At 46.8% G+C, this 71,284-nt stretch overlaps 1 protein-coding gene and 2 long non-coding RNA genes across 10 annotated transcripts; 1 reads left to right on the top strand and 2 right to left on the bottom strand.

Moving 5' to 3' along the window:
• Positions 1-25,555: 25,555 nt before the first annotated feature.
• On the bottom strand, positions 25,556-38,258 carry LOC102412332. 2 transcript variants are annotated; one of them, XR_006544388.2, is made up of 3 exons: positions 32,458-38,258; positions 27,773-27,861; positions 25,556-25,717 (listed from the first exon to the last, which is right to left on the bottom strand). It is a non-coding gene; the product is annotated as an uncharacterized LOC102412332 (long non-coding RNA). The 2 variants fall into 2 exon arrangements; XR_326949.4 differs by having other exon boundaries at positions 27,773-38,258.
• A 7,609-nt stretch (positions 38,259-45,867) lies between these two features.
• Positions 45,868-60,931, bottom strand: LOC102412666. Of its 5 annotated transcripts, none has more exons than XR_006544387.1 (4): positions 60,648-60,929; positions 58,709-58,980; positions 56,247-58,430; positions 47,628-47,795 (listed from the first exon to the last, which is right to left on the bottom strand). It is a non-coding gene; the product is annotated as a BLCAP apoptosis inducing factor (long non-coding RNA). The 5 variants fall into 5 exon arrangements; XR_326952.3 differs by having other exon boundaries at positions 58,823-58,980; positions 60,755-60,926; XR_003103037.2 differs by having other exon boundaries at positions 56,247-58,980; positions 60,648-60,931.
• Positions 49,650-52,025, top strand: NNAT (neuronatin). 3 transcript variants are annotated; one of them, XM_025263485.2, is made up of 3 exons: positions 49,650-49,804; positions 50,714-50,789; positions 51,020-52,025. In XM_025263485.2, exons 1-3 carry the CDS (start codon positions 49,733-49,735, stop codon positions 51,247-51,249), a joined length of 378 nt encoding a protein of 125 aa, XP_025119270.1. In that variant the 5' UTR covers positions 49,650-49,732; the 3' UTR covers positions 51,250-52,025. The 3 variants fall into 3 exon arrangements, with proteins under 3 accessions (XP_025119270.1, XP_006051796.1, XP_006051797.1); XM_006051734.3 differs by having other exon boundaries at positions 50,714-50,794; XM_006051735.3 differs by lacking the exon at positions 50,714-50,789.
• Positions 60,932-71,284: the final 10,353 nt, after the last annotated feature.

Raw genomic sequence — 71,284 nt, 5'->3', positions numbered from 1 at the left:
GACCCCCAGCTCCTGTGTCCCTCTGCTCCATCACTCGCTTGGCAAGGCGTCCTTCCCCTTCAGTTTCCATACTCTGAGATTTCTTTTTCCTGTGAATTCCAGAATTCCACATGGTGACTTTTTCTTTTCTGCCTCTGGAAGGAGATGCTGGCTGCCTTTACGGAGGGGACCAGGGGAAGAGACAGGGGCAGAGGCCCCCGAGGGACATTTGTCACCTGACATCCATTCCTTTGTAGGTTTTGAATTTTGAATCCCCATCTACCCTATCTACCCTCTGGTCCTGCTTTTTCTTTTGTCCTAAGATCCCACAAACCAGCGGTTTGTGGGATCTTAGTTCCCCGACCAGGGATTGAACCTGGGCAGTGAAAGCACGAAGACCTAGCCACTGGACCACCAGGAAAGGCCCCTTCCCTGCCTTTTCAATGTGCATGTGTTCAGTCGCTAAGTCATGTCCAGCGCTTTGCGACCCTATGGACTAAAGCACCCCAGGCTTCCCTGTCCTTCCCTATCTCCTGGAATTTGCTCAAATTCATCTAAATGCTGGCATGGTCTGGGGCGCAGTATCACCCATCTCTAAAGCTCTGATCCCCTTCTGGACCCAGTGACCCCCAGTGTGTACCCCCTACCAGCACCGGCTGCAGGCAAATCAAGGCCCTCCCCTGTGTGGGGCTGCTCCTATACCTCCAACCCGAGCCCCCTCCAGCCCCCCACCCCATCCCCAGCCTAGATCCACCTGCCTCCTTGATCCCCATTTGTTTATCTTGGGGCAGGGGTCGGGGACCTCACCCCTACTTGCCTGGTTTTTCTGGCTTCAAATCCGTACTCTGCCCTTCCTTGCTGTGGGCAACTTTCTCCACCTCTGTGTCTGTTTTCTGTGTCTGTTTCTTCATGCGTAAATGGTGATAAATGAGTGTGTAGCTATCCTATCCTTATAGGATAGTTACAAGGATAAACGAAGTAATACAAGTAAAGCTCTTAGAACAGTGTCCGGCGTATTGTCAAAGCCAAAACGCGTCCACTAGATAAAGATGTCCCAAACAGCTCTTCCTCTTTCAGTGTTACCCACTACTGTCCAGTCCCTTCAGAGGCCAGAATCCTTGGCAGGGGGGTCTTGCTTGACACTGTCCCCTCCTCCTCCAATGTGCACCCCATCACCAACTCTGATCCATTTTACCTCCTTGATCTCTTTCTATCTCTCCCCCCTCACTGGCCCACAATCCCCTGAAATTGTTCTTATTAAGCTCATCAATGTCCCTCTAATTGCCAAATCAAAAGAAAATTTTCAGCTTTCAACGCTTTGGAATTTTCTGCTACCTTTGGTCCTGCTGATCCCTCTCTCCTAGAAATGCTTCGCTAGCTCAGTTTCCATGACAACCTGCTCTCAGCTCTGCTCACGTGGCCATGTGGCTCTGACATTTCCTTCTCTCCATGGCTTTTGTAGGCGCCCCAGGCTCTACAGCCCCTGAAGTTGCAGGTTGGAGATCTTCAGACTCTGATGGGCTCTCTTTACCTCTCAGGCTTCCCAAGTCACAGCCATTGACTGTGATCCAGGTGACATGTTCACCTGAGAACCAGACTTCTAGCCCTGACTCCCTGCTGGTCACCTCCCCCAGGTGTCCATGGGCTCCTCAAAGTCAACTCTGAACTATGGCAATGACCCCTCCTCAGTCCACGTGCTTCTCCAAGCCCCAGTGTTAGTGTTAGTCCCTTAGTCATGTCTGACTCATGGACTGTAGCCCGACAGGCTCCTCTGTCCATGGAATTCTTCAGGCAAGAATACATTCCCTTCTTCAGGGGATCCTCCCAACCCAGGTATCGAATTCGGGTCTCCTACACTGCAGGAGGATCCTTTATCATCTGGGCCACCATGGAAGCCAGTGAGATCTCTGCAAAACAAATATCTTGTTCCCTGTTGAATTTTCAGTCTCGTTTTCCAACAGTGCCTCTCTCATCCCAAATTCCAGCCAGCCCCCAAATGTCCCAACCACACAGCTCACAGTGCCTGTCCTCAATGGCATTGTTCATGCTTCTCCCTCTGTCTAGGAACTTTTGCAGTCCCGACTCCTTGAGAAATCAGCTGAAGGATCACCTTCTCTAGGCATCTTCTTCCTGACCACCTTCTACCAATTCTGGGTTCCTAAGATGAGGTTACAGTCCCCGTCTTCTGTCCTTAAAAACACTCCAGGCATTATCCCCATTCAGAATATTTTGGTTGTAAGCAACAGAAACCAAGCTTGAAACAACTCAGGCAAAAAGGGAATTTATTGGCCCAGGAAGGGCAGGGGTTCGTCTGGGTTGCAGGGAAATTGAATATAGAGATGAGAAATTGAGGAAAAGTCCCTGATACCATGTTGCACCAGTACAAGTCCTATTTTCCTATTTATTTAATAGTTTTATTGAGGTACAACTGACATACAAATACTGCACCTACTTAAAGTCTGGAAAGTTTTTCCATATGTGTACACCCATGAATAGTCCCTGATGCTGGGAAAGATTGAGGGCAGAAGGAGAAGATGAGGTCAGAAGATGAGATAGCTGGACGGCATCACTGATGCAATGAACATGAACTTGGGCAAACTCCGGGAGATGGTGAGGAACAGGGAGGCCTGGCATGCTGCAGTCCAAGGGGTCTCAGAGTCAGACATGACTAAGTGACTGAACAACAACACACCCATGAAACCAACAGCAGTCAAGATAATGAACATACCTTTTGCTGAAAAAGATTTCTTGAAGCCTTTTGTGATCTCCTCTTCTTCAGCAAATTTGGAAAACTCAATAGTGGCCACAGGACTGGAAAAGGTCAGTTTTCATTCCAATCCCGAAGAAAGGCAATGCCAACGAATGCTCAAACTCCTGCACAATTGCACTCATCTCACATGCTAGCAAAGTAATGCTCAAAATTCTCCAAGCTAGGCTTCAACAGATGTTCAAGATGTTCAAGAACTTCCAGATGTTCAAGCTGGTTTTAGAAAAGGCAGAGGAATCAGAGATCAAATTGCCAACATCTAAGGAAATGGCAACCTGCTCCAGTATTCTTGCCTGAAAAATCCCATGGAGAGAGGAACCTAGTAGGCTACAATCCATGGGGTCACAAAGAGTCGGACACGACTGAGGGACTTCACCTTCACATTGGATCATCGAAAAAGCAAGAGAGTTCCAGAAAAACATCTACTTCTGCTTTATTGACTATGCCAAAGCCTTTGACTGTGTGGATCACAATAAACTGTGGAAAATTCTGAAAGAGATGGGAATATCAGACCACCTGACCTGCCTCTTGAGAAATCTGTATGCAGGTCAAGAAGCAACAGTTGGAACTGGACATGGAACAACAGACTGGGTCCAAATAGGGAAAGGAGTACGTCAAGGCTGTATATTGTCACCCTGCTTACTTAACTTATATGCAGAGTACGTCATGAGAAATGCTGGATTGGATGAAGCACAAGCTGGAATCAAGATTGCCGGGAGAAATATCAATAACCTCAGATATGCAGATAACAACACCCATGGCAGAAAGTGAAGAAGAACTAAAGAACCTCTTGATGAAAGTGAAAGAGGAGAGTGAAAAAGTTGGCTTAAAACTCAACATTCAGAAAACTAAGATCATGGCATCTGGTCCCATCACTTCATGGCAAATAGATGGGAAACAGTGACAGATTTTATTTTTTTGGGCTCCAAAATCACTGCAGATGGTGACTGCAGCCATGAAATTAAAAGATATTTGCTCCTTGGAAGAAAAGTTATGACCAACCTAGACAGCATATTTAAAAGTAGAGACATTACTTTTCCAACAAAGGTCCATCTAGTCAAACTATGGTTTTTCCAGTGGTCATGTATAGATGTGAGAGTTGGACTATAAAGAAAGCTGAGTGCCAAAGAATTGATGCTTTTGAACTGTGGTGTTGAAGAAGACTCTTGAGAGTCCCTTGAACTGCAAGGAAATCCAACCAGTCCATCCATCCTAAAGGAAATCAGTCCTGAATAGTCTTTGGAAGGACTGATGTTGAAGCTGAAACTCCAATACTTTGGCCACCTGATGTGAAGAGCTGACTTATTGGAAAAGGCCCTGATGCTGGGAAAGATTGAAGGTGAGAAGAGAAGGGGATGACAGAGGATGAGATGGTTGGATGGCATCACCGACTTGATGGACATGAGCTTGAGTAAACTGCGTGCTGCAGTCCATGGGGTCACAAAGAGTCAGACATGACTGAGTGACTGAACTGACTTCTCTTTCTTTACAATCTAACTTTCTTCCTCTATTCCTTAGACAACCACTAATCTGCCTTCTGTCAATATATATTAATTTGCAATTTCCAGAATTTTATATAAATAGAGATAGATATATTCTTGTTTATTCTGGCTTATTTCACTCAGCATAATTACTTTGAGATTCATCTAATTTGTTGTGTACTGATAGTTTATTCCTTTTTAATGCTGAGTAGTATTCCATTGTATGGGTGTACCACAGATTGTTTATCCATTCAACTGTTGATGGATTTTCAGGCTGGTTTCCAGTTTGTGGCTATTACAAATACAACTGCTATGAACATGCATGTACCAACCCAAATGGCAACAATTGGGTTGCCATTTCCTTCTCCAGTGCATGAAAGTGAAAAGTGAAAATGAGGTCACTCAGTTGTGTCTGACTCTTCGTGATCCCATGGACTGCAGCCTACCAGGCTCCTCCATCCATGGGATTTTCCAGGCAAGAGTACTGGAGTGGGGTGCCATTGCCTTCTCCAACATGCTGTCATTACTTTGGGGTAAATATCAAGAAATATGACTAGATCATACAATACGTGTGTGTTTAACTTGTAAAGAAACAGTCCAATTAGGTTCCAAAGTGTTTGTACCATTTTACATTCTCACTCACGATGTATGAGAGTTCTAGTTGCTGAACAGTTTCATCATCACTTGGTATAATCATTCTTTTTAATTTTAGACATTCCAACAGGCATGCAGTGACATCCCATTGTGGTTTTAATTTGCATTTCCCTAATGACCAATATATGGAGAAGGCAATGGCAACCCACTCCAGTACTCTTGGCCTGGAAAATCCCATGGACAGAGGAGCCTGGTGGGCTGCAGTCCATGGGGTCGCTAGGAATCAGACATGACTGAGTGACTTCACTTTCACTTTTCCCTTTCATGCATTGGAGAAGGAAATGGCAACCCACTCCAGTATTCTTGCCTGGAGAATCCCAGGGATGGGGGAGCCTGGTGGGCTGCTGTCTGTGGGGTTGCACAGAGTCGGACATGACTGAAGCAACTTAGCAGCAGCAGCAGCAGCAATGACCAATATTGAAAGGTTTGCCTTGGAAACGAAGCGAGATCATTCTGTCGTTTTTGAGATTGCATCCAAGTACTGCATTTCGGACTCTTTTGTGACCGTGATGGCTACTCCATTTCTCCTAAGGGATTCCTGCCCGCAGTAGTAGATATAATGGTCATCTGAGTTAAATTCACCCATTCCAGTCCATCTGAGTTCGCTGATTCCTAGAATGTCGACATTCACTCTTGCATCTCCTGTTTGACCACTTCCAATTTGCCTTGATTTATGGACCTAATATTCCAGGTTCCTATGCAATATTTCTCTTTACAGCATTGAACTTTGCTTCTATCACCAGTCCCATCCACAACTGGGTGTTGTTTTTGCTTTGGCTCCATCCCTTCATGCTTTTTGGAGTTATTTCTCCACTGATCTCCAATAGCATATTGGGCACCTACCGACCTGGGGAGTTCATCTCTCAGTGTCCTATTTTTTTGCCTTTTCACACTGTTCATGGGGTTCTCAAGGCAAGAATACTGCAGTGGTTTGCCTCTCCCTTCTCCGGTGGACCACATTCTGTCAGACCTCTCCACCATGACCCGTCCGTCTTGGGTGGCCCCACACGGCATGGCTTAGTTTCATAGAGTTAGTCAAGGCCATGGTCTGTGTCATCAGACTGGCCTGTTGTCTGTGATTGTGGTTTCAGTCTGTCTGCCCTTCGATGCCCTCTCTCAGTGCCTACCATCTCACTTGGGTTTCTCTTACCTTGAATGTGGGGAATCTCACCGCTGCTCCAGCAAAGTGCAGCCGCTGCTCCTTACCTTGGACGTGGGGTAGCTCCTCTCGGCCGCTGCCCCTGGCCTCGGGCCTGGGGCCACAGCCGCCGAGCCTGTGCGCCGCCCGCAGCCATACGCCTTCACAGCCGCCGGCTGTGTAACTGGTGAAGTAACTATTCAAATCTTTTGCTCATCTTTAATTAGTTTCTAAAAATTGATATATAAAGTAAATTCTAGATACAAGTCCTCTGTCAGGTTTAAGACTGATAAGATGGTTGGATGGCATCACCGACTCAATGGACATGAGTTTGGGTGGACTCTACAGGGAGGCCTGGCGTGCTGCGGTTCATGGGGTCGCAAAGAGTCGGACACGACTGAGCGACTGAACTGAACTGAATGACCAATAATGTTGAGCATCTTGTCATGTGTTTATTTGTCATCCGTAAATCTTCTTTGGTGAAGTAACTATTCAAATCTTTTGCTCATCTTTAATTAGGTTTTAAAAATTGGTATATAAAGTAAATTCTAGATACAAGTCCTTTGTCAGGTGTAAGACTCACAAATATTTTCTTCCAGTCTGAGGTTGGTTATTTCTTTCTCTCACTAGTGTCTTTCAAAGAATGTAAGTTTTTAATTTTGATGAAATCCAATTTATCAGTTTATTCTTTTATGACTGTTACTTTTTTCATCATATCTAAGAAACCTTGCCTAACCCAAGATCACAAAGGTTCCTTTATGGTTCTTCACTGTTAAGATAATATCCTACCTTCTGGTATGGCTCAGTAGTAACTCCCCACCACTGCTCTTGGTCATTTGCTCTGAAAGTAGTGATCAAATGGCAAATTTCTTTTTTATTTTATTTCTTTTTAAATTGGTGTATAGTGGATTTACAATGTTGTGTTAATATCTGCTGTACAGCAAAGTGAGATATATATATGTATGCATGTATATATTTTTAAAATTTTCTTTCCCACTATGGTTTATCTCAGGATATTGAATATAATTCCTTGTGCTATATCATAGAACCTTGTTGTTTATTCATTCTGTGTTTAAACTTGTAGTTTGCATCTGCTAATCTCAAACTTCCAATCCATCCCTCCCCCACACCTCAAATGGCAGTTTCTTGGGATCAGCGACCAATGTAATTCTTTCTTTCAACATAAGGGCAGGCTGAACCAGACAACCAGGGTGAAGTAAGACTCCACTTTCCCACTTCTCTAGATTTCTTTGAATTTGAGAAGACAAGTAGGACCCTCTCTGGCATGTTCTAGGGCTTGGCCATTTACTTCCCTGTCTTCTACAAAATTGTCCTGAGTTCTATGCCCTTGTATTTAGGGTCCCAACACATTTCCTTTCAGTCTTTTTTAAGTATTTGTTTGTTTCCTGAGCCAAGATGATGTCTGGAACACGTTTTGCACTCTGGTTTCTCACTTGCTGCTCCACTTTTATATCATAAAAATTTTCCAAATCTCTTGGCAAAAATCATGATTAATTGATTTATATCCATTTATATCCATTTGACTGGATAAAAAATAATTTGCTTAACACTTTCCCAATAGTTGGTTATTTTGGTTGTTTCAATTTTTGTTGTTATAAACAAGGCCACACTACATCTCTTTGTACATAAATCTTTGTCAATTTGAGATTATTTTCTTTTGATGGAGTGTCATAAGAGTAATTACCGGGTCAAAGGCTGTAGTAATTTACATTCCCATCAGCATTATTGTTGGTTTCATCACACCCTAGCCAGCATGGGGTAGTCTCATTAAAATTTTTTTCTTCACTCTGTGATGGGCAAAAAGTGTTATCTCACTGTTGTTTTAATTTATTTTTTAAAAAATAATTAGATATTGGAAAATAGGTTCAACCTATGAGCCATAAAAAATTAATCTTCTGTTAATTGAGTGTTCCTCTCCCTTCACGTTTATACAGCACTGATGTGAATTTTTAAAACTCAATTTGTATGGATTCTTAAACACTAAGGATATTAACCCTCAGCTTGACATCTTTAGAAGTTGTTTTCAGTGTCCTTATACGTAAGTCCAGAATTTCAAACTTGTTTTCTCTGTCTTTTCTTTGTGAATGCTTCTCTTGCTTTTAAGCTTAGAAGGTAACACTTATCCAGAGTTTTGGGATGCATATTCAACTCTACTTTATTCAAGTGTGATTTTTTTAATTTAAATCCTTAATCTGCCTAAACTTGATGCTGATGTATGACATGAAGTGACGAATAAGGTGGACGTGTGTTTCCAAACAGCTTAGCAATTGTTCCAATACCTTTTATTGACTAAACCTTCCTTTGCTCACTGCTTCAGGGTGCCCTCTTTTAACTATGTCGGTACGGTAATATTTTTCTCCTGTGCTACATGTGGGTAGAATTCTCTCTACCTCAACCTCCACCCCACTGCCCAAGCTTTCTGGGTACGCTTTTCTCAGGGGCCCAGGGCGCCATGACACAGAGCCTCTGACCTGGCTTTTAGTTTCTACGCTGTGGGCTTTTGTAAGCCCACAGCACAGACAATGGTTGTGGAGACTTTTGTGTACAAGAGAGCCTATGGAGTGAGAGCCATAGCTTTTCAGGGTGAGAGCTGGGGCCCGAGAAAAGAAAAACTCTGGATTTCACAAAGCTTAGAGGACTTGGAGTCAAAGCTAATGGAAGAGGCATCCAGGGATAAACTATAATGGGAAAGAATATAAAAAAGAATACACACACACACACATATATATATATGAAAGTGTGAAAGTGTTAGTCTCTCAGTCATGTCTGATGTTTTGTGACCCCATGGACCCATGTGACCAAGCTAATGGATATATATATATATATATATATATATATATCCCTTTGCTGTACAGCAGAAATTAACACACCATTGTAAATCAACTACATTTCAGTTATATATATATATATATATATATATATATATATATATATAAAGCTAATGAAAAAGACAAAGAGCTTCTGCATAGACAGTAGATTGACAAAACAATTCACAACACTGCTTGGGCCCCATGAGTAGGGCAAAGAGTTGAACCTTTGGGCAGAAAGAGAGAAATTCAAGTGGACTGACTAGAACTTTGGCTCCAGGAGAAGCTCAGCTCCTGAGTTGAGTCCCAGCGGGGAATAGGTTCGGGTCCCAGATTAGTCTGGGTAATCCCTGAGCGGAAGTCATCAGCCCAGCATGGTGCTCACACCACAGAGGGCACAGCCAGAGCACTGGTACAGGCTCGTGATGGCATCTGAGCATGTCTGGGGTGTCTGCAAAGGGACTGGTGGGGCTGAGTGAGCTGGTGGGGGGGGCCTGGGGAGACTAAGGGAAGCTGGGGAGGATTCAAAACGATGGCTTGTGATTGCTGTCACATGAGGATGGAGCTGAGCAGACTAGCTGTGTGAGCACTTGACATTGATTCCCTGAGCCTAGGGCTTGGACCCACACCCAGCTAGTGCAGCCTCATTGATGTGGTTTTGATGTCCTTGTTTGTTTTGATTTTGTTTTTTTTTGTTGTTGTTGATGTTTTGATATCCAAGAGGGTGGTCCAACCTCAAGCCTCAGTAAGGCTTCTGCCAAAGGTCTTCTCTTGATGACCCACAAATTCTGCTTTCATGTTTCACAACTTTTCCTCTTTTTTTTTTTTGCTTTATGTTTGCCAGTTTATTATAAGGGATATCATAAAGGAAATGGATGAACAGCCAAATGAAGAGATAGATGTATAGGGCAAGGTGTGTGGGAAGGAGCTCAGAGCTCCCATACCCTTTCCCTTGAATCAGTCTTCCCAAATCTCCAAGTGCTCATCCACCAGAAACTCCTTGAACCCCATCCTTTTGGAAGCTTCATTACATAGGCAGAATTGATTGAATCATTGGCCATTGGTGATTGAACTCAATCTCAAGCCCCTCTTCTCTCTCTGCAGGTGAGGGGTGGGGAGCGGGGAGGAATGCGAGTTCCAACCCTCTAAACACTTGCACAACTTTTCCTTCAGGTTCAGGACTTGATTTCTGCTAGCAGGCAACTTTTGAACCTGAGCTCCTTTTGGAGCTCATCCTGGGATGAAGAGAGGCTGGGATGCTGGAGTCAGAAGCAAGGACAGCCAGCCACCAGCACACTCTGAGGTCTTCCACAGCCTATGTCCCTTGCTGGGCTCAGCTTCCTTCGCCGTTTGTCTGCGAAATGGGCTACCAATCCTTATCTGCCTCACAGGGTCTGTGATGACCACACAAGATGGTGGCTATGACCCAACTGTGTAAAGTATAAAGACCTGTACCACGCTGATGTGGGTTGTCTTGGTTCTATCTCACAAGCAGACCTCTTTTCCCCATATTCCATGGGTCCTGCTTGGCAAGAATGCCAACCATCTAATCCTCCTCCTCCCTCACAAAACCCACCTCTCCTAGGCTCTCATTCACTCTGCTATGCAGGACTCAGCACACACCCAAAAATATTTTTCTGATTGTTCCATTGATCACCAATTCCTTTTTGGCTAAAAGTTTTTTTTTAATTAATTAATTATAACTAATTTTTTTTTGTGGTTGCCCTGGGTCTTCTTTGCTGTGTGCGAGCTTTCTCTGATTGCAGCGAATGGGGGTTACTCTTTGTTGCAGAGCTCAGGCTCTAGGCATTCAGGCTTCACTAGCTGTGTTACATGGACTTAGTTGTCACGCAGCATTTGGGATCTTCCTGGACCAGGGATCAAACCCACGTCCTCTGCGTTGGCACACAGGTTCTTAACCACTGGACCACCAGCGAAGTCCTGGCTAAAAGATTTTGATCCTCCATTTCAGACATTTTGTTTCAAGTTAGAAAATAATTTCTTCAGTGGCCCTTCCTTGGCTGCCCCAGGCTGGAAACGATTCCAAAATGAGTAAGACAAGAGTCCTGGCCAGGGACAGGATGAAAAGTTTCTGCTAATGTGAGACATGGGTAAGTCACAAAGGTCACATCCAAGTTCCCTGAAAGGAAGTGGGACACAGGTTACTTGGTAAAAGGCTGAGTCCTAAATTCTCTCCCGGGAGTTGGATGCACATTATTGCCCAGGATGGATCCTTCTGGTCCATGTGGCCTCATTTCCTTGGGGGCTTCATTTAGCTAATTGCCCTGTTCTGCAATGGCTCATGTCCCACAGGTGTCTTCCTCTGGGAAAATTAATATGCAGATATTGCTCTTCTTGGGTTTCCCTGCTGGCTCAGATGGTAAAGAATCTGCCTGCAATGCAGGAGACCTGGGTTCCATCCTTGGGTCGCGAAGATCCCCTGGAGAAGGGAATGACAACCCACTCAGTATTCTTGCCTGGAGAATTCCATGGACAGAGGAGCCTAGTGGGCTACAGTCCATGGGATCACTAAGAGTCAGACACGAATGAGCGACTAACACACATTGGTCTTCTATTATAACCAAATCAAATGAAAAATCCTGCACACTTTATCTACCCTCCTTCCTTCACAGGTAGACCTCACCCCCCAAAAAACTGGCAAAGGGTCCCGAAGACCAAGTCTGGGGAAGCCCAGCAGCTTTTATTTCCTGACACTTCTGACCATGGCCCACTGGCAGCCACTCTGTGCTTTTGCTTTTTTCTTTTAAAATATTTATTTATTTTTGGCTGCACTGGGTCTTCGTTGCAGCACGCGGGAGCTTTCGTTGCAGCCTGTGGGCATCTCTCTAGTTGCGGTGCACCTGCTTTGTTACCCCGAGGCATGTGGAATCTTCCCAGACCAGTGATCGAACCCATGTCCCCTGTATTGGAAGGCAGATTCTTAACCCCTGACCACAAGGGAAGTCCCTGCTCTTGTCCTTTTGGAAACTCTCCTCCCTGGGCTCTTAGAAACCCCTCCGCCACAGCTGACTTTTCCCTTCTGCTTCTCCTTCTCAGCCTCCTTTTTCCATATCCAGACCTCTAAATGCTGTGCTCGCCTGGCCTCAGCCTCTGTCCTCTGCTCATTCGCTCCATACTCTAGTTCTTAATGTCATCCACCGCCCGAGTTGCTTCAAAGCCCCTGCACCCCCACCTGTGTCCTCATCACTAGGCCCAGAGCTCCAGAACCCAGAAGTCTGAAGGCGTCTCATACAGCACACACTCAACACACAAGTCTGTCTGTCTATAGTCTGGTTCTTCACTAGAGTCCTGGGTCTCATGGACTGACATCACCAAACGGACACCTGGGATCTTCCTCCTCCGCTTACGTGCACCCATTCCCCTTTCACAGGCCAGCTTCCTGCCTTCGAGACTTGACCTCCCAATGGCTTCTGAATCCTTCCAGCTGTCTTCAAGTTCACTGGCAACACGCTAGTCCAAGACCCCAGCCTTGGTCTGGATCATGGATGGTAAGTTGCCCTCTCCCAGGTTTCCTGGAGGCCCCTCCTGCTCCCCTGCAATCCTTTCCTCACCAGAAACCAGAATGATACCTTCAACATGCAGTTGGCATCATGTCGTGGCTTTTAAAAACTCCTCCAAAGACCCCTTTCTATCACTCTTGGGATCAAGCCCCAAGCGTCCCCCGCTTGCTGAATTCTCCAGCTGACTTCTCACCCTCTTTCTTGTCACACACCCACCTTTCGGCCCTTCCCTTCCCACAAGTCCTGCCCCTCCCACTGCAGGGCCTCTCCCTGGAACTCTCGTTTTGATCCCCCTTAGTGGTCCATACCCATTCATCCTTCAGATCTCTTCTGGGAAATATCAGCAGACCCTCCCATCCCTGGCTGCTCTCAGCATCACACACACCTGTCCTTCATGGTTATCATTTTTGATAACCACTTATTCTTGTGATGGCTTCACTCATGTCTGTTTCCCTGCTTAGACGTGTAGCTCATACAGGCAGGCACGTGTCTGTCCTGTTCATTTCGTCTCCCCAGCAGCCAGCCAGCACGTAAGAAGGAGATGCTTGGGAAACATTTGTTGACTTGAGTTGAAAACTTTCCCCTGACTTCGCTCTCTAGCTTCTAAACAATCCTCGAAACTTTTCTAATTATCTAAACTTAATTATCTAAACTTCGGCAAAAAGGGCGTCTTCGCTGAGTATCTATTCTCCTCAGGCGCTGCAGTCAGGGTTCTGCTCTGTCTCACCCCTGAAACCGCTCTTGCTGAGGGCTCCGATAACCTCCTAATTACCAACTTCAGTGGGTGTTTTTCCATCCCTGTCTTATTGGAATTCTCTGCAGGGTCTGATATTGTTGATCACCCTCGCTTTCTTGAAATGCTCGGCTCTCTTGGTTTCCATGACAACACCCTCTCCTTGTTTTTAACCCATCTCTATGACGCTTTTTCCTTCCCAGTCTCATTAATCAGAGCCTCTGACTCAACCACCCTTGAAATGTTAGGGTCCTGAAGACTCGATATTGTGAAGATGTCAATTTTCTCCAAATTAATGTACAAATTCAATGCCTTCCTAATCAAAATCCCACCAGGGTTTTCTAATGGAAACTTAATAAGCTGATTCGAAAGGTCATAAGGGAGAGGAGATGGGCAAGAATAGCCAAGGTAATTTTGAGAAAGTAAAACAAGTGGTGGGAACACAATAGGAGGGAAAGGATTGAATTTGCCCTACTAGGTAGCATAGACTAAAGCAGCAGTGATTAAACAATGTGGCCAGGAACAGACACACTGATCTATAGAACTGAAGAGTTCCTGCCATATTCTAGGACGGGCATTTCAGGAGCACAAAGCTCCGCATTTCTCGGCTCTTTGAAAGGGGCCCACCTAGGCAGCCTCCCCCACATTGGACCATTTTCTTTCCGTTTCTGATCATCCCTACTTCCTACCTTCAAAACTTGCCTGATGCAGGTACCATTCTCTTAAGACCTGAACTTTTATGTGATGTCTGTTTTCTTTTTTTTTTTGGGGGGGAGGGTTCTATTATAAAAGTAATAAAAAGATCTTAGAGGGTGAATACATTGCATACTGTGTTCATCACACTATTCCTGTTCTCGTTTGTATTTTTGAAATCTGTTATCATAAAAACAGCGCTACCTGGTCATTGCAGAAAATGTGCACAGTGACTAAAGCATGGAGAACAGAAACATCTTGAACCTCAGCACCCACAGTTGTGTTCTGGGAAAATGCATCTGAAAAGCACATCTTTTCTTAGTCTTTTTTATGCATTTGTTTTCAATAAATAGCTTTATTATATATGTAATTTGCACCATCCTCTTACACTGATTATATGCTAAGCATTTCTCTGTGTTAGTCAACATTCTTTGTAATTATTATGTTTAATGGCTGCCTAATAATCTACCTAATGAATGAAACATAATTTGGTTAACCATTCCCCTGGGGTGGGAGATTTTGATAGCTTTATTGTTTTTCTTCCCTTTCCCCTTTATAAATAAAGCCACAGTGCACATCTTTCTGCACCCATCTTTCCTTCTTTTAGATCGTTGTCTTGGGATGAACTTCCTGTAAATGGAATTCCTGAACCAAACAGTATGAAGCTTTGGAGGCTCTTCACACATCTTAAGCAAATTGCCTTCTAGAAAGGTTTTGCCACTTCATAGTCCTGCCAGCTGTGAACAAGAGGTCCCACGCCACCAGGACGGAGCCAGCACCGCCAGCCTCTCATTTTGTAGTGCTCCTTCGATGGGCTCAAAGTGGTAACTCTCCATCCTAATTTACATTTATTTTATTATAACTAAGTTCAACATTTTCAACGGAGATGGCCTTTTGAACTTCATCTTTCATAAATGGACTCTTACTGTCTTTTATTGCCCCAACATTTCATTATGAAAATTCTTACTGCTCTGTGAATGTTTTATTTATGAGAACTTTCAGCACTCAGAACCTAACTTGTCCTGTAGTCAATTATATTTGTATTTTCCATTATAATTCTCTCCATGGCTGTGAAGGCTACAATGGCCTTCCTCAATCACAGTTGATATAATGAATCATTTCTACTTCTTTTTCTAGTTAGTAGTATTTTTCTTTTCTTTTTTGCATTGAACTCTTTAAATAAATCACCTGGGATCGATTTTGATCATTAAGATAAAGGGAGGGGGAGGTAAAAATTGCTTTTGGTTTCCCAAATAAATACCACTTGCCATCCCCCCTTAGTGAACAATCCTTCCATTCTCTATTCATTCGTAATGTTTCTGTTCTTCTCAGAAACTACAGTGATAATCTGTGGATCTTCATTTGGGTTTTCTGTTCTATTCTATTGAGATGTCTTCCTATGTTTGAAAAAAAATTATTTCATTTTATGTTATACTGCAATATCTTTTAGGGTTAGAACTCTTGAAACCTCTATTTCTTTTTTATTTAGAACTTACTGATGGGAGTGTATTATACATGTGAACAGTGTCAGAGACAGAACAAAAAGATAAAAACCTCTAGTTGGTGTGGCAGACATTGAAATTATAGACTGTTTTTTTTTTTTTTTTTTTTTCTGATTAAGTTACAAGCAAGTAGTTAAACTCCATAAGTAGATTCTGCACTGCATAGCCCAGAACACTGAGTTCACCCACTTACCTGGAGTAGCCATACTAGATTAAAGAAATACAATTCTGTCCTCATAAAGACAATTTCCAGAAAGAGCCACCTGTCCCAATGAGGTACTTGGGTTACCCAATGTGTACCCAATGAGGTACACTAGGGTTAGCAGAGCTAATCACCATATCATTTTTTAGAAGACTGACTTTTCTGTTTCTTTCTCTTTGGTACTGTACAAGAGGTCCACCAACTTGTTATGAACAAACATTAGATCTCTATTTCTTATCAGATCGGTTGCCCAAGCATCCAACTTCCATGTCCAACTTTCTGTCTCATCTTGGGTTTCCCACAACACCATTTGTCCACACATGTATACATTTTTTGAGCTATTTCTTCTCTATGGAAATAAAATTGTAACGCTGGGCTCCATAGGGGCAGCCCAGGGGTGGGTATGACCCTGAAATCTGGAGGCAGGGTCAGGAGATCTGGAGTTAGCGCTGCCCCAGCCAGCCAGGCACTGTGTCTCTGGACTTCTCAGTTCCCTTTTCTGTAAAATGGGGTTATTGTAACCAAATGAGTAGAGAGCATCAACACAGCTTCATTCTCCACTCAACAACTGTGTGTGAGGAGCAGGAATGCCAGAGTGGGCAAGGAAGGAATGATCTGAAGAAATGGCCTTCAGGAAGCTTTTAGGAGAAAAAGTAAGAATTAGGGCTCTTTCAGTGGAGCTTCGTGATTCAGACGGTAAAGAATCTGCCTGCAATGCAGGAGACCTGGGTTCGATCCCTGGTTGGGAAGATCCCTTGGAGAAGGGAATGGCAACCCACTCCAGTATTCTTGCCTGGAGAATTCCACAGACAGAGGAGCCTGGCAGGCTACAGTCCATGGGGTCATAGAGAGTCGGACATGACTGAGAGACTAACACTCTTTAAAACAGAGGGAAAAGGCAACTGCCAAAGAAATGACTAGAAGGGCCATGAGGGAAGTGAATGGAATGCTGAGGAAAGAAGGGGGCAGGGACTCTGCTCTGGACATTTGAGAGGAGGAGGTGTGGGGAGAGCTTTCCTGGGATGAGGGACTAAGCGAGCAAAGGCTGTAACAGAGGAACTGGAGGAATTCGCCGCAGGCTGAGGACCGTGAGTCGAACATCCAAGGGGATTGAGGAGATGAACGGGCAGATCCGGTGAGCCCTGTCAGCTTTGAGAGACAGAGCCCAGATTCTGTTCTAAGGGGGATGGGAAGTCACTGAGGGATGGTGTTAGGGAGAAAAATGATATGATCTTATTTACGTATTAAGGATCTGCTTTTACTGCTGTGTGATAAGGAAAGAGGTGAGGAGGAGGAAGGAAGGCTGTGAGGCCCTTGTGGCAAGGAGATGGGGGGGTGGGGGGTGAAGCAGGTGGTAGTGGAGGGGGAAGGGTCAGACTGGGGAGGATTCTGGAGATGGAAATGGCAGGATTTCCTGGGACTCGATGGGAGGTGGGGAGGGCAGGGTAGACTCCAGGCTGACTCAAAGGGCTGGGTTTGGGAAACCGGATTGAAGGCTGGGCCTTTTGCAGAGAAGTGAAAGTGAAGTTGCTCAGTCATGTCTGACTCTTTGCGATCCCATGGACTGTAGCCTACCAGGCTCCTCTGTCCATGGGATTTTCCAGGCAAGAGTACTGGAGTGGGTTGCCATTTCCTTCTCCAGGAGATCTTCCTGACCCAGGGATTGAACCCAGGTCTCCCTTATTGTAGGCAGATGCTTTACCGTCTGAGTCACCGGGGAAGTCCAGGGCAAGGCAAGTTTGGGGAGAAGAAGTCAGCATTGTGATTGGCTTTGGTAAGTTGAAGAACATCAGTGTAGAGCTGTCAGCTGGGTAGCTTGGGCAGGCCAGTCTTGAGAGGGCAGGGCTAGGGGCCTGCAACTGGAGTCACGAGTTCTACCCAGGATGAGAACATAGAGGAAGATGGAAGAGCCCATCCATGAGTCTTGAGGGAAATCACCACTTAGATGGTGGATGGAGAAGACAGTGAGGGGGGAGGTTTTTTGTTTTTCGTTTTAATTTTTGGCTGCACCCCACAGCATGTAGGACCTTAGTTCTGTGACCAGGGATCGAACCCATACCCCTGAAATGGAAGGCTAAGTCTTAACCAGTGGACTGCCAGGGAAGTCCCTAGTGGGGAGGCTAACTGGGAGGTCTTGGTGTCACGGAGGCCAAGGAAAGGTGTTTTCAGGAAGAAATGTCAGCTGGATCAGAAGCTGCCACAAGCCTGAGTGAGGGAAGGGGGGAAAGCTGAATGGGCCAATGGGAATTGTTGAACAGAACAGGTGGGGATGATGCCCAGCCAGTGGGCAGCGCCATCACCTATGAAGAGCTGGTCCATGTTGGCAGGAGAAGTCCCAGTCCTTCCTCCTGAGTACATCCTCTGAGCACATCTCCCGGGTCTCAGCCCCCAACCCTTCCATCCCCACCAACCCTCAGAGCTTCCTTTTGCCTCTAATCTCACTCCCTTAGAAGTTCTTATAATGTCTTTTTGGTAAAAAGAAAAAAATTCTGAACCTCCATTTCAGACATTCGATTTCAAGCAGAAAATAATTATCCTGTCTCTACCTAGAGCTCGCTGCCTGTTGCTAGGTACCGAGAGTTACAAAAAAAAGAAAAAGAAAAAACGAATAAAGACATGGCCCCAGACACGAGGCAGGATGAAACCACTGCTAATTAGAGCTGCAGTCACTATGCAGAGGGCAGAGAAAAAGCCTCCAGAAAAACATGGAGATCAGGTTCCTTGGTAATACGTACATGATTTAATTTGCCCCTTTCTGCAAACACAACTAATCCCTTCACCTCTACACTTAATCCCACCATCTCTTTTACCTGTCCCTGCTTTTCAAACTCGGGCTCACATAGCCATCCTCTCTCCAAATGTCAGTCTGAAAGAAATAGCACCTTCTAGAAACTTCTGTCCCCCTCAAACCCCACTTTGCCCTCCTGCTTTCTCAGTCAGCCTCTAATTCATCCTCCATGCAGTTGGGCTTTGCTCCCTTCCCCAAAGTTGCAGTGGCAGGGGTCCCCACAGTCCAGGTCCAGGGCATGACCTCATCTCCCCCAGTGTCTGAGCCTCTGGCCCATCAGTGGCCACTCCATCCTGGAAACTCCTCTTCATGGGCTTTCAAGGCCCACCTTTCCTTATCTTCTCTTTCTCGCACTCTACTTCCGTGTCTACATTGGTACCATCCAATGTCAGTGTCATCCAGGGCTCTGTGTGTTCTTTCACTGAGTACCTTTCCTCTCAATCTCATACATCTTTAATGCTTTGCAGACCCACTGGGAGCTAATTCTCCAAACTGACTGTCCAGTCCAAGCCTCCTCTGAGCTCTAGACCAACACATTCATCCTTCTCTTTAACTACCACCCTCCCACGTGCAGTCCAGAGCTCCAGAACCTGAGAGCCAGTCATCTACCAACATCTCAGACACCTCAACTCTGTGACCAAAATGAAACTCTTGGTCTTTTTAAAAAAATTTATTTGGCTGTCTTAGCCACAGCATTCAGGATCTTTGCAGCGTGCAGGATGTTCAGTTACAGCTTGCAAACTCTTCGTTGGGCCATGTGGGATCTAATCCCCTGACCAGGGATCGAATCCAGCCCCCCTGCATTGGAAGCATGGAGTCTTAGCCACCGGACCACCAGGGAAGTCCTCCTGGTCTGTTTTTAATCACTTGATTATCCTTTTTTTTCATTCAAATTCCTAATCCTTCTTCCCACCAGCCATCCTCATCTGGGGTTTCCTATTTTGGAGAATGATGCCCCTGCTATGTAGGAGGCACTTAGCAGTCACCTAGAATCTCCTTTGACCTCACCTGCAACATCCTATCATGAGGCTGTGGATCTTACCTCCTAACCCTTTCCATCATCACCACTAGCTTGGTCCACGCCATCATCTCTTGCTTGGTCCAGTGCAATTATCTGTTAATTTGTCTCCTCAAATTCACCCTTGCTTCCAATGATCCAATCTTCACAGAGCAGCCAGAGTGGCCATTTAAGAGTACACATCTTGGGCGTCCCTGGTGGTCTAGTGGTTGGGAATTCACCTGCCAGTGTTGGGGACACAGGTTCGATCCTTGGTTCCGGAAGATCTCACAGGCCAGGGAGCAAGTAGCCCTGTGAGCCACAAGTACTGAGTCAGCGCCGTAGAGCCCAGGGGCCACAACTGCTGGAGCCCACACACCTAGAGCCCATGGTCTGAAACAGGGAAGGCTGGTGCACCAAACCTGGGGAGTGGCCTCTGCTCGCTGCAACTAGAGAGAGTTTGTGTGTGGCAACAAAGACCCAGTGCAGCCAAAAAAAAAGTTAAAAAAAAAAAGAATACATATCTTTTTCATGCCCACCTCCTGTTCAATGGTTTGAACGATTTCAAAGCAAGATGGACTTCGATTTCTCCAGTCTCATCATATACCATGGTTCCCTGGTCTTCGACATGATTCCCACCTGACAGTCATTTCTCTTTGGTTGTTGCTAACATAAACCACTCCTCGTGACACAGACTGATCACTGACAGTCACAAAGGGCAGGACTATTTCTCTCATCAGTGACTGGCTTCTGAGTAGGTATTTGGTACAAATCTGATCAATGAGAGTTTTTGGTGGTAGAGTCTTCTGGGAAGGGTTTCTTAGTCCTCAAAAAGAAGTATAAGGAAGAACCACTTTTTCCCATCCATCTCTGGATGTTGGTACTGTGGATATAATGCCTGGAGTGGTTGCAGCCATATTGTGACCATGGGGACAGGAGCCCATACTCAGGGGCTGGGGGAACTGAAAGATGTACAAAAACTGGGTCCGTGATGACATTAGAGCTCCTCCCTTGTAACTCCTTGTTATGCATGGTAACAAATCTCTGTTTAACAATTCTTGAATTGGGTTTTCGGTCACTTGTGTCAAAATCATTCTTACTGTTAAGTGCTGTAGCCATGATGGCCTTCTGGTTTCTGGAATATATCATACACTCAGCACAGAGTTCTGCAAATGGCATATCCTTATGTGCAGAGCTCTTCTCATTTCTAGTTAATGTCCACTCCCCTGATCAAATGTTACTTCTCTGACCTAGGAAGATGTCTCCATGGCACTATCAGAGTTTAAAATTAGGGATTTCTTTATTGTCTTGATTAATATCTGGCTCCCTTGCTGGAGTGGCAGTTCTAGGTGGGGAAAGATGAGGTCTGTCTTTGTTCAGTGTTGTGTACCTTCAGACACAACTGTCCCACTGTTTAGATGAACCAAGTTCACTGATAGTCAGGATCCTAGAAGGTGGTGCAACCAAAATAATTTGACAGAAATTACTTTAATGAAAGGATGACTCCCAGGGTGTGGCAGGGATAAAGGTTCCAGCAATGACAAAGGACCCAGGGACGAACAACGGTTGGAAACCATCAGTACCTCTTGTTAGTCACTTAGTTGTGTCCAGCTGTTTGTAGCCCCATGGACTGTAGCCCCTAGGCTCCTCTGTCCATGGGATTCTCCAGACAAGAATACTGGAGTGGGTTGCCATTTCCTCCTCCAGGGGATCTTCCCAACCCAGGGATTGAACCTGGGTCTCCTGCATTGCAGTCAGGATTCTTTACCATCTGAGCCACCAGGGAAGCCCTCTAGGCCTAAAGAGATGAGAGGAGGCTGTGGGTTTTCAGAACCTGGAGAGAAAGCTGTGGCTTTAAGAAAGGGACCCCTCCTCTGGCCATGAGTAAGGATTGGTGGTCACTGCAAACCCACAGCCCACAGGCAGGTGATCAGGGGAGACTCATTCCCCTTTTCCCTCGACTCTCCCACTGGTTCGTCCGTTGGTTAAACTCAGCTAGAAGCCAGAGGGCAGGGAGCATGGGTGGTGGTACATGTTGGCCATCTAGGGCATGGGACAGGATGCAGAAAGATAGAGAATGGCTCTGGAGGGACCAGTGAAGAATGTCCAGAACAGTCACACAATGACCCTCCAGCTATTTCCCCTTTCTTGTCAGTCTTCACCACCCTGCAGAATCGGACAACCTGGCCTCCAGGTTTTCAGGATCGGAGAGGGCATCACAGGGAGACTTCTCTATGGCCCGCTCTCCTCCCCTGAGACATCTCCAATCATACCCACTTGTTTCCTTTCAGCCGGGTTCAGAAGATGGATCCCAGTTCACAAATCATTCTCTTTTCATCCCCTCCCTCTCTGCAGGTGCCCCTTCTTTCAAGAGGAGGAAATTCTAGGGCCTCTCATTTAAAAAAATCCTCCATTGATCACTCGCATTTTTCTTGTTGCCTCCCAGCTCCTCCCCTTGTCTCCTAACCCTCATGTGGGAGAGATCTGTATCTCCTCACCCATTCACTCCAGCACCTCCTATAAACTAGCTTTTGCCCCTTCACTCCCCAAAACAGTACTTGCTAAGGTTCATAATAGCCCCCTGATTGCTAAATTCAAAGGACTTGGCCTCTCATTTTTCTGAGATTTGGGCCATATCAGAGTTGATTACTTTCTCCTTGAAACTCTTCACTACCTCGGTTGCCTTGGCAACCCCCCTCTCCTAGTTGTTTGTCTCATCCTTCAAGTCTTTCCTTCTCCCTCTCCTTTGTCGACCACCTACCTTCAGTCAGCCCCTCAAATGTCACAGTAACTCGCCCTGGGTCCTCTCCCTCCACTCTCTCTCTGGGGACCTTATTCATTCTTAGGTAAGAATTATCCGTTAACCTCTGTCCCAGGGTCGGCCCCTCCAGTCAAAACTCTTCCTGGTCTAGGATCCAGCTGGGCCGCACCAGGCTGCAGCCCCCAGCCCCAAACAGCTCTACCTGAGACTAAGCCCATTGTTATACCCCTCAAACTGGCCCCATATTGTTTCCCCTCCCAAGTATCCCTGCCCCCCACCATCCATGGAGGGTCCCACCCAAGACACATGTGCATCCCCCTTAGCTCTACCCTCACTTTCATCCCGACAGCTAACAATCACTGTGCATTTCTTTTCTAAAAGTTTCCAGGTTCTGTCCATCCTTCTTGCCCTTGCTCCAGGTCAGGTCTCATCCTACCTTGCCTGGACCATGACCAGAATCTCTGAATTGATCTCCTTAGCTGGAGATTGTCACTTTTCCAAATCTAGCCTTCACAGGGCTTCCACAATGATTTTCCCATGCCACAAATCTGAACATATCACCAATGTGAAAACAGCACCCACTGGCTGCAGGATGGTGTCCAAACTCCTTGATATGGAGGGCATCCGCGGCCCTGAGGGGTCTAATTTCTGTTCACATCTTCAATCCACTTCTCACATTCTCACTTTCTTCTCTCGTATTCCAGGAGCACCAAATGCCCTCAAGCTCACTCTAGTTACTCCTCACTCCTGGGGCTTTGCTTTGCTGCTTCCTTTGCTTGGAATGTCCTTCCGATCCCTTGTAGCTTGCTCATTCCTACACATCTTTAAAAAATCAGGCAGTGGTCACTTGCTCTGGAAAGTTCTGTACATATCTATGTTCCATGATTGCACTTACCATGCTGTATTATAATGGTCCACTTACACGATGTGTTGCTGGACACTATTCTATACGTTACTCAATGTGTTCCCCCACATACTTCCTTACCTGTCACTCTTTTGATGCATAACAAACAGGCCCAAACTTTACCTACTTAAAGGCATGATTTATTATTTCTCATGGTTCTGGGGATTGACAGGGCTCAACTGGGTGGTTCTTGCTTAAAGTCACTTACGCAGTTGCAGGCAGAAGGCAGTTGGAGCTCAAGTCATCAAAGGCTCAACAGGGCTTACTGAGCAAGATTCACAAAGCTGGCAACCAAGGTTGTGGATCAGAGTGCTCACATATGGATTCATATGGGTTGGACTTTTCACAACATGGCAGCTGGGTTGCAAGAGGGAATGTCCTGAGACCAGGTGTTTCAAGAAGCCTGTGCAGAAGTTACAAGGCTCCTAATGACCTAGTTTCACAAGTCCCAGAATGTCTTTTCTGCCATCGGCCTAATGTTCTGTTGGCCAAGTAAACACTAAGAGCAGCCCAGATTCACAGGGAGAGAAAGTAGACCCTGCTTCTTGATGTGAGTAGTATGTGCATACGAGGAGGCAGGAATTGTTGGCAGCCACGTTGGAAACTAGCTTCCATGGTCACCCTCTCTGCATTCAGTCGCAGCTTTGGGGGAAGATTTGGGTTATGACAGCATGAAGGCAATGAGAAAGAAAGTCAACGGTTTCAAGTAGTCTCTTGAAACCTACAACAGAGATAGGGTGTTTGGTTGTGGTCAATGGTTTGTAAACAGAAAAGAACTCAGGGGACTCAGAACTGGAAACTGATGCCATGAACATGAAACAGGGATAATGCAGAAGCTGTCCTTCTGCCTGGAAGGAATAAAATTCTGACCATCTAGCGGAAGGAGGGGAATCACATGGAGACAGAACTAACAGTAGATGCTACATCTCCTGAAAGAAATTTGGGAGTATCCCAGAGTAGGAGGGAATATTGCCTGGTTTCTCATGGTATTTCCCAGGAAACCAACACCTCCCAGCAAGGGCTGGAGAGCTTGAGAGCCCTGATGGGAGGAGGTGTTTGACAGATGGGCCTGGGATGTCCTCCACAGTCCTGTGAGTCCTTGTGGCAAGGTAGGGATGATGAGGGCATAGTATAGCCGGTGAGTACAGCTGGTGGACTTAAAAATGTTTTGTGGTCAGGACAAGGATTCAGGGGTAACGTGCTGGTTCAGAGGATGGCAGTTGATAGAGCCTGTGATCTAGGATCAGATGCACGTCCTGGGACCAGGTCAAAACAGGAGATCCCAGAACATGATGCACCCTCAGGAGAAGGGAAGGAGCAGTGGAAAGCAGAGAAGCTGGAAGCGGACCAAGAATCTACTTAAGAGAGACTTAGGAAACATCCAGATGCAACTGCATTTACCTTGAACTGAAAAGATTTTGTGCTTCTGAACAGAAAGGGGTAGGGGTGCAGGTAAGAGTGACCTTGATCATGGAGAAATAAAAGAAGCTGTATTTTGGCAAGGCTCTGTTTGTGGCAGTTTCTGGGCCAGCAAACTGGGGCCGTCTTCAACTTTTCTTTCTCTCTCATCTCTTGTGCTTTGTCAGACTCAAGCCTCCTATTTCTACCTCTAATGTTGCTCTTTTAACCATCTCACTTCTAAAAAAAATATATTTTTGGCTGCACTGGGTCTTCGTCGCTGAAGGCTTTCTCTAGTTGCTCAAAGTGGGGACTACTCTCTAGTTGCAGTGAGTGGGCTTCTTATTGCGGTGGCTTCTCTTGTTGCAGAGCACAGGCTCTAGGTGCACAGGCTTCAATAGCTGTGGCCTGTAGGCTTAGCTGCTCTGCAGCATGCAGGATCTTCCTGGACCAGGAACAGAACCTGTGTTTCTTACATTGCAAGGCAGGTTCTTAACCACTGGACCACCAGAGAAGCCCCTCTACCTCTGTATATTGAATCCACCTCTTCCCCACCTGCCCTGTGGTTCAGCTCAGCCCTGCATCTCTTCTCACCTGGACAGCTGTGGCAGTCTTTGGATAAAAGCCCAAACTCCTCAGCCTGACACATGAGTCACTGCTCTCCCTCCAGTTGCATTCACGCCCCAAACCTGTGTGCTCCACCCATGCTGGACTCATTTCTGTCCTTGGTGTATCCCACGGAGGCTGCTGGCCATACAGGGACCCGGTAAGAGATGAGATCCATGCCCACTTTGCCTGCTCCACTGCCCTCCCCTCAATCTTGCAGCTCTCAAATCTTTTGAATCCAACTCTTTACCTAGGATTTTACCTAGGAAGTTTCTTTTAAGCTCTGGGCCCTTCCTTTTCCTGTATTAAAATTTATCTCTCTCAGTGTCATCTCCTAAGAATTTGGGTCTTTGCATTTCTGTAATTACAAAAGTAATTTGTGGACATCTTAGAAAATTGCTAAGTACCCAAAGTACCCAGAGGCAAACACTGTCCACATATTACCAAGAAGATAGAAGAGCAGCCTTCTCCCCATCCCCAAACTCTCACCTCAAAATATGTGATCTGCTCCTTGGGGTCACATCCCAGCTCTAAGAAGCTCTTAGATCCCTTGTATTAGGAAGGCTGCTTTCACCAGCAGCTAACAAAACACCCAAGAGTGACTTAAACAATAAGAACATTTTATTTATTTCAAAGAAAGTCCAGAAGTCAGTGGTGCCAGGTGTTCAAGCTGGAGTCAGCACAGAGTTGCATCTCCTGGCCTTCCCCTCCTGGTCACAAGATGGCTGTCAGAGCTCCAAGCATCATGTTTTCACCCAACAGCACCTAAGCGGAAAGGAAGGGGCAGGGCCAATAAAGCCTTCCAGATGCATCTCTTTAATCAGGGAGGAAAGTGCTTCCTTAAAGCTGCCTCATAATGTCCCTGAACAAGACCCTAGTCAAAATTGGGTCATGAGAGTTCTTGGACCAGCATTTACGACACCCGATTTCTAGTTCATAAGACCCACTAATGTCCCATGTGGCAGATGAGGCTTTGGGTCACTTGGAAGCTGCTCCCCTCCCTCCTTGATTCTCCCACCAAAGCTGTCAAATATTTCTGCTGGTTATCTTTTTATTTTTTTTGGAGGATAACTGCTTTACAATGTTGTGCAGTTTCTGCTGTACAATGAAGTGAATCAGTTGTATGTACGCGTCCCATCCCACTCATCTTGGTCTCCACAGAGCCCCGAGCTGAGCTCCCTGTGCTCTACGGTGGTTTCCACTAGCTACCTGTTATACACACGGTGGTCACTGTACATCAGCCATGTCAATCCTAACCTCCCAGTCCACTCTGCCCTCCCCTCCCCCACCTGAGTCCACGTCCATTCTCTACATCTGTGTTTCTCTTTCTGCCCTGCAAATAGGCTCATCAGTACCACCCTGCAAATAGGCTCATCAGTACCATTTTCTAGATTCTACATTTATGTGTTAATATACTGACTCAATGGACATGAGTTTGGGCAAATTCCAAGGGAGAGTGAAGGACAGGGAAGTCTGGCATGCTACAGTCTGTGGGGTTGCAAAGAGTCAGACATGACTTAGAGACTGAACAAAGTCAAATATGATATTTGTTTTTCTCTTTCTGACTTACTTCACTCTATGATGGACCCTAGGTCCATCCATGTCTCTACAAATGATCCAATTTCATTGCTTTTTGTGGCTAAGTAATATCCATTGTTTACCCACTCTTCTGTCGATGGACACTTAGGCTGCCTCCGTGTCCTGGCTATTGTACACAGTGCTGCAGTGAGCACTGGGGCGCACGTATCTTTCTGAATTATGGTCTAATTTTAAGAAATCTACTTCCCCTCCACTCCTGACAGACCCCACTGTGTGTCCACAGATGCTCTTGTGCCTCCCCCTGCGTCCCTGTCAGTCCTCTGACCCGCTTCCCTCCGCTGCTGTCTCCCAGCTTCCATATCTTTAACGTTGTGATGGATGATATTGACATTCCATTCAGTAACTATAATATCAATAAAATCCAGGTCAATACAAAAACTGACTCTCAATGAAAAGTGAAAAGGAAAAGATAAAATTCTCATCATTTGAGTCAATGATACCATACAATCCCCGCGGGTACCTACTATGTATTTACAAGTTTTTAGAAAGTGAACATTGAGCCCATCACAGTGGCAGCCTCGGGGGAAGAAGGAGGAAATGGGATGGCAGTGGGTGGCCAAAAGGGACTTGAGCTTCATCGGCAATGTTCTATTTCTTAAAAAGGAGAATGTATTCATGTTGCGCTTGTGTCATTAAACTTTAATTTGGAAAAATTCCCATTCATTTCCAGCCAATTATGTCAGCTCTGCGTGTTTGGCAGTGCTTGCATGTTTGTGTCCAGGGAGGAAGGACGTTTACTTTGTGTGTGTCTATGAATGAAATACAGTGATTAGTAGATTTAAAAAAATGTAGCAAGCAAGAGAAAAAACAAAGCGGGGGAAGTAGAGAGAACTCATTGACAACAATAATAAAAAAGTATAGGAATAAACACATTAGGAAATGGGTAGGTTCTTTATGAAGAAAACCATAAAATGGGACTGAAGGGGAGAGAAGATGATCAGAATAAGTGTAGGGCTCCTCTGTGTTCATGGATTGAGTCTTAGTATTGTATTAATGTCGATTTCCCCCAAATTAATCTTTAAATTCACAGAACTTGACAAGCAGGTTTTCAAATTCATGAAGAGAAGTTAATAGTTAGCAGAGATAATTGAAAAGGAGGCACAATGAAATGAAGCATTTCACTTAACAGGTACCAAAAGGTGGTCTAAAGCTATGGTGAAAGAGTCTGATGCAGACAGAAATACACAGCCGGGTGAAACAGAACAAGGGCCTCAGACCTACCTAGACATGGCGATTCAGTGTGTGAGGGAGTTTCATCTCAGCTCAGTGGAGAGAATGAACTAGTCAATCCATCATGTTGTAATAATCAGCTGTACATTTGGAGAAAGGTTAGATCATATCTCATTTCAATCATAAACATACATTCCAGCTGCACTAAAGACCCACAGAAAAACAAAATTACTAGAAAGGAATGCAGAATATATTTAAACCTTAGGAGTAAGAAAGGCCTAAACATGACCTATAAATAAAAGGAATAAAGGAAAAAAAATAATAAATTTGGTTATGTCAAAATCGATAACTTCTAACAAAAGTTCCTAAAAAAATCTGAAGGCAACAGACAAGCTGGAAATAAATAACTGCCCACACACATACACATACACACAAAAGATTAACAGATTATATCAGGAGACTCATAAAATCAGTAAGATAAAGACAAACAACCTAATTTTTTTTAAATGAGCAAAAATAGATTATTCAGAAAATAGAAAATACAAATGTCTAATACACATCTGAAAATCTCACTAGCAAACAAGTATGTATAAACTTTAAAAAATGATTCAATTTCACCCATCAAATTGGCAAATATTTAAAACAACTACTTATGGTGTGGGGATTGGAATCCTCTCATACCCTCTGGCCAGAAGTGTAAATGGTACAGAGATTATGAAGGACACTTTGGTAATATCTGAAACTAAAAATGTGGGAACCTTGAGAAGCAAAATGCCATTTCTCAACCACTACCCTAGAGAAACATTACAGAAGAGGCAAGTGTGAGGCTGTTTTCAGTGGCATTGCTTATGAAGGAGGAAAGAAAAGATAGAACTAGATGTACACAGATCTTAAGGAAGGAAAGACCTGGCCCATTCATGGGAATGAATATAACATAGCTACTAAAAGGAACTGGCAAGGGCTATTTGTATCAATATGAGTATATCCTAGAAATATATGGTGGCGGGAAAATGCAGCTTACAGTAAAATCTCTATAAAGTGGGATGATTCATTCAAAATACCTCCATCAATACTCTACATTTATATGGAAGGAGATACATAAAACTGTGAGGAAGGCAGGGGAACCAGGACTTCGGAGGGTGGCCGAAGGAAATTTTAGTTACATTCATATTGTTCTACTTTTAAAAGGAAAATGTATTCATGCTTCACTTCCTTAATTAAAGTATTATCAGAAAAGACTTTAATTTGTTTTCAGCCAATTATGCCAGCTCTGTGTGTTTGGTTGTGCTCGCAGGTTTGTGCCCAGGAGGAAGAACATTCACTTTGCGTGTGTGTCTGCAAGTCAAGCCCACTGATTAGTAAACAGGCTGAAATGAAATATGGAAAAACAAGGGCCAAACAAACAAGAGAACAGGAAATCCTATTCACAGTTGACAACAAAGTCTTTCATAAACCCAGGAATAAATTTATCAAGAGATACGTAGGTCTTTAACTAGAGAAAACCATAAAACTTGCCTGAAAGACATAGACGATGACTGGAATTGAGAGATACAGCAGTGAGCATCGAGGGGAAGGCTCAAATATGATAAAGGTGTCAATTTTCTTCAAACTTATCCAAAACACAATGTGATCCCAATTAAAAAAACTAGCAAAATTGTTCCTGAAACTTGACAGGCTATTTAAAAATTCATGTGGTGGGCCAAATATGCAAGGATGACCAAGGCAATTTTACAAAAACAACAAAGAAGGTGGGATTTGTCCCACCACTTAGCAAAGCATTTTATCAAGCTCAGGAATAGACAAATAGATCAGTGGACCAGAAAGAGCTCTGACCTAAAGCCACACTGGACTTTAGTGTCAGGTAGAGGCAGCAATTTTAAATTACTGAAGAAATGACACGTTATCCAATAAATGGTATTGAAAAAATTGGTTATCAATTTTGACATTTAAAAAAATTAAGCACTGATATCACACTTAAAATTAGCTTCATATTCAATAAAGACTTAAATGTGAAAATAATAAAACATATATGCAAGAAGGAAATTTACAAAAGCTTTAGGAAAAACACAGGAAAATGGTTGTGATCTTAGTATAGAGAGGGCCTTCTTAAGGCAAGATGAGATTCTAAATTTGACATAGAAATGAAAAGTTCTATGATGAAAGATACAATACAGTTAAAATGACAAGGGTCACGATGGTAGAGAATTATGTGCAACGCATAGAGTAGACAAGGAATTAATATACAAAATTAAGAGATCCTTTAAGTCAGGAAGAAAAGAACAACACAGAAGAAAGATGGACAGAGGAGATGCACAGATGACCCCAAAGGGAGGAAATAAGAATGGCCAGGAGACCTGGGAGGAGGCCATGGTGTGGCCAGGAAAACACAAATGAAACCAAGAAGAAACCACTTTTTATCATCCATCAGATCCATAAGCCTTACAAGCTGTCAATGGTCTGAAACAAGGGAGATTGACATTTACTTGTGGAAGGATCTTAAATTGGCACAGCAGCTTTCGAAGCTGACCTGGGCTGTGTCTATGAAAACTGAAACAGTGGCCACCATAGAGGCTAGAGTTCTACTCTCAGATACTACCCTAGAGAAACATTTCAGGAGCTGGCAGGTGCCAAGGTGTTCCTGGCAGTATTCGTCATTATAGTGGGCAGAGAGGAGGAACCCCCCGGTCTATGGATGTCAGAGAAGGGGAAACAGTACAGTTGTGAGCAAGAGTACTATACTAAGCAGACAGCTGTTAAAAAGCAGGAACAGGAGCTGCTATATCACTAACCTGGGGAACTCCCCCCAAATATAAGATTAAAGGAAAAATGCAGGATACAGTATAAGACCTATGACTTGGTATAATTTATTGAAAATACCTCCATCAATACTATCTATATATTTACTATGGAAGGCAAAACATAAAACTCTGAACAGTGGTCACCTCTGTGGAGGTGGAAGGGACCAGGATCTCAAGTGACCAAAGGAAACGTTAATTACATTCATATTGTTCTACTTTTAAATGGGAAATGTATTCATGCTTTACTTCTTTAATTAAAGTCTAATCTGGAGAGATTTAATTTATTTTCAGCCAATTATGCCGGCTCTGCAAGTTTGGTTGTGCTTGCATGTTTGTGCCCAAGGAGGAAGAATGTTCACTTTGCATGTGTGCCTGCAAGTCAAGCCCACTGATTAGTAAACAGGTTGAAATGAAATATGGAAAAACAAGGGCCAAACAAACAAGGGGAGAGGAGATCCTATTCACAGTTGCCAACAAAACCTGTAATAAACCTAGGAAGAAATTTATCAAGAAATATGCAAGATTTTAACTAGAGAAAGCCTCCAGTTACAATAAATAAATAAAACTTCCCTGAAAGACATAAAAGATGACCAGAACTGAGAGACAGAGAAATAAGCAGTGGTAGAAAGATTCAGACATGAAAAGGGTGTCAATTTTCTTCAAAGATATCCAAAACTCAATGTGATCCCAATTTAAAATACTAGCAAAATTGTTCCTGAAACTTGACAGGCTATTTAAAAATTCATGTGGTAGGCCAAATATGCAAGGATGACCAAGGCAATTTTACAAAAACAACAAAGAGGGTGGGATTTGTCCCGTCACTTAGCAAAGCATATTATCAAGCTTAGGAGTAGACAAATGCATCAGTGGACAAGAAAGAGATCTCACATAGACCCGCACTGGAGTTTAGTATCAGGCAGAGGCAGCAATTTTAAATCAGTGGAGAAATGATACATTACCCCATAAATGGTGTTGGGAGCATTACCTATCCATTTAGGGAGAATGGGAAGGGATTAAAGTTAGACCCTAAGATTTGTGCATAAGGAATTTATTTTTTAGATATAGTATAAGAGCTTAAATATGTATGTATGTAGAAACTATAAATTTTTGAGAAGGAAATACAGGAAATATTTATGACCTTGACATAGGAAAGGCTTTCTTAAATAAGACTGCAAAAATGGCATAACATTAAGATTGACAAATTTGATTGTATCAAAATTTAAATTTCTCTAAGCCAAAAGGTACTATACAATTAAATGACACACATCACAATGTAGAAAACATCTGCAATATACATGACAAAGTATTAATATTCAAATACATAAAGAACTCTTAAAAATCAATAGCAAAAAGACAAAAAATGGACAGTAAACACATGAAGACTTCAGCCTTGTAGGTAATTAAGAAAAATACCAACTAAAGCAAGATACTATTTTTCACTGGTTAAAAATGGAAAACCTGGACATGGTCTGGGGAAATGGACACACACACTATGAGCAGGAGAAAGGAGCAAATGGAGAACATTTTTAGAAATCTCTATTAGAATTTAAGATATGCATTCCCTACAATCCATCAGTTCCATTTCTAAGTATCTATCCCAGAGAAATACTTGTACATGTGCAAAATGAGCAATCCTAAGAGGCTCTTACAGGTGTGTCTTAATGGAATGACACTGGAAACGCTTTAATAGTCAATCAATAGGAAATAGGAAATCAAACACAGTGTAACTGGCTAGGGCCACCAGCTGCCAGTGGCAAGGAGCTCTGTGGCCCAGTGTCAGCTATTCCAGGAGTCTCACAGCATGCTAAGCTGAGTAACACCTCCAGCTTGTACACACCATGTCTGTGTAAACAAACACACAAAAAGATAACAGAAGACACGCTTCAGTGGGCTTTGGAAAACATTTTGGATAAGCAGCAAAAACCTAAGAGCAGTTACCTCAGCAGGGCGAGAGGGGTCTTGCTGGAGGCTGGGAGTAGGGTGTATTCAGTAGAGACTTCTTTATCTGTAATACTCTAATTTTATTGAAAGGAAAATGTATTCATGTATTACTTGTATAATTAAATTTTAATTCAAAAATTCTAATTCATTTCCAGTCAATTAGTTCTACTTTATATGTGTGCTGTGTTCTCATTTGTGTACCCAGGGACAAAGCACATTTACTCCGAGAGTGTGTCAGTGAATGAAGCATCATGATTAGTAAATTGATTAAAATTTGGAAAGCAAAAAGAAAAAAAGAAAAGCCTTTTACATTCACAAAAAGAACACAACTGATAAGGTACTCAGGAATAAACCTAATAAGAAATGTGAAAAACCTTTACGACAACATCGACCAACCTTTATTAAAAGGCATTAAAAATCAAACCAAACAAATAAGACTTTGATTAAATGGAGACAGATACCAGTTCATGGATGGGAAGAACGGGTATCCCAAAGATGTCATTTCTCCCTTCAGTGAAATCCCTCTCAAAATTCCCACAGGATTTTCATGGAACTTCGACAAGCTGATTCTAAAGTGTATGTGTGAAAAAGTAAATGTACAATACAACCAACATACTTTTAAAAGAATAAAGGGCCAGGAAGGGAGGGGCACTTACCTGATCGGGTAGGAAGATAAAGCTTTTGCTTATTAAAATCTGGTGTTGGCCCAGAAGTAGACAAACAGATCAACAGACTTGAACAGAGTGTAGACAAGGGAACTGGGAGAAAAGATAGTGCTGGAACAATAAATGGTGCTTAGCCACCTGGTTATCCGTTCAGAAAAAGATCAAATTAGATCTCTGTGTCACACTAAACGTGAAAATACATTTAAGATGGGTCTAAAGACAAATATTGAAAAAAATACAGAAGTCTTCAGTGTAAATATAAAATGTGTATATCATTCACGAGGTAGAGAGGCTTCTTAAGACGGATGAGCTATCTGCTCTGGTGCTAGCATTGCAGATGTTATCACCGAAGTTTGATATGATGCTTTAATATCCGGTCTCCTGTCGGAGCGTGCCTCCAACCTTCCGCACATGTCCAGGTGGGGCGTCCACCTGGACCTCACAGATTCCTCTTCCTCTTTCTCTCAGCTCAACCTGATCCTGGAAAGAAGGACTGTGATTTCGACGGACTGAGGTTGAATCCAGCTCCTGTTACTTGTGCTCGATGTCAGCAAGGCACTTCCTTCTGTTTTTTTTTTTTGGGGGGGGGGCACTATGCTAGGTCTTCATTGCGGTGTGTGAGCTTAGTTGCCCCGAGGCATGTGGGATCTTAGTTCCCCTGAGGTGTTGAACCCACATCCCCTGCACTGGGAGGTGGATTCTTCGCCACTGGACCACTAGAGGAAGTTCCCCTCCTCTGCCTTCTGCTCCCTCCTCTATGATGGGAGGTGATGCTCTCCTTCTTCCGGGGGAGGTGAAGTTCATATGAGAGGATGAATGTGAAAGGCATAAATGGGACAGAACGTATAAGGATGAAGACAGCTGACTCTTGTACTCTCTCTCCACCCCCCACCACCCCATACTCCTGCCACCAGGACTTTACACCAATTCTTTCCCACACTGTACTTCTGGAGAATTATCACAGATTCTTTTTGGTCAAAAAGTTTGAATGTTGACTTCAGATTTTTCATTCCAAGGCAGATAATATTGATTCAGCACCCAAAGACCTTACTGCCTGTTGCTAGGTGCTGAGAAACACAAAAAATAATAAGACATGATCCCAGCCCTGAGACAGGATAAAAGTGGTGCTAATTAGAGCTGTATTTGGTACACAGATCAGATAAAAGCTCCCAAAAGAACATGGAGATCAAGATACTGTCTAAAAGGTAAATAATTAAATTTTGCCCCATTCAGTCAAATATACATTATTGCCCCAAACTAATTTATCCACCACCACACTTGAACCTAACCCCTGTGGGAACTCATTTCACTAATTGTCTCCATCCTTAATCACTCCATTACTCAGGCTCCCTTCCCTCAGAATATCTGTATGCCAGTATTGCTCTTTCCTTGAAGACTAAAATTTCATTTAAAGGCCTTAGACTTTGCTCCCTCACTTCTCTCCTTAATCACGCCCTATGCAGGCTGCCTCTGCTACGGTCCCCTGAGGTCTCCCATGGGCCCTGGGGGGGGTACCAATCGGGAGGGACACTACACTGCCCAATTCCAGGGGTGCCATGGCGATTGGGCAGTTGCACCTCAGAAGAGCTCCTGGATTTGCCCTTGACCTCTGACCTTTCTGCACATAACCACTGCTGACCACTCCATCTTTCTGTTGAAAGACCTCTCTCGCCCTTTCTTTTCTGTGCCCCAAGAGGATCTTTCTTTTTACAGGCCCCCAAATGTTGATGCTTGGCCTCTTCTTCCTCAGCCTCCCTCATCCCCTCAGAATGCTCCAGAAACCTGATACCACTTCAGTTCACATTTTCACTCAGGATCCCGCAGGAGTACTGAAACGGTCTCTGTGATTTCTCACTCTGGGTTCCAGGTCCACGCAGTCAACCACTTCCTCCCCAGCTCCTGGCTTGCATGTCTCAGCTGTCTACCACCAGACTTGGGGGTCTGCCTCACAGACCTCGTTTCTTTGTAGGGCTCCCCAGTTCTGAGGAAAGCACTGCCACACCACCAGTAAGGCAAGCCCTAAACTCAGGGGTCATCTGGAACACCTCCTCCCCTCCTTACTCATCTTCCTTCCATCCAGCACCAAGACCGACCAGAATGTGTTGTCCAAATCCTGTCCACCATGACAACAGAAACTTCCCAACTTGTCTCCCTAAGTCCACCTGTGCTTCCTCTAATGACTTCTCCAGGGACCAGCCAGTCTCAGAGCACAGGAAATATTCAGGCAGGTCTTGAACACGCTTCCCTCACTCTCGGGAGGTACACAGGAGCTCAGCCCTGGCCTCCAGAGCTCTGCCCCCCCAGCCCTGCCTGCCTCTCTGGCCTCAGTGCGCCTCCCTGTGCACAGGTGGGTGGGTCCCTCTGGCCAGAAGGTTCTTCTCGAATCTGTTCAGTCCCATGAACTCTGTCCCCTTAACAGCTTGGTTCAAGTGTCGCCGCTGCAGGGAAGCCTCTGGAGTTGGCCTGGGGCAGGGGCCCTTGTACATCCTCCAGCACTTGCTACCTTTCTTTCAGAGTGTGTTCTGTCAACGTTGGAAATTACACATTTATGTGTGTGATTACGTGATTCACATCTTTCTCCCCTACTATCATATAAATGCCACGAGAACAGAAATCTGCCTATTTCAATTCATTCACAACAGAATCCACAATGCTGGGCACACTGCCAGGCACAAACAGGTGGTAAACTAGAATATGTGGAATGAATCAACTTTGTCACTAAACAACACTTATCGCATCTGGGAGTGGATATCAGCCTATGAACTTGCTCCTGTCTTCCCTTTGCTCAACCTCCCCACTCTCATCCTTCACGTCTCCAAGTCTTCCTTCCGGACTCCTCAAAGAACTCTCGGTGACGAATTCACCTCCCCCTCACATCTCAACATTATTCAAGTTTTGCCCCATCACTCCCCCAAAATGCTCTTATTGAGGGCATCCAAAGCTTACTAATCGTCAGATCCAAAGGCGGGGGTGGGGGTGGGGGTCTGTCTTTATCTTTCTGGAATTCTCTGCTGCATTTGACAGTGTTGATTACTTTCTCCTTGAAACCCTTCACTACCTTGGTTTCCATGGCAACCCACTCTCCTGGTTGGTTGTTGCATGTCTCAAGCCTTTCCTTCTCTTTCTCCTTTGTCACCTACCCACACCTTGATTGGTACTTCAAGTGTCACTGTAACGTAGGATTCTGCCCTGGGCCCTGTCCCATTCTCTTTCTCTGGTGATCTTACTCATTCTCAGGGTTCCTGTTACTGGAGTGGCCATGGCCTTAGGCCAGTACTCCCAGCAGAATTTTTTTCTGAGCCCCTGACCCTTGACTCAAGTGCCTGCTGGGCTCCACCTGACTATGATCCTGACCCCTTGGCTGTATCTGAGACCACTGTCTTGCCCCTCAAACTCACTCCCCATCTTCCCAGGGGCCTCCCCACTGTCTACCCAAGACACACAGGAGTCTTTGTCTTCACTCTCTCTCTCCTCCTAAAAGCCAATCATCATTTCTGGTTTTTAATCTCCTCTAAGTTCTGGATCTACTTACTCCCTCTCCACTGGTTGAGTTCAGACTTCTCTCACTCTTATCTGGACAACGGCCTCCTAAACAAGTCTGCCTGCCTCTGTCTGGTTCCTTCTTAGTAGATGTCTGGGGGCGAGGGTGGGGATGTCGGGCTTTCCAGCATTCTTTATTGCCCCCTAACAGCCCTTGTTACATTCAGGGAGATTTCCCGTTCTCCATTTTACATGGCTGTGGTGCGACATGGGATGCTCTCTCACACAGAACCCACAGAGGCCCCTCCTTCAGGCCCCGCCTCTTGCCACCCAGCTCTTATCAGGCGATGGCATGAGGCCCAAGTGCAACCAGTTAGACCAAGGCTCCTTCTTGACTTTGGAAGAAATAGTTCGAATTACTCAATGTCTAGGAGATACTGGGCTTCCCAGGTGGCTCAGTGGTAAAGAATCCACCTGCTAATGCAGGAGACACGGGTTCGATCCCTGGGTCAGGAAGCTCCCCTGGAGAAGGGCATGGTAACCCATGCCAGTATTCTTGTCTGGAAAATCCCTGGACAGAGGAGCCTGGCGGGCTACAGCCCATGGGGTCACAAAGAGTCAGACATCACAGTGCCTGAGCACACGTGCTAGATTATACCAGGAGTGGTGTGAAGCCCTGAATGCAGTATTCAAGACCTATCCCCACCGACTTCATTGCTCATGATTCTTTCCTTCTATCCTGCCGCTCTAGGTCTCAGTTTCCTACTCTGTAAAATGGGGCTAGCAGTCTCTGTCTGCCTCAGGAAGGACAGGAGGGTGGATTTGCAATGACCAGATGAGACAACAATCACAACCTCACCATTAAAAACTATGAAGAGCAGTACCCACACCAGAATGCAGAGTGCATTTCCTGAGACCCAGACAGCCTCACAGACAGCTTCAACTTTGACTTTCATTTCCCTGTTTGTTGATTCCTTGGGAATAGTCACAGAATCTTTGTGGTTTAAAAAAAAAAAAATTCTGAACCTCCATTTCAGACATTTGATTTCAAGCAGGAAATAATTATTCTGTCTTTACCTAGCTCGCTGCCTGTTGCTAGGTACCGAAAGGTACAAAAATGAATAAGACACAGCCCCAAACACGAGGCAGGATGAAACTACTGCTAATTAGAGCTGCAGTCAGTCCTCGGCAGAAAAACAACCTTCAGAAAAACACAGGGATCAGGTTACTTGGTAAAATGTACATGATTTAATTTTGCCCCTTTCCACCAACACAACTAATCCCTTCACCTATACACTTAATCCCACTGCTCCAGGGGCCCCCTTCATTACCTGTCCCTGCTCTTGTGTCCTCGCATAGCCCTCCTCCCACCAAATGTCAATGTGTATGAGACAGTACCTTCTAGAAACTTCTGTCCCCTCGGGTCTCCCTTTCCCCTCCTGCTTTCTCAGCCAGTCTCTAGATCACCCCCACCCAGTTGGGTTTTGCCCCCTACCCCAAAGCTGCTATGGCCGGGGTCCCCAAAGACCAGGGACACTCTCACCTCCTCTGACTTCTGTGCCTTTGGCACATTAATGGTCATGCTGACCTCTGGAAGCTCTCTCCTCCCTGGACTTCCAGGGCCCCCAATTTTCCAGCCCTTTCTCCCCACCCCCCGCCCCCACACCCCGCCCCGCTTAGACTGCTCAGCAGCATCCCTGCATCCGTCCCTGAAATGTCGGTCACAGCTCAGTGTCTGGCTCTGCTCCATGAACTCTGCACTTTTCTGAGTTCTCCATCTACCCGCTGGGGAGAGGCTCACACCTTCTTTGTGAGCTCCAGACTGGCAGACAGACTTTCTTGGAAACAGCTCTAGTCAAGGTCACTTATGGCCATTTTTCCTCTTTGCCATCCATGCTCTTTGATCTTGCCTCTGATTTACACAGACAAGACGACTTTAGGTGACAACCCTTTCAACCTCTCTTCCATCACGTCAATCCTGCCTTCCTCTCAGCCCAGCCCAGAAATCTCTCTGACCCAAGTCATAACCCTGGCAGCTTCTCCCTCATATTCCAAGTTCCTCAGGACAGGTGCCATGCTGCCTGCTGTACCCCTCTTTCACTTTGCTCTGCCCACCTTGTGGGGGCTTTAGGCCCACCTCTCACAGGAATTGCTCGTGTGGGGCTTGAGGGGCCCCTAACTGCTCCGTGTGGTGGGCCCTCCGTCCCTATCTAACTGGCTTTTCTCTTCTGTTGACTGATTATTCTCTCTTGGAAACGCTCCACATCCCTGGGTTTCCATGCCAACACAGGCTCCAGGTGCTTTTCCCCTCTCTTTCTGCTGTCTCTTTTGCCTCTGTGGGCTTTTCTTTCTCTCTGTCCATGCTTAAACAGGGGAAAGATTCTCAGCCCTAGACCCTCCTTTCTCTTCTCAGCTGCCACCTTCTCCAAGGGCAGCTCAGCAAAGCTCATGGCTACAGTCGCCATCAGTCACAATCTGAATCTTTCATTCAAATCCCTGCTGGGGTCCAAGCTCTCTCCTAGATCCTCATAGGCCATCTCTACCTGGATGCCCACCTTTCATTTAACTTGTGCAAAATTGGGCTCAACAATCCTCTTCTCACCACTAAGCCTGCTGTTTCTCCTCAGTATTCCATCCGCCCAAGACACAAACAGGGAAGGCATCCTAGACTCTGACCCAGTAACCAGTCGGTCAGCAGCTTCTCCTACTTTTACCTTCTGTCTATACTCTTGCCCCCACCCTAATTCAGACCTTGTCTTCTCTACCTGGACCGAAGCAATCATCTCTTCATTGGTTCTCACACCTCTAAATGTCTCCAAGTAACCAGAGACACGAAGCAGAGACGAGTAACCTCCCTGGATACTCCCATGAAGCTTCATACTTGCACCACCCATCTTGGCTGCTCCATGCTTTGCCCATGTCCCAAGCATATCTCTGGCCTTCTCACCACATATCACTTTAGAATCTATGTGTCTTTCTCTCTCTTTGACCGTATGCCCAAGAGCAAACAGTGTCTTATTTATCTTCACATTCTAACACCCAGCACTACGGGTGGAACACAGTGTTAGTCACTCAGTCATGCTCAACTCTTTGCCACCCCATGGACTGTAGCCCACCAGGCTCCTTTGTCCATGGGATTTTCCCAACAGCAATACTGGAGTGGGCTGCTGTTTCCTTCTCCAGGGGGTCTTTCTGACTCAGGGATCAAACCCAGGTCCTCCTGCCTTGCAGACAGATTTCAAAGCAGACACTCAAATGTTGTATTAATATATAGGTCATTGGCCCTTGCTTGAAACTTTCATCTCTCTCCTTCTCTTTGACTATCATTATTTTCCAAAGTTTATACCAATTCACAGTTCCCTTTGTACTTAGTGCCTGTTTGACTGTATCTCATTAGCATTGAGTATTCTTAGACTCTTCCCCCCAAATTTGTTGGTGAAAACTAGTGCTTCTTAATTGTTTTTATTGTTGATCTCCTGTTATTACTGAATTTTAATTATTTTCTCAAAAAATTTTCAGTCAAGTCTATTTTCTCTTCTGTATGCTGTTGAGGTGAATGACACGGCTATCTGTTGGGTAAGGGTGAGGGTTATTTTTACTGTTAAGGATTTGTGTGTCATCTTTTTACACATTATAGATCTGCAAACAGTTCATCCGCTCTGCTTTTTGGCTCTGTTTGTGACACTGTTTGACTTTGGAAATACTTAGCTTTGATGTGGTCAAGTTGGTTGGTCTTTGCCTTCTTGTACTTTGTTGTTTTTTAGCTTAGAGGGGCTTCCGCTTTCAGATACATTCAATATCCAGTTCCTTTTCTCCCTGGTTTTTAATGGAATTTATGTCTCCTTTCTGATCAAAAGTTTTTGAATTTGGGTATGTGCTCTCAGGGAAGCTGAAAATGGATTATTACTTTTCTTTCAATAGTCAGAGCTCCAACTTTGGACAAGTCTTCCCCTTGTGGCTCTGACACTAAGCTAAGTTATTCCTGGCTGATGATGGTATCAGGACCACAACATCCTCAGAGAATATGCCACCTAGACAGGGAACCAAAAGGCTATGGGAAGGTATGACTCCAGACACAGTGACAATGAAATGCAGGAAAGCATTTAAGGGGTAGCAGCAAAAAACCTTTTTGGAAGCCTGGCCAGGACAATGTGTGGAAAGATGGTTCACCCACTTTGCCAATACGAGGGGCTGAATCTAGCTGGCACCCAACAAACAGCCTTGGATAGCTTCTGACTCTACAAGGAAACATTACTCAGGGACCACAAGGGGGGGAGAGCCCAAGCCCTCCCCTCACCTGCATCAACCTACCTGCACACACTCTGCCAGGACATTTCACCATCAACAGAAAAATCTCTCAGCCAGTTCCTGCCTGGCTCATCTTCTGGGGGCTGCAGCCATCGCCACGATTCCGCCATGCTCCAAGATGTGGACTTGACCCAGATCCTGGAGTCATCATGACCCCTGTCCAGTGACTGCTCTAGGAACCAGGGCATCTGAGGGCGATGCCAGAGCTAGAAAGGAACTCAAGGGTTATCTAGCTCAAATGCCTCATTTTACAAATAGGGAAACTAAGGCCCAGTGAGGGGAGGTGACTCACAGCCACCTGTTGCTGAAGGAAGGATACCAGGCTATCGAGCCTTTCAGGAGGTTCTTCTCACGTATCTTTTGTGACATGTTAGTGTCTGTGGTATCTGTGTGTAAAATATTAGTCTGGAGGCTAGAAAATACTGTCACTTCAGAGTTGCCAAGAGTAGACTTGGGAGGTAAATTGAATTCCTTCACTTCTAAGAAAGACCGACCCACTTCATTCCTTAGGGAGTCTAGAGAGTAACTGATTGAGCCATCCACCCGCCGGCAAGCCAACTAGCAGTCTATGCCACGCCTGGTCAGGCAAGTACTGTGCCTGGTTAGGGGACAAAGTTCAAGCCCCTACCCTCAAGGGTTGTGCGGGGCTTTGATGGCCAAGTTTAGGAGTCAGGACCACAAGTGACAGGGAACCACCGAAGGGCTGTGTTTGTCTTCCTCCCTCAGAGACCCTTCCAAGTCTGCTTTGACTCTAAGACTCTTGGTACTTACTTCTGCACCCAAGAGATGTAAAGTTTACTCTTTAATGCAAAAAATTCTTTGATCAAATGCTTGTTTTAACACACTTTCTCTCAATCAAGATTTCTCAGACTGAAGTAATAAGGATAAAGTTCACTGATATTTCACAGAAGGCTTTGGAAATGTGGACAGCTTCCTGGGTCAGCCCCTCTTTGATGAACAGATGGGGAAATGTGTCTGGAGGGGAGGCAGAGGAGGGCAAGGTCACACTGGAAGAGGGTCGGAATGGGGCCACGGCCTCAGCTCCCTGCCACTAGCAGTGTGAAGCGGGGAGGGGCAGCGTTCAGGTTTGGAAAAAGTGGTGAGGCCTCCCCGTGTAGACACTCCACAAGCTGCCAGGAAGAGAGGTGAGAGGCCAGAACTGCTCCAATGGCCAGCCTGTGGAGAAGGTTCATGTTCACCCGTATCTGATGTGACACTCTCGAACATCCGGGTCCCTCATGAGGAGAAGGCCATACAGGCAGGGATTTCTCTCCAAGAGGCAAAAATCCCTGGATGGTCCTGGGCAAGCTAGTGGCCAAGCAGGACTCTGGCCTCTCAGGAAAGAGCACTGTCTAGGTGTTCCTCTCCCTTTTAGGATACTGTCATTTGGGGGCTTGTAAAAAATAATTAAGGGAATTCCTGTGGAGGTGCTGACATACAGCCTCCCAAATGAGGTCTCTCCCTAACTCCGTGCAGCCCTGACGACTGGCACTGTAATTATGCGCCTACAGGACTGCCTCGGAGCCCTCCCTCCTGCTGAGCTCCTCAAGCAGCACAGGGCCTTCTCAGGTTCTGGGTTTGGTACAGGGCCTGGCAAATACTCCCTGTAGGAATGAATGAGCGGGAGAGCTGGGTGATCAGATTGCATCCCTAAGAAGCTAGGGTAGGTGGAGGGCAGTGGGGGCACGGAAGAGAGGCGAGAACATGTGTGAAGGCTCGGCCTTGAGTCAAGCTCCAGTGGGTGCTACGATCTCCGTTTTACTGGTGAGGAAACTGAGGCTCAGGGACATATGGTCACAGAGGCGGGGCCATAGGGTCTAGGCTCCCCAAAACCTCATCTCTCACGTTTGTCAGTCCTAAGTTGTTCCCCAAGTTCACCCCACCAAGACCTGACAGCCGAGAGGGAGACCCAGGGCTTCTGTCTGAAACCTTCAGCTGTTGCTCAGCCAGCTACTCCCTTTTACCTCAAGAACACTCTATAACCCAAGTTTTTCGCAAGATGTGGACTTCTCTCCCTGAACCTGGCAGACCAAACTCTGCCCCTCTTCTGGCTATTAGTCAGGATCACCTTCCCTTGCTCGCCAAGGATAGCACTGCTTAGTTCTTCCTTCTTGCCAGAGCAGTGACCCTTTCTCCCATTGGGGGTGGGCTGGGGGAGGGGGTTGGGAGTGAGAGTGAGCTTTGCACTAGATGCCAGGAGCCTGGGTTCTGGCTTGGCCAGCTGACTGAACACAAGAACGACCCCTCCCTGATGGTTTCCTGTGGCTGTTCAATGGGAGTCTCTCATCTTTGTCTTCCCTCCCCAGCCTGCTTTTTTCCCTGCCTTGTCTTCCTCATCCATCATGGCTCCTTGGATCCACTTCTCCCCATTTGTGATGATCTAGAAAGGGCAGGGGCCTTCCTGCCAACCTGTTGCTTTCACTGCTCAAATGCTCCTGTGTTCCCAATGGAAAAAAATCCCATCTTAAGTTAAATGCTGCTGTGATTGGGTCACCCCTATCCCCAGCACACCCTTATCTGTGATGGTTCCATCAGCTGGAAACTGAAGGCTTCTCACTCAGGACTGAGTTTGTGGGCCTGCCACCAACATGTCAACCTTAGACCCTCTCACTCTCTCCCAACACTGCTCCAGGGCAGGCAGATCCTGATGGTCCTTCCTGTTACTTTCAGCCCAGTCAGTCTCTTTAGCTATAAGCCAGAGATGCTTTGATTAGACAGTGAGAAATAACATTTCCTTTATTATCTCACGGCTCCAGCACTCACACTGGTCTTCAGGCCTCAGCCTGAACCTCACCAGGTCCTCTCCTCTTAGGGCACTTGTTATATCTTATCTGTGGGATTATCTGCCAACATCATTCCGTTTAGCTCAGATGACTCCCTGATGACAGAGACGATCCACCTTGTCCACCATGTGGCCCCAAGGCCTAGTCCCGTACAGGATTCCATACAGCTTAAGTACCTTGGCTTTTTGTTGTTATTCAAATAACAACACAAGACCCTGGGAGGTGGGGGGAAACCCAGTCACTGAGGAAGTCTGCATGAACATTAGCACTCAACAGAGGGCTGAGTGAAGTCACCTGGGCAAGTGGATCTCTCAGGAGAGGGCAGAAGTCCAGGAAGGCTTCCTGACAGAGGCCTCCTGGGCTAACGTGGTACAATGAATAAATCATAAAGCACATGCAGGCTGCCCTGCAAGGGCAATACCACCTTCCCAGAGCTCAGTCACCTTTCTCAAGTGCCTCCAGGAGGACAGGAAGATCCTAGGAGAAAGGATTCCCTGTATGTTAGAGGTAGGAAGACTGTGTTTGCTCCAAAAACCACATTTTACCTATAAGGAAACTGAGGGCCAGACGAGGGCATGGACCAACTGCTAGAAAAGCCCAGACCAAGGCCTCATGGAATCCTGTGGTTATCAGGTACCAGTCATTTCACACTAGGAGCCACAGAGACCGCCAGAATTGCCAGGTGTGGTTTTCTAAGACCTCATACCATGCTCTTTTGTAGGAGAGGCATCTCCTTCTCATTTTCCTGAAAGGCATTTCAGGAGGAGGGGCTGGGTGCTGCTGCGGTAAAATGGAGAGCAGTGCTGGACAGATAGAATGCTGATCTGGCAGTCACCTTGGGGAGGGGCGGCCTGCAGGCTTCCTGATGGAAAGGGCCACAAATCTTTCGGAGGGAGGCCTGTTTGTGACTCTTTAGTGAGCCTGACCTATGACAGAAAGCTGGTTTCTAGAGGAGAGCAAAATAAGCAATAATCTTGGCTTCATTTATCATCCAGGTGTCTCCATGGGAGAGCGTGGTCACAAAAGCCTTTTTTGCTTGTTTGTTTTGTTTTTGGAATTTGCAGTTGTCTATTTTCTTAAGTCTTCCCACTAGGCTAGAGTCATGAGCTCCTGGAGAGTCAGGCCCGGGTCTTGGCCCTGAAATCCACAGCAAGCCCAGGACAGGGACTCAGTGTTTGCTGAACAAACCATCCCTTCCACATGTAGGACTCCTCAGCTTGACAAGACTTTGTTGAACCACAAAATATATCCAGAAACCCAGAAGAAAAAAAACAAAGAATGCAGAGAGAAAAAACAGAAGCATCAGAAAGCAAAACACCCAGCAGATATAATCAATAAGTTTGGTTCTCTCATAATACCTTTAAAATGAACAAATCTTTGGCAAGTTTTGACCAAGAAAAGAGAAAGTGCTGATAGGCAACGGTAGGAATGAAAAAGAGATAAATGGACAATGGGGAGATTGAAGAGGGCAGGAGAAAACTACACAGTACTTTATAGCAATAAATTAGCAATCTAGGTAAAATGACCCAAGTTCTTTCACAATAAACTCTCACAATAGTCCTGTGCCTTGGACAGGCAGTGCTCCTGTTACGTTTTCTAGGAGACAAGACGGAGAGGTGGACACCCAGCATGGGGCCCTGACAAGGCACCCGGCTTTGTCTCAAAGGTCACGGCCACGGGAGCACGTGCACATCGACAGCATAGAACCGCACTTCCAGCCATCGCCCGGAGCCCCCGGCGTGGCCGGCCGGCCTTATTTATTTTTCCACTTGAAATGCCGAAAGGGGTTTCACTTTATTTTTACTTCAAAAGCAGCACCATAAAAATCCTTGATGATTAGAGCTCCAGCTGTCTTAAGTTGTTTGTCAAGGGATCAGTTACTCCGATCTCCTACGGAGGGAAACAGTTTCAGGCGAGAAGCCATGGGAGCTGAGAAACGCACATGTCTCCTCTCTGAAAACTTTCAGGCTCCCTCCTGTTCACCGCCTGGCCTGCCCTCTGCTCCCCCGCCCCCAATCCCACCATCTGCTCTCCAGAAAGCAGATCGAATTTTCGGGCTAAGGTACTCTGGCGCCAAGGACTCTGCCCCTCCATACTACCCTCTGCCCCCCACCAACTCAGAAATCCAATACCACGACCCAAACGGACTGCAGCCACATAAAACCACAGAGTAAAGTTTATAAAGCTTTATTAAACATTTCAAACAGCTGTGCAACGAACACACCAGAAATAAAAGCTCCAGAATAGCAGTCCAAATGTCCCACAAGTGTGGCCTTGAGGTCCCATTCCCTAGATGGACTGCCTCCAGTTCTGTCCTCTGCCTGGCCCATCTCCCTCCTGCTTCAGGCAAGAGAAAGATGGATGCTTTAGATTGGAGGGACAACCATGCTGATCCCCAGTGGGCAGGGGCCAGGAGACAGTCTCGTTTGCTGACACTTTTACTGAAGCGCAGAAAAAAGAAAAGAGCAAGTGACAGTCACAAAGTCTTCCTGTGTATTCTTCGTAAGGTACAGTCTATACACGTGCAGGACCGGAGGAACTCCTGGCACAAGGGCGATGGCCACTGCTCGCCTCTGTCTCGTCTGAACCACCTCGGAGTCCAGTGTGCTGGTCACTCTGCAATCCCCATGCTAAATACACACTGTAGCGGCACCTATGAGCTAGCTATTGTGACACCTCAAAATCAGAACACGTTCGATAAAGCTTCTTTAAAAGGGATTTACAACATGTACTTGTACAGGTACGTAAACACACACGCAGCACGCACAGCACACCACACCAAAAAATATCCAAACACATATCGAGGGGATCCTGGCTGTTATGAAACACACAAGTACGCTCCCATTCACTCGGCTGGGGACTGCTAGATCTACATAAACACACTGCACATCAACCCTGCAGCGCATGCATGGGAGACACAATGAGGTCCCCCTCCTCACGACAGTTGAAAGGCAGGAGGAAGGGCAAAGGAAGCGAAGCTGGGTGGCTGAGCAGGAGCTCAGACCCCTGGATGAAAGAGCAACATGTTATCTGTTACTTCTTCCTTCAAAATGAAGTGGGGAAAATACTGAAGATCTGTGGCCAGCAGGCGAGACACAGTGCTGTCTAGCCTGTCGGCTGGGAAAGAAAGATGAAAAAGCGAGGCTCTCGGGCGTCAGCAATCTCTTTATATTCGAGATAAGTGCAAAAATGAGCTCTGTCTTGAACAGGTGCTCCCCAAAAAAGGAAAGGGGTAAAGAGAACTTACAGGAAGCCAAGAGAGGGACGGAGGAGTCAGTAATACTCAGAAGGGAGGACAGAGGTGACAATGAGTCTGGCATTTTATCTGCCCCGGTCATGCTGGGGCAGTTGACCAGGATGGGTGCAGATGCCTCGCGGGAATGCGGCGAGGGGGGTGGCCATCCTGCCAGCTGGGGGCCAAGATGGGGACAGAACACACACAACCACAAGACCACCTACGACTACAGGACTCTACAATAAAAGCACCGGTCAGTGCCCATTATTCACATTATAAGGATAAAACATCACAGGCCAAAAAGGCGCCGTCAGGAATGTGGCACCCGCGGGACTGCGGGATTTGAAACTCCAATGCTTTATGACCTATGTCAATGCCTCCCCTCCCGTCTTCTGCTTCCTTGGAAAGCTAACTGGGCTGGCTGTTAGGTGCCCACGACGCCAGGGTCGTGCGCCGATTCTGGAAGCGGGGAATCGGAGCAGTGGTACAGGAAACAGTTTCCCCAGCAGCTATAGCAGATGAGGAACAAGGCTGCCAGGAAAACCAAGGCACAAATTGTGCAAGGCTTCCGCTCCAGGAGGAAGCTGAGCAGGTAGAAGCCCATGAACATGGAGTGGCTGAACCACAGGGCGGGGTTGAGGGGCTTGGGGATGAGGAGGACGGGCAGCAGCCACTGGAGGCAATACATGATCTCTGCCGGACAGGGCCTTCGCCAAGGCCACCGGGCACCGCTGCAGGAACCGACCTAATAGGAGCTAGCGGGCGCGGGCGGCTGCCCTCTGCTTTCTTCAACCCTCGCTCTCCAGGAGCTGAGCCGCTGTGCTCTCTGGCTGTCAGCCCGGGATCACCAAGGCAGCAGGGATCCTGAAGAGAAAAGTCAACACAATAGACAAACAGACACAAAACAGACAGACAGACAGACAAAAAAAAAAAAAAAAAAAACAGGAACAGAATGTATACTTATTTGGAAAAATGGATCATGGTTAACAACACCAAATGTGAATGCCCTTTCCTCCCTGCCCTCCCATGGAAGTCTACTCCTCTCCAAGCCACCCTTTGAAGAAGCATCCTAGGTATCTCCCCTTCTGGGGGGGTGGGGGGGAGCTCGGCCAGAGGGCTCTAGGCAGGTCCGGCACAGTGGACTGGCTTTGCCTGGGCCCTGCCCAGCAGAGATCATGTATCGCCTCCTGGGGCTGCGGCCCGTCCTCAAGGGGCCCAGACCTCACAATACCGCCCTGTGGTTGCCACCGGATGGCCATGGGCTCCGTGCTGTGCCCCCGCGGAATAAGAAAAGGATTCTGCCTGTGGTCTCTTTCACAGCAGGTGCTTGGTGTAAAGTAGCCGCGCACCGCAGGTGGCAGATTGCAGGCAATGGTTCCTCGCAAGCTCTGCAAAGCTGCCGCAGCATCTCCAAATATTTTGCTTTAAGATGGCAGCCCAGAATGAGCTTGGCTCTTTTAAATAATCCAGTGTCATTCTGCCAAAATCTGCCAACTTCTTCGAAAGTCAAAATAGGAGAAAAAAAAAAACCACCCTTCTGCTTCATCCAACATGACCACTTGCCCAAGTTCACTTACGCTCTCCATCTGCCGCCGGCACTGTATAGAACTTGCCCTCCATGCGATTTTAATCAAAATTAATTGTCTACCCATATTGGGGCAAATGCCAGTTGGCGCCTGTGCCAGGCAGTCGCTGGAGAGAAGTGCGCTTGAGCGGCGGGCCACTGGTACGCCAGGGCCGCACTCGCAGATCGCGATCCGATCTTCCTGCCGCGCCTGCTATCTGAACCGCAGCAGCCTCTACCCTCCCGTGGCTGTACCAAAACCCCGCTCCGAACTCCAGGCGTCCAGCTTAACGGGTACAAAGAACCTCGCGGGCTGAGGAAGACCTGCCAGGGCCTGGGGGTAGGGGAGCAGAGGTTGAAATAACTCACCTAGCAGCAAACTATCCCAGAGCGCCTTCAGACCACTACTTTGGAGAGCTCATCCCATCCCTTCCACGCACACAAAGGCGCCATCCCGCCCACTTCCCATCCCACAGGGTAGACACACCCGGTGACTATCGCTCTTCCACCTAGGGCTCAGTGTCCTGGCTCAGCTCCCTACAACTGCCACGGCTGCAGATGTAACAACCGTAAGAAGCGGGATGTGAGGAATCCCCGAAAGGTTCCGCGCGCAGGGACTCTTGCAAAGCAGAGGACGTGGGCTTCTAACACATTGAGTATTAGAAAAAGAATACTGAGCAGGGGACCTGTGAAGTCAAGGCTTCTAGAAGGGGCACCTGTTTTTGCTCCGCGGGGCAGATGATCCCTCTCTAACTTAGGTCCCCTTGATTTTCCACCTGAGCCCAAGGTGCGATATGGCGCAGCATCGGACACTGGGCTCGAATCTGCAGGCTTGGGGTCAGAGAGAGGGGTTCCGCTACCAAGAAGTGCGCGCCTCTACTTTCACCCTATGCGCTAACTCAAGAGTTACATTTCCCCTCCATTTTAAATTAAAATTCAAAGAGCGGGCACAGCGGAATCTTCTGGAAAGGGGCGAAGATGAACTCAGGAGGCGGGGGTCGATGTGGAAAGAGCAGACGGATTATTTTTTTTTCCTCTTCTGACGAATGAGGAGCGCCCCCAGCTACCCCTCCTCACGGACCCCCCGCCCCAGCACGCATGCGCACTTGGGCAGCGGGCAGATACTTAAGGCGCGGCCACCGCGGCTGCGGCAGTGCGCCCAACAGCGGACTCCGAGAGGCTAGCGGACCTCGGAACCGGCAGCACTCGCTCTCAACCACCCACCAGTCTCGGAACCATGGCGGCAGTGGCGGCAGCGTCGGCTGAATTGCTCATCATCGGCTGGTACATTTTCCGCGTGCTGCTGCAGGTAAGCATGCTTGGGTTCTGGGTGGGAGAGGGTCCCGATGCGCGTCCCCAGAACCGGCAAGCCCGCGTTGCAGTTGCCGCATCCCAACCCGTCCTGCCCCAATTGCCGCGATCCTTGCCCGCCCAAATGCCGCGGGCGGCACTGCACGCCCCCGCCCGTTCCCTGCGCCCTCCTCCTTGCGTAGACCCTTCCCAGTGCGCCCGCTCGGGAACAAAGAGTTGGGGCGCGGCGGGCGCCTGCCGCTGATGATCGCCGAGGCTCTTAGCGACCAACGTGGTAAGAAAATCCCGCTACACCAGATTCGACCCCAGGAGGGAGGCGGGGCACTTCTGTTTTGCGAAGAGAGACTTTACCGCTCACAAAGTGAAATTTTTCTGCCTTAAAAAAATTGCGCATTGCGGAAAAATTTTCCTTTAGAAAATACAGCACTTGCGGGGGTGGGACAAAAAATAAGTTAGAAAAAGGCATTTCTCGGGGGAAAAAAACCAGCACTTTGCAAAAGCCACGAATACAACAAATCAGAAAAATTCGCGGGAAAAAATGAATTAGAGAAATCGCGCATTGCAGGAAGAATCAGACAAAAGCACTTGGAAGAAAAAAATAATTAGATAAGAAACGCACTGCAGAAAAAAATTAGACAAAGGAGCTAACAGAAATTATGAATCAATAAAAGCGCTCTGAAGAAAGCAATTAGAGGAAAAGGTTCTTTTTAGGAAAAATAGGGAAAAAGTGCTTCCGAAAAAGGACAGTTCGCTTTATTTAAAAATAGTGAAATTGCTTTGTGTAAAAAGAGATAAATTAGAAGAAAGCGCTTTGTCCATAAAATCATCTACCCTAAAAGCACCCCTTGTTGGAAGAATTCCCTGCTAAAGGAATCCTTTGCCAAAGGAATCGCATATTTCCTTCAAGGTGTTCCTGGAATGCTGCATTTACTGGGTAGGATTCGCTTTTCGAAATCCTCCAGGGACACAGCCCATTGCGAGAAGTGAGGTATACCTAAGTTGTGGGTCCAATCAGCTTGCGGCCATGCAGCCTTCAGCACAGTTGGAAAAGCTCCAGCTGCCCTGACTCGTGGACAAGCTGCGCCCGCACCCGCCTCTCCTCATTGGACAGGCGGGCGGGGCAGGGGGCGGGGCGGGGGCGGGCCCGGCAGCGCTGCAGACACTGCGGGTGCCCGCCTCTAAGGGCAGGTCCTGGGTCTCTCACTCGCCACAGGTGTTCAGGTACTCCCTGCAGAAGCTGGCATACACGGTGTCGAGAACCGGACGGCACGTGCTGGGAGAGCGCCGCCAGCGGGCCCCCAACTGAGGCCCCAGCCCCCTCCCCTGGGCGGCCGTGTCACCAGGTGCTCCTGTGCCATTCCACCAGCATGGGAGCCAGCGCCGCGCAGGAATGGGGCGTCCCCTGTGCCCTCTCGCCAGAGGAGCACTTGCCAAGGTCAGTGAGGGGCTGGTAGGCCCCCGGAGAAGCAGCACCGACAATGACGACAACAAGAGATCCCTTCCCCACCCCTTTGCACCCCTCCCACTGCGGGTGGCCTAGAGGGAGGAGGGGGGCTTGGGGGGAGCAGACTCCTGAGATCTGGGCACAGGCAACGCATTCAGATCTGGACCAAGTCGGGACAGCGCCATCCCAGCTGTGCAGCCATGGCCATGCCAGCAGGCGGCACCACAGAGATCCAGACAACTACACCAGCCAGCAGAATGGCCATTCCAACATCACCAGCCGAAGCCCTGAATCTCGGTGCAGCAGACGAGCGACAACTATGTGCCTGTGTGGCAGGACTGGAGGGCAGAGGGTGAGGGGAGAGGGTTAAGAAGCAGAGCAGGGCCCTCACTGTCCTTTGCCTACGGCATGTGCATTCCAGCCTTGCTGCCTTTGCTCCCTCAATTCCCCTTTCTTCCTCACTGCCACCCCAAAGAAATGTGTCACTCAATTTGGACCTACTGAGCAAGAAAATGAATCCCATCTTTATCAAAACACCTTCTCCAAGCCCCCAGCCTCTCACTGATCTTGAATCCCCCAGGTCTCATGCAATTGTGGTCAATATTGTGGTAATCGCTAATTGTAATGATTGTATAAGTGTGCATTAGTTGTGTCTCCCCGGCTAGATTGTAAGCTCCTGGAGGACAGGGACCGCCTCTACTAAAAATAAAAAAGTACCTCCCCTGTCTCGCACAGTGTCCCAGGACCCTGCGGGGCGGTGGAGGCGCACCAAAAATTTTGTCTCCTGTCACTTCTTGTGGCTTCAACACATACTTCTAAGACTGGTCTGGGTGGGCACACTACTTGGGGTGGGGGAGGCAACAAAATGGGAATAAACCTTCACACACCCAGTTTCATCTCAACACTGTCCTAAGAAAAAGGACCTCACCCCCCACCACCCACAGGAAAAAGGGGAACCATCTTCACTTGTGGTCTCGAAATAAGGGACCACTTATCCCTCCCCAAAGGGGTGGGCTTCACTCATCCTGGGATAGGGGTCTTGGCAAAGATGAGGGGGGAAAAGTGGGAGGGGGGAAACATGGGAGGAAGGGAAGGGTAGAAGGAGGGGGAAAGGGGGGAAGTGGGAGGAGGGAAAGGAGGAGGAGTGGAAAGGTGGGAGGAGCCCTACGTCCCTGAGGGTACTAGGGACCAAGAGGGTAATCAGGAATTGAGAACACAAAGTCTTGGGGATCCATCTAGGATCCCCAAGGAAATAAGCATGGGGTACACAGGTTTGGACACTACTGGTGTTCTGTCGTTAGTCAGGTCTGACTCTGCAACTCCATGGACTGCAGCACGCCACGCTTCCCTGGGATAAAAGGTGTGGTGTGGCCCTTCCCTGCCCAGCTCACCCCTTCAGGCCCTATAACCTCTACCAGGACCACGACATGGGCATCCTGCCAGGCCGGCCTAGTCCCCCAGGGCCTCCTCCCCAACCCTCAGGAACCTCTCTCCAGCTCACTTTCCCCATCACTGGGTTCTCTGCTTCTCCCACCCATAGCCTCCATATTCTTAAGGGTGCTTACCAGGTCCCCGACCCTGGGCTCTCTCCTGCCATCATGCCAGGGTGGGTAGGTGGGCTGGCTGCTCAGCTCCTGACTTCTCTCTCCCACTCCTCAGTGAGTCAGGGCTTCTTTTACATGGGGTCAGCTGACTGCCCCACCAAGTGGCCCTGCCGCCTGTTCAGCCTCGTCTGTGGCTTTATGTGTTCCTGTCACCACACACCTGTTCCCGGGTCAACATCCAGGGAGTGAGTTGGAGGGCCATAAATCTTTCTGCCACTTCCTTAAATCCCTTAGTCACAGCTGTCGCAAACACTTCTGGAGCACAAAGGACCTCAATCCCTTGAGCCTCATGTTGCCTGCCCCTAATCCAGGCCCTAGCATTTCTCAGGCCAACCACCAGCACCTTCAGAGGCACCTATAACTTGAGTTCAAGGTCAGAGAATTAAGGGGGTGGAGGGTGAAGACCTCAATTCAGAAAGTGGCCTTGCCTTGGTCAGCCCAGGGAACCTGGTCAGGTCACTCCTAGTCCTCCCTTTAGTTCCCCTCTGTGAAAGGACTGCTAAGATCCCAGGGAACCCCAACCTGCTAGAAACATTCGGCCATCATAGAAACATTCGGCCATCAAAGTGGCAATCAGGACTCAACGGGACTGGGGATGTGCAATCTGAGGCTTGGGGTGGGGATGTAGGATCCGAGGCTCGGGCTGGGTGGTTCCAGTCCTTACCACAGCCTGAAGGTGGGGCAGGTCTCCGCATGCCCCAGGGTGACTCAGCAGCCGGCAATGTCCACACCTCCCTTCTGAAGCCCATATCTTGGCAAGCCTCAAGACTGGGAGTATTCGTGGTTTTCCACACTAAACTGGGAGACCCGTGAACATATTCCAACACCTGTTCTCAATGAAGGGTGCCCCTCCTCACAGAGCCTTCAAGGGGTGTGCCCCATGGCCCCAGTGCCCCAGACGCTCTAGTCTTGGCCCAGGTATAAGGCAGCCAGGCTTAGGGAGACGAGATGAGGCAGCATGGAAGTGTCTGGATGCTCTTGACACAGTAGGCCCCCCTTTAAAAAGGCAGGAGGCTGCTGGCAGCCCCAGGGCTTCCCAGATGATCCTGGCGAAGCCCCACTGCAGGGCTTCCTCCATCCATCCATCGGCAGGACTCTGAGTGCGGCATGATGAGATGACAGACTCCCCGGCCAGGGCTGCCCTGGTGGGCTGCACTCACACAGGTGGCTTAAACGCGCAATGTCCACTCCCCCCGCCCTTCTGCCCCGCATCAAGCCCTCATGTTATGGGAGGAAACACAGTCCACTGGAGAAGACGGAAGGAATATGTTCACTTTCTACTCCTGTGCAGTGCTTAGAAGTCTGGTCCAAACCTAACTTGTTTATACAATTTTTTTTCCAGAAGCAATACCATTAAAACATTTTATTCTGATAGAGAACAATGGGAGGAGTTAAAAATGACTACAATTTTGTTGCAAAGCCCTTAGTCCACAGCACCCCCCCTTTCCTTAAATTTTCTCTACCACCCCTGCTTTGCCCCCACAAGACCAAGGATAGAGCAGATGAGTTATGAAGGAACTGGAATGGCTGAGTGGGACTCCAACAGCAGGCAAGGATCTTGGGACGAATGCCCCCAGAGGATGTTAGTCTCTTAGCCTAACCAGCTTCAGTTAAATCCCAGAGGGGTTTAGGTACCCTGACCGTTAAGAGGTATAGGGTTCTATGTGACACCATTACCTCTCCCTGTGGAACATTTGGATTGCGATGGAAGGACAGGTTTCTTGAGCTTCGGCTGCAGGACAGCAACAGCTTATTACGCGTGGGTTGGAGGTGTGAGCAGGTGTGCTGTAAGCCATTTGCTAGACAACTATTTTCAAACTTGTACCTACTCAGGAGCCAGCACCCTAAAGTGAGATTCTAAATTTGCAGTTACTTTCACCCCCAGAGATTTAAACGTGCACACACATACAAAACATTAGTCTCACAACAGTCTCTTTCCCTGGTGACCTCTGATTTCCTCTATAAGCCCCAGAGACATGCCACCATCTTCTCTGGTTATGGTCCTGCTCAACCTCCCCTCTCCCTTTCCCACGGGGCCCATTCCCCAGCAGGATCCAGATTCCAGAGCATTCCCAGAACAGGAAGTCAGACAGGCAAGCAACACAGGGTCCTTGGTATATCGCACAGTGACAGGCTTGAAATGGAATGCATATGCTTCGAAGATAAGAGAACAACAACAGAAAAACACAACCAAACCCAGACTTCAAGATTCCTCTTTGAAACAACAGATTACAGACAAAAGGTTAAACTGTTATTGGCAGAAATTCTAACAAGACCTGTTTTAGTTATGGAAGTGATCTGGTCGCTGGAAATCGACCAGGGCTCGGCAATCTTTCAACAGCTTTGGTTGACATTAATTAGTCTCTGATTTCAAACAAACAAATAAACAAAATCTAACACTTGGCATTAGCACTTAAGCTGGAACTTTTTTGGGGGGTGGGGGGAGGTTCTGGCTTTGGTGTTGCCGTCCAGAAGGCTGAGGGGATGGTGGTACCATGTCAGGCAAGGCAAAGAGAAGCGGTCCCCAAGACACCAGTTCCCTGTAAGGGATAAAACACGATCCATACCTATAAACAGAAAGACCATTTCTTTCCTAAGATAGACCCCAGTGTGCCCCAACATTTAGCGTTGCAAAGGGACATGCAGGCCTGGAAGGAAATTAAAGAAGCTGTGGAAGAGGGAAGGAAAAATCAACTGTCCCCCATCCCCCATTCTTTCCAGGCCATTAGTGTGCCAGGCATTTCATTCCTTCAGCTGCCTTTGAGGGCCACTCCCCATGTATATTGTAGGAAAGGGAACGGGTGTCTAGACTTGGTGTAAAATTAGAGAGAAGAAGAACCACCCGCGCCCCAAAGCAGAGCGTCAACCTATCACCCCAGACAGCACGGCGGGGACCCGGGGAGGGAGACCCTTTTCTCCCCCCTTTCCCCCACGCCCCTTCTGATTTTAAAAAAAGAGGAAGAAAAAGCAACTGAAGTGGCGGGGACAGAGTGACAGATCTCTCACAAGCTGGGCCCCCTGCCACGGGTCCCGGGAGCTGAAGACACGGTGGTCGCACCCCCAGCCCCGCGCTCCCCGTTCTGCCTGCCCCTTCCCGGGAGCTGACAGGCGAGCGCTGACCTTGGAGGCCAGAACGAGAACCCAGGAGGCCGGGGACCCGCCCTCGGGCCGGGAAGGTAGTACCCCCGCCCCCCCGCCCCCCACAAGGCCCGGCCCGGAGGCCAAACAGCGCGATCACGTGACACCGGACAGGGGCGGCCCCCAGGGTGCGCGGAAGGAAAACCCCAGAGAGGGACCGGACGACGCCTTAAGGTGACCCCGAAGGGACAACATGGCGGCGCGGTCGCATGAGGGCCTCTCATCCCGCCCCCCGGAGGCCGACGCCACGGTACCTGCGAGACCCGCCATGGCGCCGCCGCCACTGCTGTCGCCTTCGCTGCCGCGACCCTCTTCCACCTCAGCTCGCCACCGACGCCGCAGGAAGCCGGGGAGCCGCCCCCTTCGTCTTCTAGTCGAGCCGGTCGAGGACCCCTCCTGGAATCGGGCTGCCTACATCAGACGCCTGATCAAGCGACCTAAATTCTGGGGGCTCACCCTGGCCTCATACGCTCTTAACATTTGCATAGATGACCATTTGAAGATTTTTATTAGTGTGTGCCGAAATCTGCGGGCTCTGGACGCTTCAAATCCGAAGAGTTTTTGATCAGGCGTGTCCTGAACAGCCCCGAGTCACAGCGCCCTTGGTCCCCTCATGCATATGCAGTAGATTGTGATCTTTACACTCGGGGAGCAGAGGGGGTGTACCCTAGTGTCCGTAGGTGAGCACTTCCACTTTTGGGGATGACCCGTGTCCTGCGGGGAAACCCTTAAGTCGGCCTCCTCTCCGGCCCCTTTACCAAGGCCAGCGGTCAGGAGCGGAAATATTCCGGCTCAGAATTTACGATTTGACTTGGATCAGAACCTAACTTCCCCTTGTGCTGTACTTTGCTACTTGCCTTGACTCCTCGCTTCCCCGTCTGATTGGATGCCTACATAACAGGGTTGTTATAGGAATTAAATGACTCAATGTATCCATTTATTAGCTGATTAAACACATTCCTTGAGCACTTACTATGTAAGTGCAGTGCTAAAGGCAAGAGGATAGAATGGAGAGTGACATAGGCACTGTTTTAACTCAAAACGCTGCCCGGTTAGTGGGGGAAAGTCGGGGAGGGTGGGAGGCTGGTCATCAAATTACTTACGTGTGGAATCTAAACTATGACACAAATGAACAAATCTACGAAATCGACGCACAGAGAACAGACTTGTTGAGGGGAGGGGGATGGATTTGGAATCTGGGATTAGCAGATGCAACATACAGAATGGATAAATAAGATCCTACTGTAAAGCACAGGGAACTGTATTCAGTATTCTATGATAAACCATAATGAAAAGGAATATGAAAAGAACTGTATATATATGTGTGTATAACTGAGTCACTGCTGTACAGCATAAATTACAACACTGTAAATCAACTATATGTCAATAAAATTTTAAAACATCAAAATGATCACTGTTAATAATTTTAATCAAATCAATATATAATTATGCATGATGGGAAGTGCTGGGGGAGAATGAAGAGTGTTATGAAAAATTAATGGAGTCCTAATGTAGGGTGAGGGCTTCCCAGGTGGCTCAGTGGTAAAGAATCTGCCTGCCCATGCAGAAGATGCAAGAGATGCGATCCCTAGGTTGGGAAGATCCCTGGAGAAGGAAATGGCAACCAGCTCGGGTACTCTTGCCTGGGAAATCCCATGGACAGAGGAGCCTGGTGGGCTGCAGTCCATGGGGTTGCAACTGGACACAAGGTAGCAACTAAACAACAACAACAAATGTAGGGTGAAGAGTGAGGGTGGACTCTCCTTGGGAAGCTGGCATTTAGGCTAAAAACCAAGGATAGTTAAGAGTTGTTTGGGGCAAGACTGAGAGGGGAAACATTCTAGGCAGAAAGAACCACTTGTCCCAGATGCTGTGGAGGAGGGAAGGAGCCAGTGAGGGTGAGGAATGAGCAAGTAGAGCAGATAGTGCTACCTAATGAATTTGGATTTTACCTTGAGAATAAGGAGAACCATTTGCATCATGGGAATGGGTTTCTGAAAGGCCACCCTGGCTTCATGGCTCAGGAAACACTTTCCAGTGGGTGTGGGGAGACCAGGTAGAAGGCTGCTGAAGGTTTCCAGATGCTAACCTGTGACCTTGGCAAACTTGTGGCTTGGGGAGGTGGAGATGCAAAGAATCTCAGATGGGATGTGGGTGGTTGTTGAAGCATCAGCGATGACACCTCCATCTTTGCCTCGGGTATGAGGGAATGAAAGAGTCCTTGACTAAGGTGGTAAAGCCTGCAGAAGGCTCAGATTGAGGGGAAAGATCAAGTTTGGCTAAGAAGGCAAGTTTGAAAAGCCTGGGCAATGATTGGATTGAGAGGGTCAACAGGCCGTTGTATATGAGACTGGGGCTCCGAAGAGAGTTCTGGGCTGGAGACACATATTTTGGTAGCATCGACACACAGCACGCACGTCATGGTTCTGGATGAGAGCCTAGAAAACAAAGGTAGATTTAAAAGTAGGCAGAGGAGGAAGAGACAAGAAAGGAGGCTGAGAAGCAGTGACCCAAGGGGTATGAGGAGGACCAGGTGAGCATGGGATCCCAGAAAGAAGGTTTAAGGGTGGAGGGAGTGTTTAGTGGTGCTGACTGCTGTGGAGGAGGGAAATGGCACCATTTGGTTTGGTTACCAGGGGGACTTATGGACTGTATCCTTTATGATTCTAGTTCCAAACAGAAGACCCTAATTCACTTGGCTTAAAAAAATAAGTACCCTGCCACTCAGTGGTAGATTAACTGAATGGCTTGGCCATGTCCTCACGGATATGCCATCTCTCAGGTCCATTCCAGGTCTGCCCTGCTGTCCTCACGTTGGTTTCATACTCACGGTCATGAAATGGCCACCCCACTTCCTGGAGTCCCATCCACATCAAGGAGGTGACCATTCCCCCTGGAGGTAAGACTCAAACTCGATGTGACTTCTGTCTTGCTGCCTCTGGACTGAGGGATCTGTGTACAGAGGCCAGGTGCACCCAATATCCAACACTGGAGGAAAAGAGGAGTCTCATAATGGAAACTCTTGTTTAGAAAAGGGAAAGGCTAAGCATTGGCAAGGGTGTGGAGCGACCAAAACTCTTGCACCCTGCCTGTGAGAGAGGAAATTGGTACAATCACTTCAGAAAACTGGCAGTTTCTGCTGAATGTAAGCAGACACCTATGCTATGACCGAGAATTTCCACTCCTTGCTTTTCATCCAAGACAAATGAATGCTTATTACCAAGAGACTTGTGCAAGGATTTAGAAAAATATGTATTTGATTGTATCAGATCTTAGTTGCGGCACACGGAACCTTTTTGGCATCACTCAGGACCTTTCCTTGCAGTGCAGGAACTCTAGTGGTACTTGGGCTTCAGTAGCTGCTCTGTGGCACGTGGGAATCTTAATTCCACCGCCAGGGATGGAGCCCAAATCCCCTACATTGCAAGGCAGATTCTTAACCGCTGTACTGGCAGGAAAGTCCCTTGTGCAAGGATTTTCATAGCAGATTTATTCATAGCTCAAAGTGGACATAACCCAGTGTTCATCAACAGAAGAATGGATAAACAAATTATGGCATGTCCATCCAATCGAATACTATGTTTATATATACAAAAGTACAAATTGTTGAGAGTCCCCTGGTGCCCTAGTGATTAGGAATCTGGGCTTTTACTGCTGTGGCCTGGGTTCAGTCCCTGGTGGGGGAACTGAAATCCCACAAACCGAGTGTCATGGCATAAGAAAAAAAAACTACGAATTGCTGACTCGTGACAGTATAGATTATAGTCATGTAGAGTATGTGGATTGAAAGAATCCAGACGCAAAACAATACATTATGTATGATTCCATTCACAGGAAGTTCAAGGGCAGGCAAAACTAATTTACGGTTCTAAAAATCAGAATAGTAGTCACCTGGGTCAGAGGAGGGCATAGAGATGGGAGAGGAGCAGGAGGGAATTTTCTGGGGTGCTGGCAAAGGTCCATATCTCAGTCTGGATGGTGATGATGTGGGCAAAAATTCAGCAAGCTATATCTTAAGATTAGAGGATTTTATGTACTTTATGTATGTTATATCCCAAGAAAAATAAAAGCTATTCAGAGGGAGGAGGAGGTCCTTCCATCCATGGTGTGCAATGTGTGCAGCTGAGCAAAAATCAGAACGTGTGCTTTTGGAGGAACGTCACCTTCCAGCGACCCTCTGAGCATTGACAAGGTCCCAGGGGCAAACCTTCTCCCCCTCAGGGCCCAGAAAACAGGTGAAGGTGAGGCAGGGCCTCTAATTCGTAAGGAACTGACTTCTCTTCCCTTTACCCACTGGACAGCTGCACCCAGCCCCCTCCCGCCTAGCTGCGTTCCAGGTAGTAGAAATGATACCAGCACTGAATTGAGGGACCTGGAAGGTCTTTCTGCCCTCAAATTTTGCTCAAAAGACCTGAACTTCCTGCCAGGCATAGCCAACCTGCCCCCTCCCGCAGATGCCCAGACTCACCTGTGACTCCCGCCCTTTCCTGCTTCACTCCTCCCGCATCTTGTCCATTCCTTCACAATCTCCCCTCAGGCCTTTCCTGGCCTCACTACCAAAGCCTTGGTCCAGACCACAGTCCTCTCTTTCCTTGACACTGTATTGGCCTCCTAGCAGGAATCCCTCCCCACGCACCCCCCGACTCCCATCTCACCCAGAATCACCACTCCCCACACTGCAGCCAGGATGATCCTTCTAAGATGGCCTTGTCACTCATCCTCTTGAGGGGGTGATCCCCTCTACCCGCCACCACATCTTCACCTGTCAGCAGCCTCTCCAGTGTCGAAGCCCCAGGTCAAACGCTGCCTCCTCCACGAAGCCTTTGCATTCATTCAGCAAACATTTACTGAGCACCTAAAATGTGGCCCAGTCCTGTGCTAGGCATGGAGGATAGAGAAATGAGGACGACAAACACCCTATGTACACAGTCCAGGGAGGTAGGCGGTTACGCAACGCCCATCTGTTGGCACTTCTTGCATCTGTTAACTCTCACTTGGCTACAGCTGCTTGAGGGCAGGGCTCATTTTGAGGTCACTTCTTGGCCTCAGAGCCCAGGAAAGGGCCTGGCAGGAAGGAGGAGGCAGTAACTGGTAAATGAATGGGTGGATGGATGGATGGATGGATGAAAAGCCAGGACAATCTCTGCCCTTTCTCATTTTCCTCCAAGCCTCTGATTTAGCTGGTAACCAGGTCCATGGAAGTTGGTTGGAACTGGATGGCAAATCTGGAGCTAAATGATAACGAATCAGCAAAAGGTTGTTATTTATAGCACAGGCTTTGGGGAACCGATTAGACCTACTTTCCTATATCATCATTCCACATGACAATTATGTTTTTTGCAGATCAACATTATTTCCTTATCAAGACAGGAAAGTCAGGAAATTTAACTGGAAGAGAGCGATAGTTATTTGCTAAATCACCAAAGAAGCTACGTGATATCAAAAGATTTAAAATGTAATAAGACACAAATATATATCAAAACAGAAACAGACTCAGATGTTGAGAACAAACTCATGGTTATCAGTAGGGAGAGGGAAGAAAGGAGGGGCAAGATAATGATAGGAGATTATGAGACACAAACTACTGTGTATAAAAATAAGCAACAAGAGTATATTGTACAGCATGGAGAAATACAGCCATTATTTTGCAATAACCTTAAATGGAATATAATCTATAAAAATGTTGACTCGCTATGCTGCACACCTGAACCTAATTTTGTAAATCAACTATACTCTAATTTTAAAAATGTAATAAGAAGCACTATTACCAAGCGGTGAACTCTGGTAGCACAGACTGCAGCCAGAATGCCAGGGTTTTAATCTCACTCTGCATTCATTGGCTGTGTGGCTGAACAAGTGACTTAACCTCTCTGTGCCTCGCGTTTCCCATGGGTATAATGAAGAAAACTTGAGACTCTGTCCTGTGTGTTTGTTCCTGAGAATTCAAGAAGTTCATGCTCAGAATAGCACTTTTTCTGTTAAGTGAAGTATGTGAAGTGAAAGTCGCTCAGTCATGTCCGACTCTTTGCGACCCGATGGACTATCCATGGAATTCTCCAGGCCAGAATACTGGAGTGGGTAGCCTTTCCCTTCTCCAGGGGATCTTCTCAACCCAGGGATCAAATCCAAGTCTCGTGCATTGCAGGTAGATTCTTGACCAGCTGAGCCACAGGGAAGCCCCTTCTTCTGTTAACAGTGTCACAAAGTTAGCACTCAGAGCTACCTATTAATACAAATGGAGTCCCTTGGACAGCAAGGAGATCAATCCAGTCAATCCTATAGGAAAACAACCCTGAATATTTGTTGGAAGGACTGTTGCTGAAGTTCCAATACTTTGGCCACCTGATGCAAAGAGCCAACTCACTGGAAAAGACCCTGATGTTGGGAAAGACTGAAGGCAAAAGGAGAAAGGGGAGGCGGAAGATGAGATCGATAGCATCACTGACTCAATGGATGTGAATTTGAGCAAACTCTGGGAGATAGTGAAGGACAGGGGAGCCTGGTGATCTGCAGTCCATGGGGTCACAAACAGCTGGACACAACTTAGTGACTGAACAGCAACAAATGGATGGAACAGGCTATCCCCGGGGCTGGATGAACTGTGGAACCCTGGTGGGGAGGGTGCCTCCCAACCATGGCCCTTAAATTTGCCATCCTTAAGGAGGCAGGACAAGCGGAGTCAAGTCCCAGACCTGCTATCATGACCTTGAGAAGTTCCTGCCCAAGCTGTCTTCAGCCTCTCCCAGGTCCTTTGGTTCCAGACTTCAGGGCTTCTACATTTGGAACTTATGGCTGTTTTAGCCTAGTCTGTGGCGACATCTAGTGGTAATATGGGGAAATGCCTGACATTCTTAACAAATTGTCTTCAACCTATTATTAACTGTATGAATAATATAGTTAACAATATTAACTGTATGAACAATACCTGTTACATTATTCACCAGTGATGGTTAGATACTCCCTATGCTAGACACTGAGTGTTACATGAGTTGTATTCGTTAATTTTCAATGTAATTCTATAAGAAGAAAATTGTTATTACCTTTATTTTACAGAAGAGGAAAGGAAGATTCAGGAAGATGAAGCCAGGAAGTGGCCTAAGGCTACACAGCTGTAGGTGACAGAACTGGATTTGAATCCAGGCCATGTGGACCTGAAGTTTGCATTTTTAACTCCTCTATGTCAGGCCTCTGCATGAATGCTGAGAAAACATGAAAAATCATATTCCTGCTGCATGCAGAACATAACTATAATTTATAGCTGTTTTAGGGACAATAAATGAAGCTTAGACTTTCATGCTCGAATAAGCTGTAACATGTCTCCCTAATATTCCTTGGAGAATTTAGGACCTAGGGGGCTTTTCCTTCCCAGGTGACCAAGTCAATCCCAGAAGATAATGGGATCCTGACAAAGACTCACTGTAAAGCCTAGATTGCAGAATCCCAGTTGTCATTCATTCATTCAACCCTACAACAAACACTGAGTTCCTAGTGTAAGCCAGGCATCATGCTAGGCTGTAGGGATACGGTGGTGAACAGGAACAAAAAAGCCCCTGACTTCACCGAGCTCACAGTCTGATGGTGGAGGAGCCAGACATGGAGATTACAAGCTGTCACTGTGTGAAGGAGAAGAATCATAAACAAGCGGACCTAAGGTCCCTTTAGTGTGAGGGAGACCAAGGAAGGCTTCCTGGAGGTGGTGACATCTAACTGGATTCCTGAGGATGAGAAAGGATTATGAATACGGGTGACAGTATTATAGGAAAAGAGAATAGAATTTGAGACAGCCCAGAGGTGAGAGATCAGGACTGGTCTAGAGAACACAGACAGGTCAGTGTGGCTGGATCTGTGGGGGTGAAAAGAGATTGACCTGGTCATGGTCATATCACACAAGGTCTTAAAGGAGTTTGGGTTTTATCCTAAGACAATGGAGAGCCTTTGAAAGGCTTTAAGCAAAATACCTGGATCTTTAAAAGATCACTCTAGGTGAAGTGAATAGATTGGAGAACCAGAGAGGTTGTGGGGAGGTGGTGGGGAGGCCGGGACAGATGTCTAGGTGGTGATGGTGGCTTCATGGAGGGTGGAGGCAATGGTGATGCAGGGAAGTGGGCTGGTTTGTTTCTTTGGAGGCAAGGCCGTTAGAATTTGCTGGTTGCTTAAAATGTGAAGAGATAAAGAAAGGAATTGAGGATGATTCTTGGGATTTGTGCTTGAAAATGGATGGACTTACTGAAATGGGTAAGACTGAGGGAATAGCAGGCTTAAGGAGACTATATTGAGTTCAAATATACCCCAGAGGGTAGAGATTTGTTGTTGTTTTGTCTGTCTAGGGTTGTGCTGTGTGATTGCCCCAGACACAGGGATGGGAGGAGGTAATAGGTGCCAGAAGTGCTGCTGAGAGAGACCATGCTAGGTCTGCGTGTTTAGGATCATGCCATCGACTTCCTCTGAAGAATCAACATGAGGAGAAAAGGAAATCAGAAGCCTTTCAATACTTAGTTGCACACAAGAATACTCTTTTGACTTTCCTTGGAGAAGCCAGATGGACCCACATGTCCATTAACACAGGAACTGGCCAGTGAGTCCATGAGGTGAGGATTTGAGGCTCAGGTTGATGTGACTGTGAGAAAAGAGTGCAGACTGTAGCCAAAAATTCCTGCCTAAAATTTGAAGTGTATACTCCTTTGGTGGAAAGCAGTGGAATTTCAGCTAATTTAAGTAAAAAGGAAATGTATCAGCAAAATCTTGGGGCTCATGGAATTGAGAGGCAATTGAAAGAGAAAGTTTCAAAATTTTTCCTTCCTGCCTCAGGGCCTTTGCATGTGCCACACCCCCTATCATTTTCCTGGAATATTGTCCCTCCTCTTCTTCATCTGGCTGAGCCAAACTCATTCTTAGGTCTTAGTTTTATTGTTGCTTCCTCAGATGCTCTCTCTGGTTTTCCAGATGATTTCAGGTGCCCGTGATAGATGCTCTTCCCAGTAGCAAGTGCTTTTCCTTTGTATAATATTAATAGCTCTGAGAGACGAAGAACCCTTCTCCCATCACTTTGCAGACATCTGTAAATAATTTGACACAGTCCATGAAAGGACTGATCCTGGAGAGTGCCTCATATGGTTTCCAGAAACAAAAGTTTGGTATGCAAAAGCCACGACATGTTGATAAGGAATTAATTCTCAGTGTCTGACACTGACAGAGAAGGGGGTTAATACCACTTTCCTGAACTGTCTACTGGATATCATCACTTGCATATCTAGCAGGCATTTCAAACTCAGTGTCCAAAACAGAAATCCTGATCCTTCCCTTACTCCAAATCTGCTCTGCCTGCAGTGTTCTCCGTCTCAGCTGATGGCAAGGCTTCCCTTTTCTCCTTTGAGTTATCCTTGACACTTTTCTTACATCTGGTCAATCCCTGTGACTCCAGCTTTGAAATAACTCTAGAATTCAACAACTTCTCGCTATTTCTGCCACTAATATTCTAATACAAGGTACCATCATCTCTTACCTGGGTTATTGCAAATGCCTTCTTATTGGCCTCCTCATTCTAGCCTTGCTCTGCTGTGGTCAAGAGTCAGCAGCCATGGTGATTTCATTAAAAATAAATCAGATCATGTAAATACTCTCCTCGGAATCCCCAATGTCCCTTTAATCCTAGCAGATTCTCCCTGCTCCCCCTCTGACATCACCTCTGCAGCCGTCCAGTCTCGTGTTTGTTTCTCACAAATTCCAGACATCTTCCTGTAAATCTGTGTTCAAGTACCATCTATTCAACAAGGCGGACCTCACCATCCTATCTGAAACTGCAACCTATCCCACACTCAGATCTTTCTCACTCAATCCTATTTTTTCCCCACAGCACTTACCACCTTCTAACATATTATGTAATTTATTCATTCAGCATGTTTACTGTTTATTATCTGTCTTCTCCCTCTATGATGTAAATTTCATGGGGGCAGGGATGTTTGCCTGTTTCATTTCCTGATATAAGCCTCCTTTCTAGCAGACCGCCTGGTGAAATATTTGTTGAATGAAAGAATCTGTGGACTATTTGAGTACATATATCTGAAGAGGGATTCTCACTGCTGGATTTTTAAAAACTCTGAAAATGAGAATCATTTGACAATGAGAATCATTATTGCCTAAAAGTTTATCTTAATCCCAAATGAAGTAATATTGAAATAAAGGGCTTCTCAGAAAATGAAGATCATGGCATCTGGTCCCATTACTTCATGGGAAATAGTTGGGTAAACAGTGGAAACAGTGTCAGACTATTTTTGGGGGCTCCAAAATCACTGCAGATGGTGATTGCAGCCATGAAATTAAAAGACAATTACTCCTTGGAAGGAAAGTTATGACCAACCTAGATAGCATATTCAAAAGCAGAGACATTACTTTGCCAACAAAGGTTCATCTAGTCAAGGCTATGGTTTTTCCTATGGTCATGTATGGATGTGAGAGTTGGACTGTGAAGAAGGCTGAGCGCCGAAGAATTGATGCTTTTGAACTGTGGTGTTGGAGAAGACTCTTGAGAGTCCCTTGGACTGCAAGGAGATCCAACCAGTCCATTCTGAAGGAGATCAGCCCTGGGATATCTTTGGAAGGAATGATGCTAAAGCTGAAACTCCAGTACTTTGGCCACCTCATGCGAAGAGTTGACTCATTGGAAAAGACTCTGATGCTGGGAGGGATCGGGGGCAGGAGGAGAAGGGAACGACAGAGGATGAGATGGCTGGATGGCATCACTGACTCGATGGACGTGAGTCTGGGTGAACTCCGGGGGTTGGTGATGGACAGGGAGGCCTGGCGTGCTGCGACTCATGGGGTTGCAAAGAGTCGGACACGACCGAGCGACTGAACTGAACTGAATAATTAGTGATGTTGAGCATCTTTTCATGTGCTTTTTAACCATCTGTATATTTTCTTTGGAGAAAAGTCTATTTAGATCTTCTGCCTATTTTTTTATTGTGTTGTTTTCATTGTTTTGATATTGAGCTGTATATGCTATTTGTATATTTGGAGAGATTAATTCCTTGTCCTTCATTCATTTGCAAATATTTTCTCCATTCTGAGTGTTGTCTTTTCATTTTGTTTACGGTTTCCTTTACTCTACAAAAACTTTTCTTTGATTAGGTCCCATTCATTTATTTTTGTTTTTATTTTCATTAATCTATCAGGTGGATCCATAAAAATATTGCTTCAGCAGCATATTAAAATGATTATACATCATGGTCAAATGAAATTTATCCCAGCAAGGCAAGGATGGTTTGACATACAAAAATCAATCAATGTAATGCACCACATTAACACAATAAAGGGGGAAAGAAACCCCACATGACCATCTCAACTGATATAGAAAAGTCCTTGAAAAAAATGCCATGGCCTTTCATGAGCAAGACACTGAACAAGCTAGTAATAAGGAAGCTACTTCAACATAATAAAAGCCATACATAAAAACCCACAGCGCATATCATGCTCAACGGTGAGAGCCTGAAAGCTCTTTCTCTAATATCAGGAAAAATGCAAGGATGTCTGCTTTCACCAGTTCTATCCAACACAGTACTGAAGGGTCTAACCAGGTTAAGCAATCAAAAGAAACAAAAGGCATCCAAATTGGAAAGCAAGCAATAAAGTGATCTCTCTTCATGGGTGATATGATCCTATATGTAAAACCTTCAAGATTTCACCCAAAGCCCTGTTAGAACTAATAAATGAATCCAGCAAATTGGCAGGAGACAAAGTCAACACACAAAAGTCAGCTGCATCTCTGTTCACAAACAACGGACAATCTGAAAAGGAAACTAAGGAAAACATTTCCTTTACAATGGTGCCAAAAAGGATAAAATACTTATGTGTATTTTTGCCACAATAAAAGCTTTTAAGTAAGCTGTGTAGTAACTAAAGTGAGTAGAAAGATTGGCTGAGAGGGTGTTAGAAAGACCCCAAGCCCCACCACCTTTCATAGGCACACCAAAATTAGAACTGCTGATAGCATAAGCATTGATGGAAAAGACTGGAACCTACCAGAAAAGATCTGCTACAACACAAGTTACAAAGAAGGAAGCACAACAAGATAGGAAGGTTCTCTCCAAGGAGTGCGGGGCCTGGGACCCACATCAGGTTCCCCAACCCCAGGGGTTTGGGCCAGTAAGATGAGTCCCCAGAAAATCTGGCTTTGAAGGGAAGCAGGGCTTCCTTTCAAGAGTCCCAGAGGACTGTAGGAAATACAGACTCCACTCTTAAAAGGCACTCACAAAATCACACATGCTCCAGGACCCAGGGCAGAAGCAGTAATTTGAAAGAAGCCTGCCTCGGACCTACCTGCTGATCTTGGAGAGTCTTCCAGAGAGGCAGGAGGCAACTGGGGCTCACCCTGGGGACACAGACACTCCCTCCCATCTTTGCAAGCTCATTCTGAAACAGATTAGACCCTACGGTCCTTGTCCTGCCCAGCCCGTTGCCCTGCCACCCCCCCCAACCCCCCCACCCCATGTCCTCTGCCTGCCTTCTGTCTGTGGAAAACTTTAGTCAAAGAGTAAGTTTAATCAGAGAAGTGAGAAATGCAGAAACAAAGGGAGACAGTCTAAGGAGACAAAATATTAATAATAATGTAGTCATGAAGCATAGTCAAGGACCTTTAGTTCTTTCTCAAGGGCTCTAGATAATATTCTGAGCCATGAGCCATATCCTGTGAGCTCTCTTATAGAGTCTAGAACACCAGGTGGAGAAGTTAGCTACCTGAAAACCCAGACTGTACCCAGGACACAAGCTGCCGCAGTTCTGAGATTTGGCCGCAAAGAAATGGGAACAAATGGACCCTGGAACTGAAGACTCACTGTACCTAAAACAACCAAGATGATGCTGGCCAGACCACTGATGACCAATCTGAAGATGACTGTTAGAGAAGTTAGAAGATGTGCTGTCTCTGCATGTAGCTGCCTCACACTTCTGCCTATAAAAGCTCTTGGTCCCTTGCTTGTTGGGAGCTGGGGTGGGGGGGTGGCCTTTGGACAGATAGCCCCCTACCCCACAGTTGCCGGTATCTGAAATAAAGCAAAGTTTCATTTCCACCAACCTGGCCTGTTTGTTGGCTTTTTGAGCCGAATCCACATACACAACAATTCTACCATGCAGACGCTGGTGCTGGCAAGTGCCATTGTGGAATCCTCCCTTTAGCTTACCAGCCTCAGGAGCCAGCCATGCCCCAGCCCAGCAGTAGGTACTAGTACTGGAGCACTTCAAGCCAAGCAACTAACTGGGCGACGACACAGCCCCCCAACCCCCCCTCCCCCACCATCAGACAGGCTGCCTTAAGAAGCCCTAGCCCACACCCACTCCTAGACTCAGCCCTGCCTGCCAGAGTGCCCAGCACCCAGCCCCACATACCAGTGCACAGGCATTAGACCCAAGACCCCCAGGGCCCTGTAGCCTTAGTCTCTGGGACCCAGCTCCAGCCCCGGGTGGGCAAGTGCCAGTCCCAGGACAATGACAGCCTCCCAGACTGCTTAGAACTCTTGTCACTCCTGGAGAGTTTCAACGTTAATTCCTCACTGCGACCCTTCCGGCAATATCTTAGTTCGGGCTCCTCTCAAACAAACCTTGAGATAAGGATTTGGGGGCAGGGACTTTAAACGGGAGGTGATCACAGGAAGAGTGTGTGGGGAGTTGGGAAGCGAGATGAGCGGGAAGGCCAACAGGGAGCGCTGTGACGGTGTGTTACCGCTGTGAACCATGGGCTCAGTCCTGCAGCGGACACTTGGAGGGACTATGTGGAGATGAAGGTATCTGAATGCGAAGGGCCCCATGGACGGGCGAGGAATCGGGAGCCGGGACTAGGGTGAGACAAGCGAGGTACCTAGGGTGCCAAAGCCAAGGAGAAACCACAAGGTACCACTTCACACCGCCCCCCCACCCCACCACCACATTGCTCCAATCCAAAAGACAGACAAGAAAAAGCGCTGGCGAGAGTATGGAGGACTTGAGGCCCTCACATGCTGTTGCTGGGCTCGTAAAATGGTGTAGCTAGTGTAGAAAACAATTCCTTAAACGGTTAAACACAGAGTTAACATATGACCCAGTAATTCAGCCAAGAGAAATGAAAACACACTACCTCACAGAACCATATATGAATGTTCATAGCAGCATCTGTCATCGTAGCCCCAAAGTAGAAACCACTCAAATGTCCGTGAACTGAGGAATGCATAAACCACGAGGTTTATCCAGACAATGGAATGCTATTCAGCCATAAAAAAGGAACGAAGTATTGACACATCCATGGTATGTTGGATGAACTCTGAAAACATTATGCTAAGTGAAAGAGGATGAGATAGTTTGATAGCATCACTGACTTAGTGGGCATGAATTTGAACAAACTCTGGGAGATGGTGGAGCACGGAAGAACCCGGTGGGCTACAGTCCACGGGGTTGCAGAGTTGGACACGACTTAGCGACAGAACAACAGCAAGTGAGAGAAGCCAGTCACAGACGGTCACGTACTGAATGATTCCATTTCTGTCCACAATAGGCATATCCATGGAGACAGAAAGGGGATGAGAGGCTGCCTGGGGCTGGGGTGAGATGGGAGTGAGACAGGAAGTGACTAATGGGTTCAGGGTTCCTTTCAGGGTGATGAAGATGTTCTGGAATTAGAGAGTGGTGATGGTTGTCCAATTTTGTGAATATACTAAAAACCGCTGAATGGTGCACTTTAAGAGGGTGAACTTTATAGTATTTAAATTACATCTCGATAAAGCGATTATAAAAAACAGTTAAGGAGGTGCTTGCTCTCAGATGCTGACTCGACGCTTGCACAACTGTGAGAGTCTCAAATTTCGTGCTCCAGGTATTTCCCTTCCCAGGGCACATCCTGGACTCATCTTGGCCCCGAGGGAAGATGGGGGTGTTTATCCTCTAAATTCTGATCCTCACTGATCCAGGGTCACCCTGGGGTTTAACTCTCCTGACTTGTCCTTGAAATTCAGCCAAGCTCAAGGCTATGAGACAGGCAGCAAGGCACAGGCAGCAAGACACAGGAAGCCAGCAGGGGTGTGTGTGCTGATGACTGAAGCACCATCAGTGATGTCTCCTCTATTCTATGTCATCTGCCTACCACCATCCTTTTTTTTTTTTTTTTTTTTAATTTTGACTGTGCTGGATCTTCGTTGCTGCATGTAGGCTCTGGAGTGTGTGGGCTCAGTAGTTGCCCTGTGGCATGTGGGATCTTAGTTCCCCTGCTGCTGCTGCTGCTGCTGCTAAGTCGCATTAGTCGTGTCCAACTCTGTTCGACCCCATAAACAGC

Source organism: Bubalus bubalis, chromosome 14 (genome assembly GCF_019923935.1).
Source record: "Bubalus bubalis isolate 160015118507 breed Murrah chromosome 14, NDDB_SH_1, whole genome shotgun sequence".
Taxonomy (NCBI): domain Eukaryota; kingdom Metazoa; phylum Chordata; class Mammalia; order Artiodactyla; family Bovidae; genus Bubalus; species Bubalus bubalis.
Note: the sequence above shows the minus strand (reverse complement) of the source record. Positions and strands in the feature narration are given on the sequence as shown.

Excerpts from the sequence above, each read along its gene's own strand:
- NNAT (XM_025263485.2), top strand. The coding sequence starts at position 49,733 with ATGGCGGCAGTGGCGGCAGCGTCGGCTGAATTGCTCATCATCGGCTGG. Across the intron at positions 49,805-50,713 it reads TTTTCCGCGTGCTGCTGCAG|GTGTTCCTGGAATGCTGCAT; the intron begins GTAAGCATGCTT and ends ATTTCCTTCAAG. Across the intron at positions 50,790-51,019 it reads GACACAGCCCATTGCGAGAA|GTGTTCAGGTACTCCCTGCA; the intron begins GTGAGGTATACC and ends CACTCGCCACAG.